Consider the following 69,572-nt stretch of genomic DNA (forward strand, 5'->3'; position numbering starts at 1 on the left):
ATTTCAGACTATTCCCACCCCTAATAACGGCTTAATACATGGGAACAGACAAGTTACGTTACATAAATCTTAACGTTGCAAGCAGACTCTGCGTTGCAAGTAAAAGCTTCGTTTGAGGGTACCTTTTTACGTACATGTAAGTGGCCCTTAATTAACGTGGCACAGGATGGATTCCTATTCACCACTTCGTGATTTTCGATAGATTTGCGAAATTTGATTCATGTCAGCAACTTTGCAATGTCAGTAAATCAGTCTGAAGACTTTCTTGCACAACACCTTTCTTGCAACTAGCCTCTCAACAACTTAAAACAAAAGCTTAATCGAAATTTCTTTCTCACCCAAAGCCGAAGAAGTCTGGAAACTCTTGACAAAGTCTTCTAGCCAGATATCGTTTGCCAGACCCGGGGGGACCGCACAAGATTAACATAGGATATGGTGTATCCACACTCGGGAGGGTACTGAAAGAGAGAGAGATCATAAATAAGAACTGGGTATATTGACTATAACTTAGCAGCGCTTAGGGCTTTTACTAAGGGTCGGAGGCCGGGGACAAGGGATTTCCCCCGGCTTCCATGAGCATGTACCCTGGCTACTTTCATTGGAAACAAAATTATACAGAGGAACAATCGGTGACTTAAACAGTCCCCTTTTAAGTTCAATTATTACACCATTTGCATACTTTGAAAAGTCACAAAATGATACACTCTGCAATTAAAAAGTTCACAAAACCCGCACAGGAAGTATAGTTTAGCTTTCCACCTTTGAAAGGTAATGAATTTGTAAAATCCGTACTTTTTCTTAACTTTGTTCATATTTTTTCGGTCGTAACCGTAATCTAGTTCCAAAATCAGACTAAGAACTTTTCTTGGTTTAAAGTTGACCAGTGTATTACATTTGAAGGACGTTTAAATGAATGAACGGACGTGCATTACTCAACTGACCTGTCATGAATTCTTGTGGCCTGGATAAGAGACTTGGTCACGTGAAACATATGATCATGTGCTGCTACAACCTCTGGGGGAGGATTAAACATGTTGACAGCAGCAACCTAAGAAGTAAATGAAAAGTAGTCAAAAGAGGAAAATACACCATAAACAAAAATGTCACCAGCTAATAATCAAACATTTTTAACCAACTTGATGTAACTGTAGCAAATTATGAATGACAATTTTCCATCGCTTTGTACCAATTTACTTTATCTGTTACCTAAGTTCCTTCAAATGGGTAAGATAAATAAATGTGGGACATTCACCAAGATAATAGACACGTAAACAGAGTGAAGAGTGCGTTATCTGGGACATATACTTCAGCAAAAAATAGAACTTACTTAATTAATGAGCTGAGCGTAATGACAGATGATATTACAGTATATTCATTATTGTACCTTTTCTTCGACTGAGACTTTGGAGCGATCCAACTCCGTCAGACTTTGTATTCTAAATAACAAGGAAAGTCTGTAGTCTGGCATACCCTGTGTACAGAAAGTAAACTATATCAGGACTTACAATGACAATCTTCTCAGGCCTTTGAGAAGTTGCTTTTATAGTGAAAAGCTTTTATTCAAGGACCTAAGTTTTTTAATTCACTTGACAACGAGGTCATCAGCCTTTAATCCCTTTCCTCCTTTAAGAAAATACTGAAGATTTCATTACTAAGCAAATATGAAAACCGATCATACATCTTTACATCTCCGACTTTCGCCATCTTTTCTTCAATTGATGTAAACAGCTCTAGCCTGCAGTTAGAGGACGCCTAACTTCTCATAAGCTCCTAAAGTTTCTGTTAAGTCTCCTTGCCAATTATTTTCCCCACTTTTCCTATATTATTTGTAATTTCTATTATTGTGTGGCAAATAAAATGAAAAAAATAATAATACAATTTTCTACAATGTAATTACCTGTGGGGGAGTGGGAGGGGATAGGAATGTCACATTTCATACCTGTATTGGGTTATCAAGGAAATTCAGGTTCCGCAGCAAACTCAGTTCTCTGATGTACCTTACTTCAGCTATGTCAATTATCTACCAAAAACAATAAGATTATAATGCGCCATTTGCTTTCATTGCTTCATAAAGTAGTTCATCTAAAAAATGCCAATAAAGTGATTGCAATAAATCCTGGACATTCCAGTTCTTACTTCTAACAGCGCTGACAGAATAATAGTTCATATCAGTGTGATGTATTAACTCACAAACCTGGTTTTCCTCCAGGTCAATCTCTTGTAGTAATTTATGGTTCTGAAGACCTTTCATGCTTCTAATACTGTTCCTTGACAAATTAATAACCTGACAAAAGAGGTAAAGATACAATAGGGATAAATAGGCGCTACCTTGTAGTGATTCCCAATGTTTACACTGAAAAAATAAGCACAAATTAATAGGGGAAACTCTGACACTCACCTCTAGGTATTTTAAGGTTTCTAAATTTTCAATTTTCTTGATATTATTGTTACTCTAAAAACATAAAATAACACTTGAGTCAGTTAACTGCAGTAGTTAGGAGATTATTTCATAAGCACAGTGAAAATCTTTTAAGAAAATTGTCAATTTTTTACCATTAGATAGTGCTTTGACTGGAAAAAATTGAGTTTTGAAAATGAAGTGGTTGAACTTGGAGGTTCAGTTTGTTGCAATGCGATTGATTAATCTACAAATGTTGATATTTACTCACCAGATTCAAGAATTTCAGAGGTAGATGGTCAAGGTTGGCAATTCGAGTGATCTTGTTATTCATTAGGCTCAGATGTGACAGACGATAACAGTTAGACAAACCCTGGATCTCTGATATGTAATTGGCTGTAAATCCAAATGTTAAGGCCATAAAACAGCATGTCGTATGCCATTGGATGAAATAGAGACCAAAAAATTCAAAACACTACACACCCGTTAATCAGTACAGGTAAAGAAGAGCCTTTCTATTAGCCTTGGAATGATTTTTTTCTACAAAGATAATGTTACAAATATATTACATTAATTAAATTAAAATGCAAGTTTATGAGGATACAGTCCAGTATTAGAGTTGTCAAGCAATGATGAGCTGAAAGATCAGGAAGTGTTTCTATACAGTTGTGAGACAGGTTCACCTCCTGTGTCAATAAAAAACAAAACAAAAATTAAAAAAATATATAATCAAGCTGTAGTCATTATATATACCACAGGAGAGGGGTGGGGGTGGAAGAGGATTTTCAGGTGAAAACTGTCAGTTATTTACTTTCCTACTCAAGAGGGTTGGGGAAGAGTGATGTAATTTTTTTCTTTTGGTCAAGATGAGAGACATCAATTTTTGACGATGTGGGAGATCTAAAAGATATTGCTCATTTAATAAAATATATATCTCCTAATTCCTCTGCAGTAATGAATGCTGCCTAATAATGTTCTCAATTCAGTGGCAGCATCCAAGTTCAAAGTCATCTGTTTAAGTTCACTTACCCTCAGACCAAGTGGAGGAGAGAAATCTAAAACAGAGCTGAGTTGATTGTGTGATACATCAAGTGATACCAAATATGGCATGCTGCCTAATGGATTTAAATCTAATAATTGGATAAACAGAGAATATAAGTATGCAGTAAAAGGAAATTACCCTGGGGTCAGTTACATAGAAACTAATGTCAGACGTAACTCCCAATGCCTGGTGTTAAAGTTAAGCGGTTGGTGGGCTGAATGTCCGACATTAGCTCTTATGTTCAACTTGACGGTTTATGTTACTGGCTCCTGGAGCACAGCAGATTTTTTTAAGTAATTAGTATCAGTTAGGAAATGCCTATGATAAGTCTCAAGTATACAAGCCTCACGCTCATTTTCAATATTTTAAAGGACAGGATTTTAGGTTCATTTCCCGACAAGTGGTAGGTAACAGTCCCCTTCTCAAGTAAAAAGATTGTTATAATTATTGTTGAAGTTTGTTGCACAACAGTATCAAATGCAAAGAAAATATTTTTCACACATCAAACAAAAGTATCTCCTGATACAAACCACAGTTACTATAGGGAATCTCGCCCAACTATGTACAATCATAGTTTTGGACTTATTAGCTTTTGCCAAGATAAAATATGATCATGATAAAAACATTTCCACCACAAAAATACTTTTGCGGGAGTTAAAGGAAAGAACAAATTGGACTTTCCCATGATGCACATAAAAATAATGCATGTATGTGCAGCAGAAAAAAAGTTCCTTAACAATCTGTTGAGTAACAACATGCAAAGTTCACAAAAAGAAAATGCAAAATTTTAGATATGTCTATTCTTATAGGTACCTGTAAGAGAATTGTGTGAAAGAACTACAGTTTGTAAGTGAACATATTCTTGTAGGCACGTAATATCTGTCAGTCCACATCCCTAAAAAGTCATCGGTCAAAAAGAATACAATCAAAAAGAACAAAAAGAATAAAATCAGCAGTGACTGAATATTTAAAGGAAAAAATGTGATGAATGATGGCAAAAATTGTACTTACAGGAAGGAAGAGATTAAGATAAACTTGAAGAGTTCCATCAGCCGATCTTCCCAACTGGGACAGTCCTTCAGCTATCATCTCTTCAAACTCATCCTCTTCGGGTTCCTTAGCAAAGTGCATGTAAATTATTAAAGAAACACAGCAAAAACTAAAATACTAAAACGGCCCCCTGGTTAGCTTGGTTGGGAGAGTGCCGGTCTGCCGAGCGGGAGGTTGCAAGTTCAAACCCCGGCCAGACCAACACTCAGGGTGTGTAAATAACTGAGAAGAAAGTGCTGCCTTTATAATGACATCTGAAAATGGTCAGACTTTCTAGTCTTCTTGGATAAGGACGAAAAACAGTAGGTCCTGTCTCACAGCACTTTCACTGATCTGTTCGTGTGGGACCTAAAAGTGGTGTGACCAACCTCTACGGGTTGTGGTATTGGGTAGGGATGGCACCTTGCATGGGACCTATGAGTCCCGTTCGTGGCCATTCCCTCTGGGCAGGACCTGTGTCGAGAAAAGCTGGTAAAACTAAACTAAAAACTGATCTGAAATAATTTGATTTGAGCTTAAATTTATTCCTCGTGAAGAGAGTTTATAATCTTGTAGCGCGTGCAGCGTTTGCAGCTGCAAACTTGGACGCCCCATATTTCTCTTTATTTATGAATCTATATATCGCCTGGTGTCTGCCCTGACGTCATCTAATGAGTGACATCACGAAGCATGTGGTGTAGTGGTAATGAAATGGCCTGGCACGTAGAAGGTCCCGCGTTCGTTTTCGAAGGGAAGCTGTTTCTCCTTTTCTCTTCTTTTCTTTTTTTCCTTTTTGTTTAGTTTTTTTTTAAGTTATTGTAGTTTTGTTTTGTTATAATGGCGTAAGTTTTTTTAAATTCATAAATTTTCTTCCCTATTGCCTTTAGAATTTTTCTTTGTTCCTACTGCTTGCTTGCTACGCGAGGTCCTGCGATCCACGTATTTCTAGTTGTAAACAACTACATGTATGGTGGTAAATTGCCTCAAATTGTCCTCAGTGCTCTTACATAGGATATTAAAACAAATTTCAAATCCTATAGCTTTACTGAAATAAACCAAAGTGCTCACACAATTACCTGGTCTTCTTCAACTTCCAAACTTGTACCTTCAGGAAGATTTTCGATCCCATTAGAACGCGATTCTACAACAGCTTGGTTGTTACCCACATCATTCTTTTCAAAACTAGTGTGTACAGAACAAGTTTCTTCGGTCTTTTCTGAACCGCCAGCATCCTTATTTCCGCTGTCACTCCTTGCGGTCATTTTGTTCCGGATTAGAGGCAAGCAAAAGGGTCAAACGCGAGCAGTTAGTTTGTGGGGATAATCCTATGTGTTGTCCGCCATTTTGTACGTCTGTTTCTGTTTCCAAGTAACAGTGTTAGATTCCAGGCCATCTCCACCTTATCACAGACCTCGTCACGCGCGCCATAGGTTCGGGGGTATGCCTTTTTTCCCCAGTAGATGACGCTCACATGTCCGTATTAAAGGTGAATAAAAAGAGATAATTATCTTGAGCTTGTAAACTTATTTTGGCCCAACAATCGGGTTAATTCGTCATAGGTGATAATACACATTAGAAAGAATGCTAACCCATTGGAGGATTGTTAAGTAGATTTTGAACTCGTGACTGAAGACGTCATGCAGCGAACTATTAAAAATAGTGCGAGATCATTTGAGACTGACGAGTTGCACATTTATATTTTGGTGGAAACATGACCTTTCAAACAATTCTGAAGTCTTCTCTCCTATTAGCTTTTATCTTCTGTCACTGCAACGGAAAAACAGCCGAAGAATGGAAAGGAAGAGTCATATATCAGGTAATTTCCTCGATCAACCTTCTTATCTCTCAAAAAGACAGTTCCACAACACCACCCAGTGACTGTTTTCGCTGTTCTGTATATATTATGTGAGAATGACACACAATGCAATCTCAGAGACCCGAGACATTTGTCATAACAACTATCTGATTATGCTGCACACACTAAAGAGAAAGTCAGAGAAAGGATTTTCATTTTCAAAGTTGGAGCCGATGGGTTGCTGGTTGTCTCATTTCTTGTAAGGCCCGGGGGAGGCACTCCTTACAATGCATGACCTATAAAGGGAGGGAAAGCCAGAAAGTGGTACCCTTCTTAGGGTGGGGAATTCACTAGTTGAAATATTGAAAGGGTAGTAAAATCCATCATTAAGGTATGTAAAATATGCTTTCACTAAAATGATTCGAAAGATGCTCGATATGGGTATATTGACACTTTAATGTGTTAAACGTTACACGAAGATACCCAAGAGGACTTCCAGCTTAAGCAATTTATTCGTATTAAGTAAGGTAAGTGAGAAAGGTACCATCTTTCAATGATCGAAGGTATACGAAAGAGGTACCTGGCTTTTCTTGTCAAAAATGGTATACTGAAAAAGAGTAAGCGGCTGGATCTCGGAGACCCCCACCCCTGTGTGTTAGGCTCGGACGTCACACAATCCACCAAAGTTGATTAACGTTTCGCAGGTGCTGTTTCTACTTGGTTTAACCAGAACAAATGACTTCGTATTTCTATTTTACTCTCATTCTTCAATCATGATGTACTTCCAACAATTACTCAGATAGGCACTTGATATTTCGCAGGAAGCGTTTGCCACGAGAGATTTTTCAGGGTAGAAACTAGAATTTTCTTTTGGTTAGAAATTTTTGTGATAGTAAAACAAATCGTGTAGGCGTTTTCACCTGTCGTTAGAACAAACTAGGCTTACCACAGCTTGCAGTCAGCGATGAGAAAGATTGCACTGTGCGTCGATCTCGCAGGGGTTGTAGTGATCATTCTAAGTAAGCCGCAGCGGGTTGGGGATCTAAATAAGTCTCATGGGTATACAGTCGCTAGATCATAGAAGTCAAAACACGCAATTTCTGGGAAAACTATTCAGCAGGGCCATTAAGAACAACGGTAGGTATAGAATACTTAGCGCCCTTATCACTATAGTTGTCTGGTCAAGAGAAGACTGGGTCCAAAGCTTCTCAGTACAGCTGTATCAGCCGGCTCCCGGTGGTATTAACTGGTGGTATGAGAAGGTTGGGTATGGGGTCCCTGTGTCACACCATCAACAAAGAATGTGCAGCGTAATTCCCCCGGAAGATATTATGTCAGTCATCGTTCGACTTTCAAAAAATTTAAACCCATGTCATTATTTAATCCATAAACTTTATTGATGACTTTACTGTTGACGTTAAAATCCTGATTAAAGTCACAAGACCTTCAGGTGAGTACAATTTACACGACCGCCGGTCACACATAAGTGCTAAAACAGCTACTTAATAAAGAAAATAAGCAAACAAATAAATGGTAAAAATAAAAAAAGGAGAAAGATAATGAAATTTATTTTTTTCAAGATCCTCACAGATAGATTTGCCCCATCCGGTCAACTGCCATCTCAAAAGTGTTCTGATCTGAAGGATTATTGTGGTGGAACGTTCAAAGGCATTGAGAAGCACCTCGATTATATCACAGGCTTGGGTGTGAATGCTATCTGGATATCCCCTATAGTAAAAAACATCGATAAAGGCTACCACGGTTACTGGGCCCAAAACATCTTTGAAATAAACCCACATTTTGGGAGCGAGGAAGATCTCAAGTCACTGGTGAAAGCTTGCCATGATAGAGATGTTTGGGTAATGGCAGACCTCGTAGCCAATCACATGGGAAATCCACCTAACGGTGGGTGGCCAACAGGTCTAGCTCCTTTTAACAAAAAGGAGTACTACCATCCACCCCATGCTTACATACAATGGCCACAAGAGTGCAAAGACCAATGGAAAATTGAAATATATTGGCTTGCTAACTTGCCCGATCTTAACCAAAGCCATCCATTCGTGAATCAGAACCTGCTTAACTGGGTACATAACCTGACTGACCAGTTTAACTTTGATGGCTACCGTCTTGATACTACCATTCAAGTTCCCAAGGAATTCTGGGCACAGTTTCGAAAGGCCGGAGGGGGTTTTATGATAGGAGAGGCAAACAATGGTCCACCTCCCTGCGGATCAATGGAGTACGTTGCAGGATACCAGGGGTACATAGACTCCGTTTTGGCCTATCCTTCCTATTGGACACTCAGGAAAATATTTCAAGAAAAGTCCAAGGACTTCAATGCGTTAAGCGTCGCTGTTAAAAACGCTTATCAGATTTACAAGGATAGGTGAGTTGCAAGTGAGACATAACTGACACATCTTTTGCCCTAGAACAAGAATTATCGACATCAACGTCGTTAAAACAGTAAAAGTAAAAATATCAAAAAATGTAAATAATTGTTAGCCTGCAGATAAAGCGTTATTTTTTTCGTGTTTTTCAGGCGAGCGAGGAGCGAAAGACACGGGCGACTGAGTAAGGCGCAGAAAATTATTTTAAATTATTTTAGTTGTTTTTTTCCGCATCTTTCCCCGTCGCACTTGGCTCGCGTTCGACGCCCGATTCGTGCTTCGCTTGTCGCGAAAAAAAAAGGGTGGACACACTTGTGTATTTCAGAACTAGCTAGAGACAAGAATGACAATTTCAAAAGGAATGTTAGCCACTTAACACCTTTTTCACGGTAACGTTATGCAGGCTAATGTGTAAATACCCGTGATGGCAAAATCGCGTTCAAATTGGGAAGATGACCTTATAGATTTTAACAGTCCATAATTGCAGTTTTCAGAAGACGAAAAGGGACATGACGAAATCCCGGATCTCATCAATGCTATCTAGTTTCACGGTTTATGATCTGATTTCAGGGAGAATGCTTCTATTTTCTCATATCATTTGATATTTTTTGTTGTAAGATCTGTCATTGGTGGGTTCGTAGACAATCATGATAATCCACGATTTCTGAATTTAAACCCAAGCCACACCGCACTTCGAAATGCGCTGACGTATGTATTAATGGCGGACTGGATCCCAATAGTATACTATGGCACGGAGCAAGGCTTCAATGGCGGTTCAGATCCTAACAACCGTGAATCACTTTGGCCTTTCATGTCCACCGAAAATCCGCTGTACAAATTTATTCAGACACTGGTTCACTTCAGAAGATCTCTTGGAGATGAATGGTTACAAAACAGACAGGTGACGTGGGAGCGATACTTATTGCCTTTAGTTGGATAACCCAGGTGTACTTCTATTTTTAACCTTCTCGTTTAATCCATGGGTAAATGATACCATAACTCTAACACTTTCAGCTTTTAATAAAGGAAACGTTACAAACCCGAGGCGCGATTCTTTAAGTCTTTACCGTAAGTTTTCTGTTGCAACAATAAGTTGTTGTTGATTAAGAAACAGTACTAGAGATATTCCGTTCGCGAATAATAAAGGTACCAATGGACAGTAAAAAGGCCTATAGCTAAGGCAATTAGGCCATTCCCCTTTCAGACGAATTACGTTTGTGCTTCAATAACAAATGCATAGACCAAGAATACACTTCTTCATTGGCCGAGGGAAACAAACCTTACCTCACCACCAAATAAACTTGAGAGTAGCTTTTTGGTCAAAGGCTTTGTCCTATGGTTTTTCGAAACTGCAGTTTTATAAAATGGAATTTTAGAAAACCAAAACATTTCTCTTGTGTCTTATTTTCAGGTGGAGAGACATGTTCAGTCCGATGCCTACGCCTTTTCAAGAGGTCAGATAATGGTCGTGATAACCTCGCAGGAGAAAACGCTCGATCTGACAATCGAGCATTCCCCCTACAAACCAGGAACTACGCTTAGAAATGTATTGAATTTTGACGAAAAACTTACGGTGTCTTCTGATAGTTCCCTGCCCGTTATTTTAAACTCAGGGGAGCCCCTAGTTCTTGAACAAAGTTCTTAAATATTAAGCAAGCCCAGGGACTCAGGCCGGAATGAAAAATAACAAACTAAAGGTTTTCATGGAGCAGTCCATTTATAAGCAGAAGGTTTTTCTCAATTTCCAAATTTCCAGCCGATTTTGTTTTCGTGAAGAATAGGTTCGATTGGCCCATTTGTACAGGTAATCATATGATTTCGAGTGCAATTTGGAATAATTTATTCCAAATTGCACGAGAAAAATCATGTGATTACTTATTATTAACATTCATGAAAAAATTGCGAGATAGCTTTAAAATCACTTTGATAGGGAGTCAACACGCGTAAACCACGTGCAAAAATAAATTATTCAAATGCTGCAAATATCATCACACGTGCAGTCAAAACAACATTTTGCTCGATGATTTTAAAGTTTGCAAACTGCAGAAACGGGCTGAACAGTTCATGGAATTGTTCAATGTGTTTGAATTAAAGATTCTGGGTTATTACCTCGAGTTTTCCGCTCCTCCAGAGAATTTCTTCTTCGTCCTCTGATACTTGCCGAGCTTTGTTTGGGCGCTTACCACGGCCAGCCAAGCGAAGCTGTTTCGCTTTGTCCTCCAACACCTCTTCGGACGAACTAAATTCTCGATCACGTACAATGGACAGGGTGCAGCCTTTGTTTTTTAAGTGTCTATCGAGCGATGCCATCATTACTTTAACGCTTTCTGGTTCATAATCTTCACCTTTTTTATATTGTTTACTTCGGCGTAGAAATGCTCGAGAAAAGTGTTAAGCTCAGCCGGCTCATAATTTTCTATTTCATCAGTAATTTCCTTATCTACGCACCAGTTCTTCCAAACAGAGAGCCAAAAACCAGTTTTTCGCAGTGTTTTCGTTTTTAGAGCAGTTTTTCAGCTCCTCTACAGTTGTTTCGGTCGCAAAAGCAAATGTGCTGAAAACGCCAACCAGTTTGGTTGGTCCGGAGCGGATCCAAATTTTGCGCCATTTAGATGGCGCATTTGATTGGCTCTCAGTGAGTTCCTTTGTTTATCAGCCAATCAGAATGTCACGTTTGTTACTCTTTTCTGCATTCAATTACCTTTTTTCTGCACCGTGCTACCTAAAAACTGCATTTCTCTTAGCCAATCATAATCGAGAAATTTTTTCATGTATATTATTAGGCATATAGTATGATGACAGTACACACATGCACTTCCCATTGGTACAAGTTCAATAATACTACTTAAGCAGAGCCATGAGGGAGTGTTGAGGCCTCAAATGTAATAAATGACCCTAAATGTAATAAAGGTCCTAAGTGTAATAATTTTTGGCCCTAACTGTAATAAAGGTCCTAAATGTAATAACTTTCGGCCCTAAATGTAATAAAGGGTTTAACTATATGTGTAATAGGTTTTAGCCCTAAATATAATGGAAGTGTTAACAGCTAGTGTACATGTATGTAGTATAACAGCCCCAAACTCGATAAGGTCCCTGACTGAAACATGCGACGGTCTGATGCGATATTAATGTTATAACCAGCTGGCGATTCACTTTCTTTGCCCTATTGTAGTCTTCATAGATATCCATAAACTTAGAAAGCGGCTAGAGCGCTTAAGAAGTAGGAGAAACACTTATAAATTAACTACGTCTCGATCGTGTTTCCTACTACATCCCTACATCGTGAAACGCGAGTTTTAAACAGATGGAATCTGCACAAAAGTTTTCAAAATACAGTAGTAATTTAGTAATTGAAGGAAGTATTAATGTTCATTAGAAACAATCGTAGTAAATTAAGTACTTTTGCCTATGGGGTTTTTTAATGTTGCGCTAAAAAAGAAATGTTTTTTATTTTTCATTTTCCGAAAGAGTATGTCGGTCGGTCCATACAGAATGCTGTGAACACGAAGTTATATATAAACAGCAAGATATTAAGGGCAGTATATCTTTATACTTACACTACAGGCTGCCTTTGCCTATGAAACAGATTTTTTAGTTCAATCCAGTGGATGAAGTTACAGTTTCTTGGGAAAATTTGCTATAATCCTGATAATCAACGAGGCTTTTTTGTTTTGTTACATAAGTTTTGAGATACGTCAGTCCTTTTTTGACATTAAAGAGTTCTTAAAAAATTTGCTTCATATCAAGGACCTCTGTTTTCAAGTTGTCATTAAAGAAGTATTATTGATAACAATGCTAACTATTAAAACCTATTTACAGTTAATTACTATTCGGTCAAAGGACTATTTACAATTCACTTCGATTAAACATTCTTTTCAGTTAATAATGACAACAAAAATAACAGTGATAATGATATCAATAACTGAATAATAAGTTGTTACTCAAATGGCTATATAGGGAATCTGCCTGGGGTATTTAGTGTTTGATATTCCCTAGACGCATTCTGGCGTTCAGTTAACCCGTAATAAGCTAAAGGCTAAACGCTATGAAATCTTCTTATTACCCTAAGTATATAAAGAGCTGAAAGAATTACACTTAGGACTTTTATTACATTTAGGGTCAAAATTTATTACACTTAGGACCTTTATTACATTTAGGGCCAAAAGTTATTACACTTAGGACCTTTATTACATTTAGGGTCATTTATTACATTTGAGGCCTCAACAGGGAGTAGCATTACAGATCTTGCAATACAGACCGTTTTAAACACGCCCACACAGATATAAGCAATGCAATGATCGAAACGCTCCCCTCCCACATTTAAAACTGGACTTGATCATTCCATTTTGAACGCAGCTAAATAGAGGGTCTGGATAGGGTTAACTTTCAACCGACAAATGGCCAAAATTTTAAATGACAACTGACAAATCGCCTAAAATTCAACTGACAACTGACATTTGCCCTGGTTTTAACAGACAACCGAGATATTTGAATGACAAAGAAGCCGATGCAGAAGAGGAGATATTGCGGCTATTGCCTTAGTTTCAAGGTCCGTCTGGGTGACCAATACGCAGTCATTTCTTCCGTTAAGGTATGCTTATACGGTAGACATCTGTGTTGACCTATTAGACCTATTAGATACGAAAAATTTTGTTCAGTCTTTGCAATACCAGGGAAATGAGCCCTCTGCTAGAAGGGAATACTCTTCCAAATTATTAGCCAAATTGCGGATCAAAAATACACAAATAAATTTCACAGTTAGTTATTAACTTTATTGATAATCGTTTGAACTGACAACTGACAAAAAGCCTAAAGTTTAACTGAAAAATGGCCAAAATTTAAACTGACATTTGTACCCCTCTCCCCACATCCAGACCCTCTCAATACTGTACCAACAGGCAACCAAACATCACCTTGATTTCCCGAATCCTGTCATTCATGGATCTATGTCAGTCGCACACTTTTGTCCCAGTATGATTTAAAACTGTAATATTACAGTATCAGAACAACTAAATATAATAACGTTTTTGTTAAAACTGATCGAAGTATCAATAAAAGAAAGATATTGATCATGGTTTGGCCGAGAGACCTCAAAATTGTGCCCGCAAAGCTTATCTTTACACTAGAGCTTTAGCTTGTCTAAGCTGCCCTCGCCTCATGATGTAATATACTTAGCGTACACGTCTGCACAGGACGCCTCATGATGTAATGTACTTAGCGTACACGTCTGCACAGGACTTCCCCTTGTTGTCGTGCTCTGAGTGATTAAAAAGATCCAAACTGTACCATAATCGTAGTTCTTGTCCGGATGACAAACGCAGCGGGTTAGAAAACTTTGTAAAAATGAATTCCTTCGAATTAACATCATATCCTGAGATCTTATAGGTGAGTTCTTTACTCTCGGGAAGCAGAATAAGATTAGTTGAAGTCGTTACAAGAGTCCTAAAGGGCCCTCCAGGCCCGCAACCCCACTTAGACCATTTCCCAGATGCACAACTAACCGAACCAGAAACGTGAACAAGTTTAACAGCTTCAGCAAAACCACCCACTTTCACTCTAAATCTGCCAAAGCCATCGTTTTTGCTTCTGAAACAGACAGGGTCCGTGTTTAGCTTGAGCCAAAATTCTGTTTAATTAAAAAAAAACAATTCAAGTCAATGTAAATAGTTTCGAAAACAGGCGATATGGTACGTAATAGTTTTGTAAAATCACTATAAAATCGTGATAAAGAAAGGAAACTCTGGCATCGACTTTACTGAACTTCAAGTGCTAAACTTGTGATACATGGCAACTCACCAGAATCTGGGTTATCTGCGTATACTGAGGTGGGTTTTTCGACCAAATACTTGGCTCGGTAATACTTGGTATTGTTGTTAAACTGACAAGTTTTGTCGACAAGATCGTAGTTTAAACTTTGGCAAGATGACTGGGCGTTACAGGCAATGAAACATTCGGCGAGGCGATCTGCAGTGAATGATTTGTACACGTGATCAACGAGGGCAAAACCGTGTAACGAGCGACGCTCTCTACACGACTGGCGAGCGAAAATGTAGCAAAAAATCGTGACGAATAATATAACAGTAACTGCGGACGTTTTTTTGCCCATGTCACTATAAGTGTGCTCAAATGTATGCTTTTTTGATGTATGATAATATATCCTCAAGAAAAAAAAGGCACTTAAGTCTATCAAAGGCCTTCAGTAATGTAAAGGCACAGACTAGATCATCATGCTTGAATGGGAACCAATGGATTGACCCCAACAGCAATGCACGAAACTGGAAAAGAAAAAGTACAGTACAGGGGCCCTGCCATTTGGAACGTTCTCACAGTCAAGAATTATTAAGCTAAATGGGAGAATTAGCCTGGACGATTTTAAACAATACTTTCAGGAAGATTATCTAAGGACCAACAATGGCAAATAAGGATGACAATTATATTTTACTTTAAGCTTTACATATTTTAATGATCGCTTCTTGATTCTCTATGGCACAGTCAAGTTTACAGTTGAGGGTGCCAACTGTCATTATATACAGCCAGGGCAGCTATAAACAGGTGATGGGTCATTTCAAAAGCAACATATTTCTGCAATTTGCAGTTGATCTTAAAAACGTCCTTACAGGCACGAAAAAAACTTAAAAATAGTATTCACAATTCAATAATAGCTTTACTTTACAATATTTACTTCAGAGAATCAACAAAAGCTAGCGGGTTTATCCCACAGCCAGCTTTGAAACAGATGGCAGTTACAATAAATATTGTTGCAGTAATTCTCAAGAGATACTATTCATCAAACAGTTAAAGATGACTTGTTTGTTCAACCGTGAACATAGTTTTAATCAACAAAATTATTTTCCTCTAGATAAAGGGTGATAACAAGACTTTTTAAATGAAACTTTAGCTTGAGAGGTGTGGCGGCTTCTTTAAAAAAGAGAAAAGGGACGAATAATCCAAAAATAGTAATAATGATAATATAGACTTAATGTCGCATCCCGAGGGAAACAGTTAGTTTTGTTTTACCGAGAGTCCTGATGTTTCCCGAGACGAAGACGAGGGAATCATCAGGACTCGAGGGAAAACAAAACTAACTGGTTTCCCGAGGGACCTGACATTAAGTGTTTTGTTATATTTCTACACTTTCACTTCAACAGCAACAAGCAAAATAACTGGAGCGAACCAAAACAGTCGATTCGCTGCTGTTTGTCTATTGGGATAACTTTAAAAAACGTTACTTTTTAGCTTGAGGCTTCGTGTTTGTGTTTTTGTGTTCTTTCAAGCAATTCACGAAAAAGAAAACTGGTAGTGTTTTTCCCGCCTTCTGCCACGCCACTTTCCACCATGTTTTGATCAAGCGTTTAAATCTGTAACAAACGTCATTATAACCAATGTGTTATTAGACCATGCTCACACGTGGTAGGAAGACATCCAAGGTGGTTTGAACCACGTTACCGCTCTCAACATCCCACGCTGAAGCTACCACATCTGTTCCTATAAAGTGTAAGCTGACTTCAATGTCTCGATCCAGTCCTTTCAAGGTGTCAGGAGATTGAAGGACAAGGTCCCCGATCTTCTTGACGCCAGGCTCTGTCACCAGCAGGACCTCTTGCACATCAGCAGTGTAGAATGAATATCTCATTTCCGTTTCATTTGCTTCACGAGGTCGGTAAGTAATAGCAATCTTCTGTCCAAGTTTTACGATGTCGTTCGTTTTCACAAAGCAGTTGAACAAGTCTTTGCACCTCTCTTGTCCCGAACTTGTTGTGAACTTATTTTCCTCTGGGTGAACTCTCCTGACAAACCTATAATGTTATTACAAGTGCAAGAAAGTTCAATTTGCACATAATTCTTTCTATTACATTGTATTTTAATAACAAGTAAACGCTGAAAAAAAGTTGAAATCCATTGACGGCTCGGTTGGGTTTGAAACGAGCGGCGCGCATCTTCTTCATGTGACGAAAACCAACAGAATACGACTTCAGTAATGTTCTTGGCCATGGAAAGTTGCTCTGATCTGAATAAAGACTAATTTCAATCCCATATATTACTAGCATACCACTGGCTGTTTTTGGTGACCTCTTATTCCTAAGGACACTTTGTAATGACTGTCAGAGATATCTGATAATTTCTGAAAAATAATTTTCACGCCCGGGGGTGGGGGAACTTGAGTTGAAATGTTCCCTCAAGGTCATCAAACCCTGACCCTGTTGACACAGAAATCTTTCATTTCGCTACACTAAGAAAAGGCAGTAGACCTGATTTCTTGACCCTGATTCGTTTCGCATACAGAGTGTGTGGCGATTAGATTTTTTTGGAAAAAGAAAAACTGTTGGTGTGGCACATGTAGATCGCTCATCGGCAACTTTCACACTTTTTAAAAGGTTTCCATACCAAAAAGACATCCTTTTCAAGACACTAAAAAGTGAAATGTTAGACCCTGATACCCTGAGAGCCATACACTGTTCAGCGGCAAATACCCGTACAGGCCAAATAAGGGATTATCCCCAGGCTTGCAAGCTATAGTAACGGGGGCAAACTGGAGCTATACTTTCGAGGCTATAACCAAGATTGTGCAATCAAAAACGGTCATTACAAACCTTAGTGAACAGTCGGTGCCATACGTTCTACTGACGACCCGTCTGCTTTCTGCAACTGCTCTCTTCCCCAGAATCACTGCACCGTGGACGACTGCGATACTGGCTCCCCTTGTAATGACATCTGAGAACCTTCCACTAAAAACATTTTTTATTTCTTTTTGAAGTAAAGGAGATTCTGAAAGACCTCCAATAAGAAACACTGTGGTGCTGTGCGGCTTTTTCAACACGGTATCCCGTAAACAATCTTTTATGGCTTCTAACAATGGCTGAAAAAGGTTTCGCATAGCATGAGAACTGACGCTGAGATACTTGTCATCCACTATTTTAACTACTCCCTCAGCGAAGCACTTCATGGATGGAGAGCGGTAATCGTTCAGCCAGGATACGAAGCTACCAGTCAGGCGAATCTTGGTTTCATTTTTAAGGAAGGCACATTTCTTTGCCTCAAAGCCCTGCATCATTTTTAACCAATCAGCGGGGAATAATTTTCGATAATCGCACATCTTTTGGGTGTCGAACCGCTCGTCTAAAAGAGTCCTGAATTGACAATCTACCATTACCTCGTCATCAGGCCTGACAGTTTCGTTGTAGGACATATGTAAAACTCCATCACTGCTCTTCTCAAACACAGTTACTTTGAGACAGCTTCCTATGAAAGAATTTCTGAATTATTCCCAATCGCGCAACGAAAAAATTTATCAACCTCGTTCCCAAGGGTCCTCTCCTACTTGGCCCCTGAAGCGAGAGAGGACCCTGGGAACTAGGTTGAAAATGTATCAAAACTATTAAGGTATCCACCAGAAAGTGACATTTATTTTTCAACTATGCAGGCCCGCCGCAGTAGTTTTCTAGAAATCTAGTTAAGTATTTTGTACTTCTTTGGAAAGGATCCCTCCTTCTCTTATATCTCGACGTAGAAAAACCTCCAGCTAAATATAATAAAGGTAGCTCCTATCCAAAAGAAGAGGTCCTGATGCTGCTGATGTCGAAAGAAAAAATTGAATACCCCCTTCACATCATACATTTACAAAATGAAGGGTGTATCCTTGAGAAAGCACCAGTATAAAACTACACCAGCCTGGAGCCTGTGTTTGGTTTCAAGGACCTGCAAGGACGTAACAAGTTAAGAAAAACATAAAAAATATTACCTCCCAAATCGACAATTACGCTCAGCGCATTTAGTTCTTCCGATGGAGAACAATCATTCTCTCTTGATTCTCCCAGTGCGAGATTGTCGGTCTGAGCGTCGCAATGCATTGTCTCTGAACAGAAAAGGGCAGCAGCTTCAGCATCGAAGGCAATAATAACCTGACCAGGGTTGTCACGTGATCCAAGACCGGCCTATTAGAAAAAAAGTGTGGCAGTAAATATCAGACTTAAAATTGAAGCAACAAATGGATAAAGGTGGGGAAAGGAAGCCAAAACGAGGCGGGGCTTCGTGAGGGTGGGGGGTTGGGGGGGGAGTGACAAATGTCAACTAAAAGGGACACTGATCTTGCCTCCATGAAGAATTAGAGAGCTTTAGATTCGAGGACGAGAACAAACACGAGGACTACATTTAATTTTAATGAGTTACTACGCTTATTTCTGTCTTAGCCCTCTCCCGATCGTTAAATGATAAAATTCCTAACGGTTGATAACTTGTTTTCGTCACTACGACATTCTGGCTAAAACTCGTAGTAGAATGACGATGGCTATCACATTTTCCCGCCAAAATGACGTTGGTTCGCGGGTGGGCACTACTTAGTATTGGGAAAATCTCGTTCTCGTCTTAGAATCTAAAGCTTTCTATTAAAAGCCTGCATGTTGAACAGTAGTGTGTGTGGCGCGATATTGCCCTAGGAGACTCGATTAAAATGACGATGATGATGAATTATGAGATTCAGTTGCATTTTTAATATTCATGATCTTATGATAAAATCGAGATGTCCAGGAAATGGCTATAACCTATTCGGTCTGTTAGGGAGTTATAACTTGATCGTAGGAAGTGCCATTTATACGAGGAAAAATAAGACGCGTCTTACATAAGACGCGAACTGTAAGACGCGAACTTTCCGTATAAACGGCACATTTCGTCTAAAATAAGACGCGACTTAACTAAGACGCGTCTTATTTTAGAACAGCCCTTAGCACCTGTTCTTAGATAAGACGCATAGTACGCATGCGTTAATTTTTGGCGGGAAAATTATCGCTTGCCCCGCGGCGGACTGGTAGGCTACTGGCAGGGAAAAGTTGTTTACAAATACAACGCGTTTTCGTTGTCTTGTCTATTTTGCTTTATTTTTTTCTTCGCTCAATTACAAAGAGCTCGCCGTTAAAGGCAAAAAGAAACACTTGGTCCATCGCGGAGGAAAAGGATTTCTTGTTATTATGTAAGGAGAAGGCGATAGCAGACCTCCTGCACAAATGCGTGACATCTGCTGGTGTGAGTAGACACTTTTTACTTTAAACTATCACAATTTATATGTACTGATCAAATTGCTATCTTCGTGTCATAAACTTACACTTAAAAAGTAAGTTCAGGTCATTCATATGAAAACGAGTCAAGAACAGAAATAAGACGCGAACCATTTATACGAGCTGTTTTCGTCTTAGATAAGACATGCTCGTATAAATGGTCCAGTTGGCGTCTTATTTAAGACGCGTCTTATGTACGTAAGACGCGTCTTATTTTTCCTCGTACAAATGGCCCATCTTCTTCACTCTTTCTCAGGAGATACACACCTCATAAGCTGCTTCGCGCATAAGCTGTTTTGCTGCTGGATTCCATGCTACAGAAACAGTTAACACCCATAGTATATCTTCCACGTTGTAATTCTCATTTCCAGACTTCTGTCGAATGACATTGACAGCTTCGTCCCTAAGAAAACGGATGCAATGTGCAAACACCTTTGTTGCTTTTACAGCTTTCCCATTGCACGCTTCGAGGCTTGTCTCGCCAGGGTTTAAAATCTAATCAAATACACGAAAAATAACATGTCAAGTACAAAAAAGAATGCCCTATTACATATAAAGAGACCATCTTAACAGCGGCTGGTAATCGAGCCTATTATTCCTTCGGTCGAGCGTTTTATACATGAGCCCCTGGCCCGGGAGACTGGGCGACCACTCCCCACGTCATCGGCGATAAATCAAGTTACTTACTTGAATTTAAAGACGGCCATAGATAGTATTTAATTTGACGAAATTCTGGATACCGTATTTACTCGATTGAACGCCTCCCTTGGAAAAAGCGTCACTCTTTATACTACGAAGCGTCTTACTCAGCAAAATCCCGAATAAAACGTCACCCTTGAGTAAACGCCGCAGCGAAAACGCTTGAAAAGTAATAAACGCCGCGGTGTTTAATCGAATGAATACGGTATGTGGGCTAACTCAAAACAGGACATAAATGTTTAACTATGGACGTTGTTAAGTAAATTTTTGTCATCTTTTTTCAATCGCTTTGCATTACAGTACATCCTTCAAGATTTGAAAATTCCATTCTTTCATTCCAAACTTCATCTAACACACGACTTGTTACTACTTACGGGTGTCATGTCCTTTTACAAACGCTTTTTGAGCATTAAGGAAGGGAACGTACCTCGCCCTCGCCCAGACTGATCTTCAAATGTTCAAAGAATAGGAATTGTTTCCATGTATTGAACACATCTTTCACGTATGCGTATCTTTGTGCGGCTTTATACCCAAACGAGTCAAATGTCAGATCAGGTTTTAGCAGAAGGCATGAAGGCGTCTTGCTTGTTTGATAACCCAGGTCACTCTTCCATTCTGGGTTTAAGAAAATTGTGTCTTCACCTTCATTATTGCTATAAGAAAATGCGAATCCACTGTGAGTTGTCCCCAAATCGATTCCAACGGTCGCTAGGAAAGGTCTCTCTTTGCCAAAAAGTAGGTTTTTCAGTCCTTGTAGAAAAGAAAAGAATAAGGTGGCAACTTAGTGTGATTACTGGTCACTTAAAAGATTTTGAACTTCATAATTCAATGCTAACCTACTACTCTAAATTAGGCGTTAATCGCCGATCAAAGACCTCAGTTCTCCGCTTGCGTTAACATTTTCATCATCTGGAGATCTGAATCTTGTTCTTCGACATAAAGGATCACAGACATCATAAAGTGTTTCGCTCCCATCGCCACCTCAATGGAAAACGTGGGTCTCGGGCAAAACGCGAAACGGGCAAAATAAATCCCTGATCGGGTATTAGGTTGTTCAGTGTGTTTAACTGCGACATAAAAAAAAGTTCACACGAAAGTTTAAATACCAGCAAGTCAAGAATTCAAAACAACGCTCACTCGCAATTAATGCATTTATTAATGAATGCCCGTTTATAACAAATAAACGATTAGTCTTAAATGGTAATCAATTTAAGAATAGGTTAAACTCATACCGCTTTTATATTTTGAATAAGAGAAATTCTTGCTGTTTTGGGGGCTTTTTCAGTTTTCATTTCCACAAATGGGTTGTGTGGGCGATGGAAAACGAAGCACTTTATGGGGATGAACCCTACGATATACTGGACTGTACACGGAATTTGTTTGGAATCTTCATTCGGTAACGAAATATCCCCAGCTTCCTCCTCAAGCGCTTCGTTTTCCAAGCCGAGCCGTAGGAGGCGAGCGCGAAACGCGAGTGACTGGTGACGATCGTCTTCAAGAGCACTCACAGGTTACGACACCCAAAGTTGAGTCACGCCATCTGAAACCCATTTCTGAGAAACGCCTTGTTCCGGCGACTGTTAATTCAGTTTCACTTTCCCTCTAACTCTCTCCATCACTGGGGTTCTCGCCAGATCTAGGAGAGATCTTGAGTTACACAGCCGAGTCAGCGACCTCGGTGGTTGGCTCACCCCTGCCCAACGTTCACCAGCTCTGTACAAGGCCGTAGAAGGAGGTATCGCACTTGCGTAAACATACAAACCTTTGAGTCCATTTCTTGCGGTCGAACCTCCACAAACGGCCACCTCGAGCTCTCTACAACGGCCATTTTTTTGGCGGACAGTCCATACATTCACTCTTCTTCAACCTCTCTTCAACGACCACCTTTCTACAATGGCCACTTGCTTCTGTCCCCACGATGGCCGTCCTTGAGAGGTTCAACAGTACTTCCCGAAAAGCTCTATAACACATTGTGGAGCAGCCTTTTGTCCAAAATATATATCAAGTCTCACTTTGGTCATCTTACCTGTCAACAAACCCGCCATGTTTTCTAAGTCTCAAAGCAAACCAAATTAAAGTGAAGAAAGCAAATCTTTGTAGACGACCGGTTGTTCGTGAACAAATATTAGTTTACCATATCTATTATCAAGAGAGGGTTTCCAAGAAACATACCTTACTCTTGTTATTATTACTGACGTCATACTTATTTAAAATTATTGACATTTCACTCTTTACCGTAAAATCTTTATCTCCAGGAGCCAAAATGTCGCTACTTTAGAGTATAAATTTAGAGACAATAAGGGGAAATACACTAAGATGAATGGCAAACAACAGCTTTTGATCGTTACTTAGTTGCTCCGGTTTTTCCGCGAAATATATAGATTTTTTTAATTTGCTTAAAACATTTTTACCATTAAACTAGGATAAATATTTTGAATTATTTTGGTGTTTTGTGTTAGGATTTCCTTTATCCTTTTACTGATTAAGTGGAGTGAAATGGATCCGAATGTGAAGCCACAGACTTTGGTAAATTCTATCCTAGAGTATAATCAGTTAGCTCTCATAACTTTGTTGACTTATCCTGTGCCAACATGCACAGCTGAGCGTAGCTTTTGCGGTATGAAGATGCTGCAAACTCCTTTACGAAGGACCATAACAGACGAGGGAGTGAGCTCTCTTGCAATTCTGCACATACACAAGCACAAGGATGTACAGTGAAACCTGTATTAAGCAGACACCGTATTAAGAAGACACCCTCTATTAAGCGGACAGTAGCCGAAGTCCCCAAATTGATTTCCCTAATATCTACTTTAAATGAAACCTTTATTAAGTGGACACCTCTATTAAGCAGACGCGGACATCTACAAAAGTACCTGAAATGGTCATTTCTATTGTTTCCAACCTGTATTAAACGGACACTTGTAATTAAATTCCACCACCCAACATGCCAGACACCAGAAATGCGAAAGACTGCCACCCACAAATTTTTAAATTTTTACATTAAAATTAACATGACTTGACGAACTTATTTGATTAGTTTCACAGTACAGTATTGTTTTCTATTTCGTTTTGTTTGTATGGAGCTTGTTTCACTCATTTGATTTCTTCAAATTTGAGTTGCAATCTATGTTTATGGTACTTTGATCAATTGGTCCACTTAATAAAGAAATTAATGCAAACATATATCATCATAGTCGCTGGGAGTATTCTAAACATTTCCACTGTTCATTTGAATGACATTTGACACCTCATATGACGTTATCTATCGAAACCTCTATTAGGCAGACACCCTGTATCATGCAGACACTACAGCATTCCCCGAGGGTGTCCACCTAATACAGGTTTCACTGTATCAAAAAAAGACTGAAATCTTGTTTCAGTACAGAACCGTTAGAAGTAAAACAAAAACTATATACATTCAGTACACAATAATTACAGTCGATTCCCGATAACTCGAACCTTCAAGGGAAATGGAAAAAGGTTCGAGTTATCGGGAGTTCGAGTTACCGGGAGTTCGAAGAAAATAGCCAAGAGAAGGGTAAAAAACAGTTTTTACTGCACAGTGAACATTTTAATCACATTTAATAGTAGAAATGTCAAGTGAAAATTAAAAGATACTTTTAGATTATAAATCAGAACGTAATGTAATGAAACATAGCCTAAATAGAGCATGCCTTTTACGTATACTGTTTTGAGAAGAAAAGCTGCTTCACGTTAGCCTGTGACATTCAACATTAGCCTCCACTAGTAAACTATACTCCTACAACACGTCAATAGGAAATCCAAAATTCAATGTTTTGGACGCCAGTAGACAGCTTTTTTCCCGACTTTTTAAGGGCTCAAAACATCGTTCGAGTTATCGAGGGTAAAATTATATAGAAAATGACCTGAAGGGAAACGAAAATTGGTTCGAGTTAGCGGGAGTTCGAGTTATCGAGGGTTCGAGTTACCGACTAGGGTAAAATCACAGTGAATGTATGACGGAAATCCAGGGGAAATCGATTTTAGTTCGAGTTAGCGCGAAGTTCGAGTTAGCGAGGGTTCGAGTTATCGGGAGTCGACTGTATATTTACAATGGGTATGTACACAGTTCACCACTATACTCGTCACGACCTATAGTTACTGTACAAACTTTAAATAGAATGTATCCTTTACATTACATTGTTTATGGACTGTGCAGAAAGTAAAGCACTTGTTCATCCAACTGAGTGTCAATTCCTTCTCTGACTAAAAAACTTTTATCAGGACCGGCGTTTTCCTGGGACCAGACAACATGTACAATTTACAATGAACAGTTGAAGTGATTCTAAGATTTTTAAAGTTTTTGATACTTGTATGACTGTGCACAGGGTCTTTGGTTACCGCCTCAGACAATTAAGGAAACATGATTGACGCCTGTCAATGAGAAACATTGACTGGGTCGAACATGACTCATGAGTCATTGTCCACAGAACAAAAAAACTCCAGTTCCTTAGGAAAATGGCTCTCCTGGTTTGTACATTCAGTTACGTGAAATACCTGACAATGTAGCTAAGTTCGATGGAAAAAGTAATGGCCACTAACAGTCTGATTAACTCTAAAATATTCCACTGTTCTTTGTAATACTGCACAGAAATGCTTTCATTGATGATCTCAGTCAGGTAAATATCAGTTTTTCCACCAGCTACCAGTATCAGCCCATCCCACGGACAGCCCTTACTAGGTATGTGAGGTGCTGCAGTGAAGCAGGAATTCCTATGATCAGTTGGTGTTCCTGTGGCGAAGACATTTATGTCTATCTGATGACGTCTGGCCTGTAACCAACATTCTCATCCCAGCCCTTCCTGCATGTTTTCAAAATCCATTCATGTTCATCATCATCTAACAATGAGCAAATAAATTACAACTGAGTATATGCATTAACTAACACAGGGCAATAACAACTGGGAAACTTTATAAGGTTTAGGTGGTGGGCATGTACTGCTGAGACCAAGGAACCCAATAGCCTACACCTCACCATATTTACATGCATATTGCAACTCTGTTCTACACATCACCTGTCATGGCAACAAAAATTCTGATTTCTACACATTTTTATGACCAATTTCAAGTTTTATAGTTCTCCTGTAAATGGTAATTTAGCCAACCCCACCCCAAGGAACAAAATTCACTTTTGTAGTATTATATGTATCCAAAGCCTTAGAGCCTTCTTGATACTTTAAGAAGCAAAAAAAGATAGATGAAAGTTCGGGACGTAGGGTGGGTATTAGGATGAGAGTACAAAATTTGGTAGGAAGGGAGAGCCAGACTGTTTCTCACAAAATCTTTTTTGCCCTTTTTGACTCATCCGTTTTGCACTAACATTGTATAGTTATGCCTTGCTCTACTTACTGTATTTACAAATTCTAGTGCTTGGGTTCCCCCAGAATTGCAGTGCCAATAAAATGTGCCAAAAGCAAGCTGTCAGCAGCATCTACTCAATATCAACTGAAAATTGGCCACCAAAATATTTCTGCACTTTAGGGTATGGTCCTAAGATAAAAATTTTAATTTTTGTTTTGCACATGTACCTGCATTTCTGAGGAATTTGTGCTCATAATCAACGATAACTCTGGAAACAGGATTATAGAAGCCATCACCACAGTCATAACAACCTTCAGGAATCTCACGAGGAGGAATACGGTTTGTGAGTTGAGAGCGACCTGCAAAAAAAGACAAGTTTATTTCAAGAAACTGATTCAGCATTGTTTGTTTCTTTTGTTGGCCATATTGTCGCAGTGGTCATATTAACAAGGTCGCTGAATAAGGATTGACAGTTCAGACATTTGCACAGGCCAGAGAAAAATTGTCAAAATCATCAGGTGGTCTGGCAGCTTACATTCCAAGTAAATTCATAATTACATCCGGGATTTTTAAAAGTCCATATATTAAGTACTTGGGATATACACTGAAATCAATCCAGTGACTCAGGCAAGACAGCTGCTCTATCTTATATCGATTTTGTTTAAAGTTATGACACTCAGACTATTAATTATTATGGTGTGTAAAAAGGATCATAAACCGTACCTGCAGGCTTAAGTCCATGACATATCTCAGTATAGAATCGCCTGTCATAACCATCACAATATTCCCAGTCCTCTGCATCATACTCTAAACCATCTGCAAATGTGTATTTTCCCTGCCAAAGTGAAAGAAAATTATACATTGCATGTGAGATATGGAGACTGGGGTCAGAAATAGGGATTATATATAATTTTACAGCCTCCCATTACAACGCTTTTCCCGATAAATCATCATTTGGTCTCACCCTTTAAAAGAGATTAAGCCCTACAAGACCGTGACAGTGGAAAAAAAGGTAATTTTCTTATCTTTCGATTTACTTCTTGTTTTGAACTGTTAACCAACCAGACAGTCTTAAATGGAGAAACATGTATCTGCATGTTTAACTCTACAATGTACCAAACAGGCAGCAAGTGATGGTAAAGCAAGTTACTAAGATAGTCAGAGATTTTTTCTGAAGTTTAGGAGTTAAATTAATTTACCTCTACTGCTAGTCCTTTTTCCCATTTCCCAACGTACTTGCTTCCATTTGAGAAGAATAATGTTCCTTCACCATGAAACCTTCAATGAGTTTTTAGAAATGACAATTACAAATTCTATTTTTGTGGTAAGTTTAAAGAGGATCATGTATCTACTTTATTTTTATTACAACAACTCTTATGCTTATTGAACTGACAATGCTTAAAATAGGCTCTTGATAACTGAATGACAGTTAGATGATTTGTACCTATATATTGAATTCAATGAGGTAAGATTTGACCTTTCTCCACGATACCAGCTGAAAGACTAGGGTATATTAATTTAAATCGCTGCTTGTTTTATAATTTTACAAGGGTTCATTATAGGCTATGCGCTACTTTAAGGGAAAAAGGGATTCAAATCTACTGATGCTCACTGTAACTTTCAATACGTTGAAGATAAAATCTGTTTTCAGGTTAAGAGTGTATTCAGCCTGGTTTGATTCAGAATTCTCTTTGTTTCCCACCCCTAAATACTCTTTGTAAGAGATAATGAAATTCTGGTTTGACTTGAATGGATTTTATCCACAAATATATATACTGGCTCAAGTCAAGTGCCTTTAACTTTCATTTTCTCATCACTTCAGGGAGAATATAACCAAATGAAATGTTGTCAGTTTGTCAAACAAGAGATGGACTTTCATGTGTAGGTGTTAAAATTATTTTTCAATATTGATAACCCATTAAAAAAGCAATATCACCCCAAAAGGAAAAAATTTGGTTAATTGTGTCTGTTTCTAAAAACATCCTAAGGTTACTTTCGGACTCGTGCATTAAATCACGAAATAATGATAAAATGACGTCAAACAGACACACTTTATGACGTCACTGTAACCAATCCTTTAACGTCAATCCATTCTAATTGACTCCTACAGCTTCCTCTAGCTCTAACTGGGATTCCCCCGGGAATGAGGTCAAGAACAACTATATTTATCTAAAAGCTGCATATTTTGAAGCTTCGGTTAGCTTAAAGAGAAATTAACCTTGCAGCTACAAAAGATCGTACATGTCGCTTAAAACAATTTTATGCTACCATTATTTTCTGTCTGTTTCCGACATAACATATAATTTCTACACATCAAGCAACAAAATGCATTTGCTTACATTCCATCTTTCATTTCGCCGACATATTTTGTTTCGAGCGAAGGTGGCAAGTGGTATTCGGCTTGTCCTTCCATTCTATTAACGACGAAAACAGACGATGCAATATAATCAAAACTGTGCGTGTGATTAATAACTCAAACTGAATGCTCTTCTTACCGTCCATTTTTTAAATCTCCCTCGTGACTGCTTCCCGTGTATTCCATTTTGTATGAAGAGAGCTTCTGCTCTCAGGTACATGTATGTTCTGCTCGGTACCCTTCTGCTCCAGTTCTACTGAATTCAAGATGGCGGAATGTTACAGTATACGTTACTATGACAACATTTCGAGTCCTTGAGGTTTTATTTCAGCGGTATTGCACATCATCATAATGAAAATTCTAATATTGGTACTCGCGGTCCATTCTTGCACTTTCCGGGTCAATTGCGCATGTAAATCAAGCGAGATTTCCATTTTCGGCTGGTTCTTTTGAATAATTTTTCGTTTCTCCGATTGCCGGCTACCTTGAAAGATCTCTTTTTTTACAAGGGTGAACTCGCTTGGATTCAATATGGCGGACATGTCCATGGTAGAGATTTTAAAAACTTGGCACGAAGGTGTTTCTCTTATGGAAAAAGGAAATTTTCAGGACGCTCTAATGAATTTTATTGCGTTAGAGGGAAGAACTGACTCGTCGCAAACTTTAATCACTTCAGGAAGAAATCTTTTCAACATTGGTCAGACGTACCGCGCGCTTGGAAACCTTGACAGGGCTGCAAAGGTATTGAACTGTCTGTGACAGTCATTTCGTGACTTTTTGGTAGAATACTTATATAGAACCTTTAATCATGTCACGATATTTTGATTTCAATAGAGTCTCCGTTTAAAAAGTTAAGCTTATATCTTTGTAGCCTGATGGGTTTTATTTACTCCCTTGGAATTGCAAACAAAGTACAAGAATGAATGGAAAGTTTTGATAACTTTTTATATCCATTTTTGTTGTGGCATGATTGTTTATTTGCGAAGGTGGAGGGATTAAGCCTACCCGCACTTAAGAAACAAATAAATATATAATAAACAAGAAGATAATGATTAAAATCAATATAACATAACATGTTATGTTAAAAAATGCGTATATAATATATATATATATATATATATAAATTTGATAGGAATAACAAGAATAAACAGATCAATAAACAAGACCGTTTTTTCTGTATAACTAAAACAGGGTCTTCCCACAGAAACATTTGAAAAATTTACTTAAAAGTAGTCAAATTTTGAAATTTAAAAAAAAGAGAAAAATAGGTGGTAAAATTCCAACATGTTTATTTTGCATTTTTATATCAGTGATCTGCATTTGTAAGGTTCTAGACCAGGACTGTCTTAGATACTTCCATTTCACTATCTGTACTTTTGTTTTGCCCTGCTGTCTTGATTAAGTAAGGTCTTCACCGGTATCCATTTACATTGCATGTTTTGCATGGTGGGAATGTTGACATGGATATATGAGGATTAGTGATTGTCTGAAATTCACTGGTCCTATTCAGGCCTAGGTTCACCTGGATGATCATGCTCAACCTACTTATTTTATGTGTTGCCTAATTTGGACTGCAGAGCTCGACATTGCGACCTGTGGCCAATGTGACCAGCTTTTACTCAGTGGCGACTAAATTTTCATGCCTGGTCACCAACCTGGCCCCCAACATAGGTGACTTTCTTCTCTGGGAAAACATACACTAATGATAATCTGTTATCCTTTACAAAACTAACAGATAGCTTAGGGTTTTTGTAACTCTCTAACGTTTTGCCCAAACGCTCTAACAGTTTGTCCAAACCCTCTAATGATTTTTCTAAACGCTTTAACAATTTCTTCTAATACTCTAACGGATTGTTCTTATGATCTAACAGTTGGTCCATCTAACGTTGAACTTTTACTTGAAAGAGGCTTGTGAAGATCACTAGTAATGAATTCGACAGAAGTCTTATCGACTTTCGGGCAAATCCATGGCAATTCTTAAATATAATTTTTGGCGACTAGAATACCAGTTCTGGCGCCCAAAAATGAAAACTTGGGGGTGGCTGGCCCCAAGATTTTTTTCTGAAAGTCCAGCACTGGACTGGCCAGCCAAGATTAGCTCTAGCTACCTGCGGGCCAGTGCACTTTTGTAAAACTTGATTATAAGGAAAATAAAAATTATTCTTGTTGTTGTTGTTTGAAATAGGAGCTTTTTCCAATATATTTTGAAATTAAATGTGGAAACAAATTATATGTTGAAACGTTATGTTTTCTATTTTAATAAGCATTTTAAATATTCTATGCTCTCTGTGAATTTTGTAATAAATTCCAGGCATTTGAAGAGTCAGTGGATAAGGACAAGATGCTCGCAGTTGGTCATTTTATGCTGGGGAATGTCAGTCTAGCTTTGAACAGGTAATTTATTTGCCAGTGCTCTGATCTGCTGTTTATTTTAGAGATCATCATCATCATCAATCATCACCATCATATCTCTGCAACACTGAAGGCCCATCACACTGTTTTCTAGCCCCCCCCCCCCCCCCCCCCCAGCTTGTTCATTTTAGGGCCCTTTATACTTTCGAAACAAAGGGCCTGGAGGGAAAACGTCCTGAGTGGCTCTTCAGCTCATGTAAAATCCAGCCTTTTTTACAAGCAAATCATGAAGCAATTTGGTAGGAGAATGGGGCAGTTTATAAGAGATCACTCTGTTATTTGGTCAGATCAATATTATTGATTATGATTATGATTATATGTGGTTGAGGTAATTTTCAAGCATAGAAATCATACCTTGCTGTGAAAGCATTTGAGGAGAATCAAAGCCTTTTATGTGTGCAGGTTAACATGTACTTACCATGGAATCTCTGTAGATGCAGGCTCATTATGAGCTCTGATTTTGGCATATTCTCAATTTTTTGTTCCAAAGAAAAGTAGTTTCACTTATTCCATGACAATTGAATCACAATATTTTTTAATAATAATAGTACCAAAAGTTAAGTGATTATATATAACTTTCTATTATGTGACTTACGTTTTCCTCTTATGTCCAGGAATGAAGATGCATTGGAGAGCTTCAATAATGCTAATTTCTATCTTCGTGGTAACAAACTGATTAATTACCAGCAACTTGGGTTGAAATACAAACTATACTTGTGTGAGGTAAAATAATAAACAGTTATCCCTTGGAATGAATGTACATTATACTGTCAGGCAACTTGTTTTCAGGATCTTTCATCTTTTGGTTTTTACAGCTTCAGCTTCTTACATATTTGTGAGAAAATGATTCAATACTTTCCTCATGATAGCAATTTTCCTTGCTTCTCTTAACGAATGTTTAAGAAGTCTGAGGAGGTCAAAAAAAGGTTACAATAACTAAGCTATTTCTTGTCTGCTTATATTTGTTAAGAGCTATTGTCTGTGAGAATGTACAGTCTTGTAGACTACAGAAAGTAAATTATTTGCAATTTGTCTTTTTCTGTTTCTCATGTGTTAGAAATGGACATTAAAAACTTTCAATGTTCTTGTAATTAACAAATAGACAACAATTTTCCATTGTCCATACTCTTATTGAAATGATGTCAAAATCGCCAAAACTTTGTGATGGAAGTTTAATTATTTTTGTCCTAGTTGAACACTTTAAGCCCTTGAATGAAACCTTTCTTGTTGACAGATTTTGGCCAACAGAGCCATCTCACATGCCAGGCTAGGTCATGTCCAGGAAGCCAGAGATGATTTTTTAAATGCACTACAGTCTAAGGTGGAGGCGCGGCATTGTATTATTGAAGATTCTCTTCTGTGTTGGCAGGTACACTGTAGACGTTTTTTAAAATTGTTTCAAAAACTGTAAAATTGTAGTTGTAAACAAAGGTGCTTGAAAGGAATTTTGCAGGTGCAAATAAAGAGAAGCAAAGAACATAAAGGTAGAAAGGATCACTCGGCTTGAAAACAAGATCAAATTTCCAATTTGGCCCTTTGACACTTCTTAGTAGTGGCTACGAACAGGTCCAATTTAATTCCAAAAAAATCTCAATTTCATTTCCAAGATCCCCCAAAATAAAATTCTACTGTGCAAAAGTACCCTTTTTTTAAAAGTACCTTTAAAGAGACAGTCTTCATTTGAATGGTTACACCCCAACCCACTCCTCCTCAGCCCCTGGAGTGAGAGAGAGAAATGGAGCCAAGTAGGAGAGGACACTGGGAATGAGGTTGGGTCACGTCCCAGGATTTCTTTGTAAAATGCTAGGAAAAAAAATATTTTAGTGTAAAAGTTATACTTACTCCTGGTTCTTTTTTGTCATGAACAGGCTGGAGAGAATGTAGAACCTTTACAGGTGCCGTCACATGCAGTCTTTCAGCCACCAAGAAAACAAGTTGAAGCCATCAAAGATAATCCCAATTTCTTAGGAAAATCAAAGGTACAGGTGTAAGTTAGAGAAACAAGCTGACACCTTTTAGTTTTTCAATATAACTTTGTTCTATTTATTAAATTTAGATTAAGGTCTGGAAGGCTGGGGGATCCTGAGGGGTAATCCCTATAATGCCCTATATGGGGAAATTCCGCCTGAAAGAGGTGCCTTTTTCAGTCTTCTGGTCAGTATGAAAGGGTAGGGATTTGTGTTGCAGTGTACGAAAAGGAAGAAAAAACTGTCATTTCGGGCGTACAAAGGCACAAAAGGGCTAACAGATGCATTTATGGCTGTGAAAGAGAGAAAAAAATTCCTGATTTAGTGATTTAATCATATTAAAAAGAAGGTGCATTTACAGCAGTTATAGTGGGTGCAAAGTTCTAAATTAGGTAACTATGTGAAAGGGGTACCATTTGTCAGTAGGGGGTTTACAAAAGAGGTACAAGAATGATATACTGTATAATAGGGTAAGGGATTGGACTGTCCCCATATAAAAGTTCTTAAGAGTACCCCCGGTGAAAGAGTAAGAAGAAAAAAAAGAAGAAAAAGAAAGGCAATGAGAGGCATGTTTATTTTCTTGTTCTTTCAGGTTGTTGCTGCCCATGAACCCTCTAAGTTTCCTGAAACAAGGAGCAAGGTGAGTACTGTCACGCAACAGATTAATGCACACATGAGTGCGTGACAAACGAACCCCAAAGGACGTCTGCAGGGAGGCTAACATCATGTATGATAATTTTTTGCACAGCGCTCGGGTAATTGTCCCAACTTCCTAGTGTCTTGTCGAGTTTACTTAGTAGTAGGAGAAACTGTGCTTTTTTTATGATGCAGACACCCCCAAAAGAAAAACAATATGAACTATTTTAAGTGACACATTTTTATCAATTAACTTTTGGGTAATTTTGATTTTATTTCCTTTCTTCAGCCCCCTGCCTCTCCGTCTTCCCCCAGAAAAATTGAAGATGAACAACCTCCAACGGTAGATGGAAAAGTAAGTTTGCAAATTATCGCGTGTGTACACTGATTTTGCATTTACTTTTGGAGAGGGAATAGCCTCTCCTATGTGCTCCCTGCGAAATAAAGTGTGAGCTGTTTGCAGGACAAGACAGTACATTCTCTTCAGTTACGTCAATACCGGAAGTAAAAATTGATGCAGTCCCAGGGATTGAACTTGTAACCTTTGCTCTTCAGGCCAGCCCTTGATCAAAGGAGCTAACCCTACGGCGGTTTAAATTACATGTCTTGTTTAATCTGCCTGTGCTTCGTAAGTGAAACCCCCGGGGGCACTCAAGGTAAGTTAGGGTAGGGGTGTGCCGCGTTGCCTGCGAACTGCAGACGTATTTCCGGAGGGAGAGAAGCGACGACCGGAAATACGTCTGCAGTTCGCAGGCTATGTGCCGCCGAACCACAAAGTAAAAATTATGGAATTAGATTTTTTGGAAAATATTTGCGGTTCCACAAATCGAAACCGCTCATTTCAAGACTTTAAACTAGTGAAACTGTATAACTCTGTTTAAGACTCAACAACCTGAAAACCATACCCTGTTCAGAAGCACATACCTGTCATGGCCAAATAAAGGAGTGCCCCTCCCCCACCCCCGCTCGGGAGTAAAACTAGATTGAACGACTGGGAAAGTAGATACAGGGTGGCAAAGGGGTGGGGGGTGGGGGTATCTATCACGCATCACGCCGATTTTTTAAAGCTATCTCGCATCACGGAAAAATGAAATTAAAAATTAACTACATTAACATTTACAAGTGTACCATTATCAGTTGATCTGACAAAATCAGAGGTGGAGGAACGAGAAAAAAAGGCAAGAGGTTGGTGCCATCTATTTCTAATGTTTCTGCTTCAAGTTTCAAATGATATTAACCTTTGCGAAAACTTCAAAGGAAAATCACGCGTCACGCATTGTGAAAATAGTAAATCACGCATCACGCATTGTGAAAATAGTAAATCACGCATGAGGCCGCTACGCCTAATCACGCCTGACGCGGCGAATGTGGGCCCTATCACCCATCACAATGATAACTTGTGACCCATCACGCGTCACGGAAAACCCCTTTGCTACCCTGTAGATATTGTTAGGGTATTGATATACGGGATTTTAGATATAAAACAAGCCGTATCCTTTCTAACGAGTCTAAGAGACAGCATATTGTTAGCTCCACCGTTACTTTGAGTGAGATGTTTAATTATGTCTTGTTACAATACTTCTCTATTGCTCACAGAAGGTAATAGTCTTCGTGTTGTTCTTAGGCGACAGGGAGAAGGGCTTTGATGAACGCCTTACGTGACGGTAACACTCGCAAATCTCTCAAACGGGTCTCCTCTCCGCCAGAACCGCCAAACAAGCCCGTTCCTACCCCCCTAGAACCCCCAAACAGGCCCCTACCGATCCTCCCTGAAAGACCAAGTAGCCCTCGTCGTCCTCCACCTTCGCCTCGGTCCCAGCACAAACTGAGTTACTCTCCAACTCCTATGATGGGCAGTGACTCTCGATCACCGTTGACTCGAAGGCGGGTTGTTAGCGCTCCACCAGGTAGCCCTAGTACAGAGAAACGCTCGTCTGTTGGTTTAACCCCTCCTGATAAGCCGTTACCCCCTGCTCCTAAAAAGAGTCCGTTTCCACGTCGTAAAATATCCGAACCAGTGCAGTTTCGCAAGGGCCGTGACGCCACCGTGACCGTTCAGTTGGTTCTTACACGCTCCATTAAAGTTGATGAAGCGGCTTCTACCCAAGACCTGGTTCGTGCCGCGGCCAGTACTTTTAGGCTTTCTGAGGATTCGTTTGCATTGTGGTAAGACGATTTCTATTTTTGATTAACCCACCTTCCCCCCTTGCAATTAAGAGGAACTGAAGTGTACAATTTTAGCAGTTACTCGTTCTATATATCTTGACATTATCATGCTATGACTGAAACTCTTATCTAGCCTGAGCTAAAAACAGCAAAAGGCCTAGCAAACATTTCGCGAAGCCACCTCTTGATTTGCCGTGGGCAGAAATTCAATACTGATGACTTGTCACTACCCAGATCTGGGTAGTGCTACTGATTGGTCGTGCCGCGTGGGAAATTTGCCTCAGCCGATCAGGAGCACTTCCCAGATCTGGGTAGCAACGCGTCATCAGATTGGAATTACTGCGCCCGTTCCTCAGACGTCATTTCGCGGGGAAACCAGTGATGTTGTCGCAAATTGTTGGCTGTTTTCTCGGGGCTAACTCTTATCAGGTTTTAAGCCCTAAGGTGCCGTACGGTGGTGGAAGTATTTAAGGTGTAAATTGCGCCAGCAAGAAATTTTATTTTTCCTATTTATTATTCTAGGTGTATGAGAAATGGCCAGCTTTCTGCCCTTCAAGATAAAGATCTAGAGAGAATTCTTAACTCCCCAGCAAACAACATGGAAACTATTTACTGCTACGAAAATAAACCTCAGTAATGTTTTGATAACTAATTTACTTACAGGAAACTATTAAGTAATTTTTCTACTTGGTAATGTAACGCTGTGAACCGCGCATTTTTCTGTTTTTTTTTGTGTGTGTGAATCGTTCTTGGTAATGACTTGGTTAGAGCGGGGTCAGTTGAGTGTCGAAACTAACATTATGATGGCGTTAATAGGCCATTGCCATGTTCCCATGCCTCTTCAAGAAAACTGTAAGTGTGAAGTCTTTACAAAAAAAAATTAACTGAGTTGTCATGCAAATGAAACTCGTTTTTAAACGAAAGATTTACAACTTGGTCTCACTTTGAAAGCGAGAGTTTTGGAAACTCGGAAATGGCCTACTTTGTCAGCCAATCAGTGACCAATCAAACTACTACTTTGACTACTTTGTTAGCCAATCAAAATCCAATTGTGACTTGCTGAGTCGGATTTTCCCGCAATAGGACAATTGCACGATGACGATATTTGACTACAACTACCAGAATTCATTTCGGTTTTGCTTTGTTATTTAAATTTGTCAATCCCGCTGAGGATTAACGAACAATAGTCATAATTTGCACAAGAAAACAACAAACTCAAGGATTCTGGTAGTTGTAGTAAAATGACGTCATCGTGCAATTGTCCTATTGGTGCTGGCTTGGAAGTCAGTTTGGTTCGTTCAATTGTCTGTGCGCATCCTGATTGGTCGAGGTAATTCCTTTTATTGGGCAATACTCAAGTGAATATTGCTGTAATACAGAGCTAGGTTTCTTTAAATAATTTACTTTTCGTCTTTATCTTTCGCGTCAGCGAAAAAAAAAAAATTGTTGGTGTTGTTTAGATTTAATAAGGGTAATACAGTCAACTCTTTCTAAGACGGACAACTTGGGGACCTGCAGTATGAGCAGAGAGATGTCCGTCTTATAGAGAGTCAAATAAAGGTAGTAAAGAAAGACAGGGACCAACTCTAGGTGTCCGTTTTACAGAGGTGTCCGTCTTATAGAGGTGTCCGGTAAGAGAGAGTAGACTGTAGATGGTAAAGAAAATAAGACAGAGAAATCACCGACGTACATTCTAATTATTTTATTAGCGGAAATGCCTTTTAGTTCGCATTGTTTCGAATTTAGCCAATTTTGTGTATCACTGTGGTTTCGAGACAAGAAACATTCCATGAAGTTTTGCATAGCATATTGTTTTGAATGTTACTCTTGATCTTTTTTGTAATGTTCCTGTGAGAGACGTGTCGAATCTTTGTAAGAAACTTTAATACTCAAGTAAACTAAGTTTTGCCTTCAGTCTTAGCACATTTGGTGATTCCATAAACTGCGAGAATAAAAGGCATTAGAATATATTATTTTTCTACGATTTCAGTGCAAAATAATTCTAGAAAATCGTAAAAAAACGGGAAGTTCTTCTCAATAGTTTTCATACAGTTGGATGTTATTGTTTTGAATATTTAATGGGCAGCGTAAGAGGTCAATAACGCAGGCGCGGACCGCTGCTTCAAAACATTCTCGACTTCAGAGTTGTATTGCGTAATACTGAGGACGGAAACTAAGGCTACGCGCGCGTGTGCAGTTTTCTTCCATAACCTTCGCGGTACTTCATGGCCAAAAAGCCGAAAGCTCTGGGGTCGAAAATGTTCTTAGAAGAACTTGATTTTATCGGGTTATTTATTTGAGAATGAGAATACATATTGTATCATGTCGTTGTATGCAGCGTACGAGTGTCAAAGGTCATTGCCCATTTGCGTCCATACTGAGATTTGTAGAAGTGTAAGGCCTGTTTTGAAGGTCTGTTATTTTTGTAAACGAATTAATTAATACAAGTATTTTGCAGTAAAACAGTAGTGCAGTGGTTGATCTATTGTGTTCCTACTTATCTGACAGGCTTTTGGCCATAGAAAATTTGTTACACTGTAAATAGTCGCTCTGTTTGAGAGCTGTGTACTGTTTAGCGGTTGGATGTCCACTTAAACACACACGATTACTTCTAAACTCAAGAATTAATATGGAACACGTTCCCACAGTCCTTTTCAGCTCTGCGGCGTATGAAGGTACTAATGATGTACATAATTATGTAAACACTACAAGCTGATAGTCGTTTGGTTGTTTCAATCGTGAAGCCGTTCTATTGGACGCTGTATTGGACGCAAGTTAAAGGGCATTCATCAATTACAATCGTGTTAACTTCAAAGATATCGATCATGTTTGCTTAAGAGAATTTCGGTATTATAGCAGTGGTATCTTGGATTAGATAGTTCATCAAGTGAAGACTAGAACATGCGGAGGGAAAAAAACACTGTCTCTTTTACTTTTCAAGTATTTTAATACTGTTTTTACCATTTTCACATTTTTTAGGTAAGAGAAAGTAATACTGTTAAAAGACAAGAGAGGAGATGGTTCAGAGATGAAAAGTAATTTATAGAATGATAAACGCTGGGAGCGGATTTAGGAATCTCAGAAACACTAAGTATTCAAAACAATTTGGGCAAGAATGCAGCCTCGGCCCATAGCCACAACAAACTTGGAAAAAAAAAAAACCTAATGTATAAAAATCACAGCCAAAGGGGATGCCCCTGGCATAATCCACCTATGAATGAATGCAGATAAGAGAGGATTATTATTATTATTATTATTATTATTATTACTATTATTACTAGGGTTGCTTTTATTATGTAAGTTATCATTAATGCTCTCTTAAAACACGACATGTCCGATCTAGATAGGAAAGAGTCCCGACATGCATCATGGTCACTAGAAAAGGGGTCTTCACTTGAAACTCATTCTACGTGTGCTTACTTAAAATATTTTTCTTTTGTTTGTATTTTTTTGGAACTGCATGTCTTTGTTAAGAAAAATAATACGTGCCACTGAGCCACTGATATTTAAAGAGTCGAGTTGCAAAACTAACTCAATTAATACATGTAAAAATCATCAATGAACGTCTGGCATCACCTGCATGTTCTTCACTAAAAACTGCAAGCTCATTGGACGTTAATTCTTATCGAACTAGTAAAATTAAATAATCGCTTTGGACAATCATTTGTAGCCTGTGGTAGAACACTTCGACCCAACAGTCGCTATTTTTTACCAAAAGGAATTCTTCTCTAGTACTTCATTTACAGCCGGTTTTTTAAGTCTACACGTTCTCTTAAAAGTGGAATTCTTGGGCGGCTCTATCATGTCGCGGTGAAGGCTTCAAGATACCCAGACTCCCCTCTGTCATATGGACTCGTACGTGCTGGTTCAGTAAGGCCGCGCTCGCGAATGCACTTGCACAGTAGCCGCACCGGAAAGGTCTCTCATTGACGTGTGTTTCCATGTGATTGCGGTATTCAAATGGATGAGCAAAGGACTGGCTACACTGAGTGCACGTTAAATTCTTCCCGCTGCTTATACCATTACACTGATGCACCTCAAGTTGTTCGCGGTTTGTGAATGCCTTAAAACACTGATTACATCTCCATGTGAAGTCATCTGCTGGATCAAATCTTGACGACGTTCGCGTTTGTTGTTTGTATCCGTATCCTCTTCCTCGATACGAGGTCGGTCGTCTGTCCTCCCTTAAGACTCCGTGGTCGTTATCAGGTTTGATTGGCTCAGATTCAGTCCTCCTCAAAGGTGGGCGACCCCTTTGTGCTGGCGCATGATCTGTGAAGTTTCTTCGCACCGCTGATTCAAATGACTCGTTTTTATCAGCCCTTGCACGTGACCTCTCTTGTGCAACGAGATCTCGTGGTGGATGTACACCTTTTCGTATATAAATAAATAAATAAAAAACAGTTTATCAGTTGGTTCAGTAGAAACGCCGACAGATCAGTTTGAGAAATGAAGAATTTTAATCCAAATCTGTGACAAAATTGACAGTTGTTGCTTTATAAAATTCTTTATTTTATTCTGAGGAAAGCTAATTAAAGAGAAAGAAAGGATTGTCTCTAAGTCTTAAGCCCAAGCAAAGGCTCTTTCCTGCTTTAATCTTGAGTGAAATAAAACTCATAAACACGGCGAAGTAAATCTTTTATCAAATATGTGGTGTGTCTAAGTACTAGTTTGCCTACTGGGCTTATCTTTTATCATGACTTATTTTGTTGAAGATGATTATGAAATTAAATTTTGGAGCAAATAACTATATTTTTAACATTTCTGAGAACATCCTTACCTCTACTTCCCGAGTCACTGAGTGCCACAGGCACCCCCATAAACTGTGAGTATCTGGTATCGTACCACACAAGTAGCTCTTGCCCCGGAAGGATCTCCCTGATTGTCCTGTAGTATACACAGCCATGGTACTGGAACACCACCATGTTCTGTTCTTTCTTGTGCCGAGCGCATCGAACAAATCGCATCCAACTGGAATTAGCTTCGTCCTTTCCGTCGAGGTAATGACTGACTTGACCATCGTGGAAGACCTGGGATGGAAAGAAAATGTTACAATTTGCTGTGATCTCTGAGGGAACTTTGCTGATTCTGATCGGTCCCGGCGGAACCCACTGACATACACCCACTGACTCGAGTTTCTTAGGTGCAATTACCACTTGTGTCGTATTAATTGTTGCTCGGCAACCTTGCTTATGATCAAGTGCGACTATAAATCGCAGAAAACTTGAGATATTAAGCAGCACAGTCAAATCTCCTTGATACAAGCGCGCACCAAAACGACAACGCCACGTGTTCGCGTTACAAAAGTGTCCGTTTTATATATAGACGTAAGGACTGCATGTCTAACTTACTTTGGGATCAAGAGAGCTTTGCATAATATAGAGGTATCCGTTCTATGTTGGTCTTCGTAGAGAACGTTTCGACCGTTTTTCTCTGGACACAGCCCTAGACCTTATAGTTTATGCCGAGACGAGCTGATTCTAGGCTATTCACGCGTAGTGTTTTATATGTACTTAAAATCGACGTTCCTACCTCCCACATGTATTCCGTCTCGGTTTCAACTTTGATGTCTTCGGGGCGTACCAGTTTACCCTCGTATGGCCCGATCCAGGTGCCCGCAGGAATCCGTTTTCTGGCGCACACTCCGTAACCAACGCAAGGAATACTGGAAGTGCACAAGCAAACCTCATCCGGGAATTTGAGAATAGAGCCGTTTTCCAAAGGACTATGGGACTGGCCGGCGTTTACCAGTTTTCTTAAAGAGTGTAAAGGACCGTGCATTGGACATTCTCCATCGTGTTTCTCGTTGCAAATATCGCACCCTAAAAAGCAAATAATAATGATAATGATATTTTTGGTCATATCAACAGCGGCCGGGTCATGAGCAATCGACGAGATCAAGAAGTATGAAAGTCATTGTGTATGCCGATATGCTTTGGTTGAAATTTCTGCCGCAAGAACTACTCCTTCTGCTAGTAGTGGTTTGAAGTGAATTTTCGAAGAAGGCGAAGGTCTGCTTCAGTCCTTTTTAGTGGTAGCCAGTAGGATGTTAGACAAAGGCCAATTTTTTGTTTGTACCAAATCTAGAGGAAATCTTCTCTATAAGAGTAAAGACACTTAGCAATACAAATTTGAGAGCGTCAAGGCTTATCGAAAGGCAAAAGTCCTCACGGTTGGCGTGCGTCGCTCAAAAACCGCGCCTTAAGTTTGCTTAACAAACACCTGACAAAACTTGAAAACGTTTGCCTGTCTTTTGTAGGTAAAATTCTTTACTTCGCCCTTATCTGCATGGAAAAAGAACACAATTACTTTAAACCCATGTGTAAAGTAACTATAACCTACTGATGTGTATTGAAAGTTGAATCGTTTTCGATCCGAATTGAAAACGTGACTTTCAAACTGTTTGAAACTCGGCATTCCTAAAGCACCCGTTGACAGTAGGTGTTTTCCAAACTTGTTATTTTTCTATTTCAGGAAATGTCAGCCCATCTTAGCAGGTTGTTTGCCTTGTAAGTGATTGAGAAACAACTTTTAGTGGACAAATAATCATTTCTTGTTCTACACCTTCTTTCATATATGAACGAAAGGTAATTTAGACATTTCACATGATTTTGTCATTCATGAAACAAAAAATTTATTTGGTCTCCAAGTAGCAAAAAGGAATTCCATTTTTCTTATTTACTTAGTTTTTAGTTCTCTTTTGATTTTTTTACTTCTGGTCGATTTCAACCAAAAAAGTATTATTTTGGCACGTACAGAGTTAACTGACTGTCAAGTTTTTAGTGTAATTTGCACCTCGTAAAAAATAAATAATTAATAAGACTTTGAAACAATGTTCACTCAATGAAACAATGTGGTTTAGTTTTTGCCTTGCACTCTTGGGCTATTTTACAGCACTAAAGGAATTAAAAAGAATATGGTTTCCACGATTAAAATGATGAACATTGAATTGTAAAAAAAAGTCACAGCGGAACCGGCAGGAATTAGAGAAAGTATTACGATAAAGCTCATTAGAGAGTAAAGTTTAGTTGTGTTTATATTCGCGGAAAATCACTTTAGCTCAAATTAAGAAAGAATCGATTACCGTACAAAAGGAGATTGCCCAGCACTTAATCAAAACAAGGAGAAAATCAGATATACTTCGTTAAAGGCTCAAAACAGGTAAATCTGTAGGATTTATAAGCATTCTCTCTTGGTGGTTGATATTGATGTATAGAGCATGTGCATCAGCCAGGGCCGCACGTGGTAACTGACTTTTCATAAATAACTTCTTCTCGATTCTTCAGAGTTCAGATATTGCTCGCATTTTTTACCTTGAAACAGTTAAAAACAGTTGCCAACACCTGACAAGTCTTTCCCTTAGCTTCAAGCATGGCGAGTTTATTTTCATTAATTAGGAGACAGTGAAATCATAAAGAGTTAAAAGCTAATGTCTTGTTTGTTTAAAACCACTTACGTGTAAAAACCGCCAGAGAGTAGTAATATTTTACGCTGGAAAGAGGAAATGCCACATAAGCTGCTAACCAAACCGCAGTTTCATAATTAACATTAACGAAATGGAAAGTCACTCAGTCAACGACAAGTTCTGGAAATTGTAAATATTTAAATTTCTTTCAAAGTGCAACCGCAGAATTTCAACTTAAACTCACTACAACCACTAGCTTCACTTCGGCTACTCTGCTACTTATTATTTAAGCAGTATTTTCACAACCCACGATGAAATCAGTAACAAGCAATATATTTGTAACTTCTACGCGGAATAAAAATAATTAATATAAGCTACTTACAAGACATCGTCTGTTTGTTGGTCGCTCCATTTTCCACTTGCCGTCGAAGTAGTTGTATGGGGTCAACAAGACGGATGGGTGTATAGCCATACAAGTAATTGAACAGATCCTCGGCGGTAAACTTATTTTGCTGCGTTGAAGATGTTGGAGTAGAAGGTTTTTGGACTTGAGCAGGAGATTTACTCTCCGCGGCTGGAACTACTCGCTCCAACGTAGCGAAGGTTGCCATAAATTTTAATTCCTGAATACTGAGCTGGCGAAAAAAAAAAACGGGATATAGCGCCTTCGTGAGTTGCTTTTTCTGTAACTTTCTTGTTATTCAAGGAAGTTTAACAAGCAAGGACATATGAAAAATAGAAGACGATATCAATAAATTATTGCCCTGCTCTCTCTCTCTATCCACTGTCTCTGCCAGGTGCCCCATTCTTGTCCATATACAAATGACAGAACTTGGAAAGGAAATTATTCATGGCTTGTCAAATGAAGCGTTCACAGGCACCTGTTTCAAGTTTTGAAAAATTGATGAGGGCTAAATAATTTTTTGGCGGTAAAACAAGCAACTTTCCTTTGTGAACACAGGTCAACGAGCTAAGTTTTATTTTTTTCCTGCACGACCGATACGGTCAAGGTTATCAACCAGAAGGAGGAACTAACTTATGTTCTTGGATTTGTTCTCGTAAAAAAGTGCAATATAATTTATTTGCATCTTGTTTCGGTGGTTAATTGCTGATCGCCAGCTACATTGAACTGTCAAGTGCAATAAAAGCGATACGGCTTGTCATGGTCTCGGACCGGCATTCAGTTAACAAGCGGACATAAACCTGCTGTCACTTTTCAGCGGAAGGGCGCCCTGACAAAACTCTACTTTGAATCGAAGTCCAGCATCAACGACACATTTTAATATTTTATTTCGATAATTTTAGTTTAAAAAAAAAGGGAAGAGAGAATTACTGAAAATGACTCCACTTGAATGTCTCCAATTTGTAAGTATTAGCTTGGCCTGCAGACTTGCACTGGATAGTGGTGGTGTCCCCACACCTCAAGAAGAGCAAAGTTAACTTAAATCGTGATCTATTCAACAGCATATATACCAATAAACTATATTCGTTTTATGCACTTGCCACTCGTCTAAAATTTCAAGGTAGAGATTAAAACTTAAGATCTGTATATAATCTTCAAATACTTAGAACCTGAACATAAAAGGTCTGAAATCCTGTCTAGCTGTGTCTTATTTTTAGTAGGTTTTGATGCGACAGAAAAATGAGATAACTTCACCGAAAATACCGCGAGGAATTGGAAAACATGGTGAAAGTTAATTTTACTAAAATTCTTTTTTGTTATTAAAAGGGATGCAATAACTTGAAATTAACTTTCAGAACCTAGTGTGTCATGGAGTTGCTGACATTTATCAGAAGCTCCATCTCTCGATAACACAAAATGTTCCTTAAAAAAATCGCACTGCATTATTTGATTATTACACTATCCTTACTAATATCAGTATGATAAGAACTCGAATTTGAATCTGGCGATTCTCACCTGTGGAACTGGTGAAGTAAGGTTCTTATATAGCAAAGTGTAATGCACTGTGCGCTTAAATGTAATCGCAAGATGAACGTGTCTGTTTCGCAAATTTCGTCTAAAAAATCAACACGCCTTTCCTGACACAATATTTGTCATAAACCAAGAACAAGACATTTAAAGCACGTGTTATGTCTTATTTGACAAGCACGTGTCAAATGTGAGGGAGCCAGAGACGAGTTTGAAATGATATACGGTGTGATTATACAAAACAGGTTAATAGTCCATGGCATTTTTTTTATGTTGAAAGCTGGCTAAAAAAAATTTCCAAGAAACTGACCTTTTCGACACTCTGTCAAGAATACTTTATCCACTCACGGTTTTGTGAAGATATAGGAGACTCTTGCGTTAAATCTCTTAGGTTACTTTTTACTTTAAGCATGTCCCTGTTAAAACTTCCTGGCGTGAGGCAAAAGCGAGATAGAAAAGCTTGTGAAAAGCTTGAGATATAAATAATTGATGTCAGCCTGGGTTAAGTGACAGCAGATTCAATCAATATGAAATTTCAATAATTAATTTTGTGTTTTCAAAATAGCTTCAATTGTTTGCTAAAGAAAATGATGAAAAATTCATCACATGTCAAGACACAATTCATAATTTATTTCACTGGCATTTTATGGCAGTAAAATTTCACCATGCATTAATTCTCACTGAAATACTTGGCTAAGTTATTGACGAGATCACTTATACCAACACTGTAGAAATAGTTTATCACAGTACAGTATACAATAATACTGTGGCAGATCTAACGCACATAACAGAACATATTGTTGGCTGTAAGTTCTTCAAATATATAAAACCTAACAAATAAATGTGCTTTTCTAATCTGACACGATTTGAAGAAAAAAAAATTCCAAGACAATTGAAGATGACTATTTAGTAGCTGTACTCTTTAAGTTTTGTTCGCTTATTTCGCCGAGAGACATTTAAGATAAACATTTTTTCAGTAGTGAAAAAGCAATATATTGTTATTTATCGATAATGTCCCATGACGGACATTAAATGTCGGAAGTAGGTTTAAGTTACTGCAACTCTAGAAAAAAAATTCATTGTTAAGGTGTGCCGGGCACGTTTTTGAGGAGAAAGTTTCAGCTTTGGGTGGCTTTTCTTAAACGATGCACTATTTGTTTATTCGCAGGAGTGTGAAAACCTTTTAGGCAGGTTGACAATGCATGTTTAATTTTTCATAAGGGCTGTCTCGTTCAATGTTAGATGTCTTTAATTGAGATCGTTGAAATCCAAACAGACTGAGAAGTGAGTTTGTGGAAGTTACGAAATGACGGCAAAACACGAATTAGAATGAAGATAATTTAGCATCAAAAGTCATCTGTTAATATATTATTGACCGGAGCAATTTTAGAATACCAGATCCAATTTAAAAAAACAAATCTACATGCTCCCGCTGTCCCCTGAGTCACCAAATTTTAGTTACCAAAACAGTGAGTTAGGAACAAGAAATAACCTGACAGGCGGGTGTTTATTTCTTAAGTCATCCCGGCCCTCCCACAGTTTCCAGCTCCCTTGGTTGTTAAGATCCACAGTCCCACAGTTCAGCAGTCCTGCAGTCCCGAGGTGGAAGGTGCATTCGGGACTTCGGAGTTTGCGGGAAGTTTTTACGAAGAATAATATTAAGTGGCCGAGTTGTGAAATTCAGCCAATGCTTGACATGTGGGGAAATTAAGGGGGACGTACTGACAGTCTTGTTTTCCATACCAACAATCTACAAATTACTTAGTGTCCTGCAAAACTGGAAAATTGCTTCTCTGATATAGAGGCAAGAAATATCCAGAACACACATTCAGTTCTAAATTTACTCTTAAAACCCTCCATGACGTAAATTCTAGAGATATTTTACAATTAAAATTGTCGCATAGCTATTTTCATTAATATAAGGCTTTTACCTTAACCGCTTGGGAAGAAAACTTGGTTTTATCCATAGACTTAAGAGTTTATTTTCGTGCATGAAGCACGATGCATTGGCGGAAGAGTCTTCCATGCACGATCGTCAACCTGGGATTAATCATCGAAAACTTTGAAAAACACCCTCTGAAATTTTCTTGAGTTAGCCTGGCCTTGTGAAATGTTACTCCACAGTTTGATTCTAACGTTGAATATTAGACTTTCAAAAAGTCCTTCGTCGGATTTCATATGGCGCGGGACGAAGGACTTTTCATACTTGATTGGCGCCAATTTTACCGACCCAAAAACGGGTCGGTGCCATTGAAGTCAAGGACTCGCAAATGAAACCTGAAACCCCAAATGCGAGTCACGCCTCCCCATTTTTGGCGGGAAAGGCAAATGCAAACCCTTCACGCGAGACAAGTCGACCTCTCGCGACTTCGTCGCTCGCGGTCGACCGCTTCGCGGCCAAAAAAGGCTCGCTCCGCTCGCCAAGAGGTCGACTTGTAGCAAGTCTAGTTGAATATCGGCGTTAGCAAAAACCAGATAATGCCACATTCAGTCGAATGTTTTTGTACAGACGTTTCTTAGCCGGTTAGCTATTTCTGTACCTGCATTCACCTTTTCACGTCAGGAAATAGAAAAAATTGAAGTCTTAAATGGTGCAGAGTGCAGGCGTGTCATTTATCTGCTGAGGGGGGTGGGGAGGGGCAGAGGGTACGTTAGATTGTTGCGAGTAAGTCGGGAAGTTCTCAAACTCAGTCTACAAATGGCCTCTGCGATGAAACGATTTGGGTTCAATTCTTGAAAGTCATTAATCTGTAAAGATGTTCAAGATTATGTCCACATAATTCCATGAAACTATGTACAGTCGAACCCGGCTTACGGCTGTCTTGTTTGGCGGCCAAGCAGCCAGTCCATATATCAACTTTTCTAAAAAAATCTCTTTACAAAGGCCACCTCTAAACAAGGCAAACGCGTGCTCGCATGAGTGCCTTCCAACTGACAAAGACCATTTTGTAAGTGACCAATGTGTACGTACTCACTGCTCCTATTTTTGCCTTGTTTTGTTAAAATTTTGTGTTCTTATCATTTGGTTTCTGTTATTTTTTTTGACATTCTAATTGTGTTGCTTATGCTGTGACAGGCGCTTTCAAAAGTAAATGTAATGCCAGGAGCCTCCTGGTAATGCGCTGTTTTTCCCTAAAAACGGCTGTCACACTACGCCCCTTCCGACTGAATATGATAATTTCTATTTCTACATTTTCTTAGTAGATTTATTAAAAGTTGCATCGATGGTATTTTTTTACTTGTACATGTTATGAATAAGTCGTCGATGAATACTTGGTATTGGTAAATAACTAATTTCCTGAGAACCAGAGAGCTCCTGCTTTATAAGTTTATATCATTATTATTATGCGCTCGGTTTTTTTTAATCATTATTTTGTGTTATAAGCTTGATAAAGAAATAAAATTTCAAATTTTTTGCAGTTAACTGAATATTGAGCGCATAATCAGTATTATCATTTTGAAATACATACTCACACTTTAAGGTTTTGTTATTTTTGAAGCTTTAGTTAAATTATGAGAGGTAAATTGTATTTTAGTTGCCAAAACTTTTAAGCCTTTGTAATTTTAATTTTTTTGACCGACACTGCGTCCCGGCTTCAAAAATGACCTGACGACTTTTCTGTATTAACGTTATCGTTAAATTATGGATCAGTATTAAGTGATTGTCAATCGACACCAAATGTGATCACAGTCAAAATAGCAGTCAATTACTGAAGTAGAACAAACTGGACTCGTGTTGTTCACGATTTTTTAAATTGAAAAAATGATAGTTGAACTCAGCTGATCCAAGGTGATGTAATACGCTAGGTGATTGGAATATTAAGCCACCGCAGCCGTGAAGTTATCAGTATCCCGAGGCTTTTTCGTATTGGGTATGTACTCATGAGCTGTCCGTACTCATGATTAGTTACTTGATTTGATTGTAAAATAAAGATTTTCAAGACAATAGCACCATATTGTTTCCTATCTCATATTAGTTGTCATTTTCCCTAATAAATCTAGTATTATTCGATACCTTCTTCGATTTTTCCAACCAAATTTCTTTTTCCTATGCCGGCGGCAAAAAGTTTTATACTGCGGATACGTATCCCGGCTTTTCCTGCGAAATCTGCGAACAAAGAATTTTTACCCACGACTCAAGACTCGCAGCAATTTTTTTTGATCTGTGGAAGCTCTAATATAATTCGTTTACTGTGTACGCAGTAATGATTTGGACTGAGTGACCTATCATCAAAATTCACTACTGCGTTCTCTTTAATTAATTCTCTGCTCATTAATGATAACGAACTTTAAAATAATTCCTTGCGCTAAAAAATTGTAAAGCCCCCGTAAATGTTTAAGTGCCTAGAAAGTGAGAAAAAATTGAATTTGACCTTGTATGGGTATATTTAGTTGGTTTTTCACTTTAAATCACTGTTTCCTTTTAACGTCTCCAAAATATCAAGACACGAAGTTTAAGGTAAACTGACGCGAACATACCTTTAAAGTGCTTTAGAATCCAAGCTCTGATAAGTTTTAAACCGCCTCAGGTCATGGCGTTCACGACTGATCACTTGCTTTCATAATGAGTTACTGATCTGCTGTTCTTGAAGTTGTTTCCATCTGACTTTAATAAATCTGCTGTTGAATTGAAAACTGCGATGGCTTTTGTGGTTCCATTGTTTTCCTTTGAAGGTAAGAGTTTCCATTACACAATACTTCCAATCAATACCAAAGCAGGGCTCAAGAATAAATGAGCTTCTTACTAGCTTTGAAAATAATAGCACAACCGTCCGAGAAAACACGGTCATGGTTTTGGTTGACGGCTTTACAACAGAACTGCAACCCGCTATAGAGCGGGTTATTAGCTGGTGGCGCCGGTAGCGAACAAATCTTCAAACTTTTGTTTTGGAATAAATTGGGTTCAAATATTAAACTTACCAAATTTTGGTCTTGTCTACATGCTAAGATTTTGGGAGCTTCGGATCAAGTGATAAGAAACTGGTCTTGGGTCGAGACATCAGAACAAATCGACAATGAAGTGAATCAAGGCCAGGTAAGAAAATAATTGATTTTGTGGGTGAGTTCAGATGATCATAGAGCTGTTCATATTGAATCAATCGAAGTATGTGCTTGAATTTTAAACTTTGTGGCTAAAGACGATTTGTAGTTAATCACCGGCTTGTTTTCGAATCTTGTTATGGCATTCCTTAGAGCCATCCAGTAATCAAATAGCAGGCAGTTATTGACGACACTATACTGAACGATTCAGTGGGTGGTATGGCGGGGCCTGTCAGTGATGAGTGTCGGGATAGAACTATTACAATACTAAGGTCTATATTCAACTGAAGGCCATTCTTATCTTATACCCCATTGAGGCTCTGTTGAGAGGCGTGGCCCGTCATGACTGGTCAGTGAGTACTAACGTAAGTTCAGTGGTTGTCATTTGAATGGCAACAGCGTTGGATTTATCCTCAGTCTAGGAAATGGAATCATTTTTTTCAATCAGCCCAACTAAACTAACCCACTCTAACGATACATTGTGATAGCACAGCATACACCCCATCTAAGGATATTTTCATTTACTAAACACACGTAATCAAAGAGAATAACACTAATGATATACAGAATAATGCAGAACAATAATTTTTTTTCAGGGGAGGGGGGTGGGTAGCTTACTCTTGGGTCTACTGAGGCGCAACTTAATTGGAAGCTCATATACTTCAGTACGCTGTCTTGTTATTGTTTTGTCGACAACAGATCTTGGTACGACATACTAAAAGAAGAATCTATACTCGTCCCAGTCGGGGTACACAACGAGCTAACCTAACAGTCGAGCTCACATTCACTAAAGCTTTTTAAAACTTAAACCGTGTGATACAATTGGCGTGTTTTTTTGATGTTAAGATTTTACTCCCTTTGACAGTCATGATTACATCGACTTTTCTATTGGTGGTGATACTACCTGTAAGCTATGGATTGGACAACTATACAGTCGGTAAGTCAGGTATCACTAAGTAGAAGTAAGCTCACTTGCAGCCTGAAGAGAACATGTGATCTTTTCACTGAATGTGCCAGTAGAACCTCGATAACTGGACCTCGGATAACTCGAATTCCCCATTAACTCAAACTGTTTATCGTTTCCCTTCAGACTTGAGTTACCGGGGTTCTCTTGTATTTGATTTTTTATCATGTCAGCTCATGAGAGAAAAGGACTTTAAGAAAAATCATGTGAAAATGATACTGTCAGTGTGATTCAACGTCTAAGCCGGTCTCAGTTTAATGTTGAACAATTAACAAATGAATATAGAACAATATCAGGATTTAATCCTGAGGTACTGTTTGTCTTTCTGTTAACTAGCAGGTTTGAATGTAAAACCATTGTGAGCACCACAATGCTTTAAAATGAACTTTAAGTCAGTCCCAGTTGCGAAAACTGTGGAAAGCCAACCAAATTCATCAGTAATACAACACAGGCCTTATTGTGTAATTTCAGGCCAGACTTGCTGGACAAATTGCACCAAACCATGTGGCGGAGGAACCCAAGTCACGTGTGCAAGTTACATTGTGGTAACGAGAGCCTGCAATACAATGCGGTGTCCAGGTGAGCGGCTTGTTTATTGGTTAATATTTTTGTTTGTTATGAGCTATTTTATGTGGAGCAAGTCAAATAAATAGAAAATTACAGAAAAGCGGTTTTGTGGTATTGACCATTGTTTCAATTTAGGCAACTTAGGCCCGGATCAAATCAAACTTTGCATGAGCGGCCGAACCTTATGTTGGGGCCGTCTGGAAGAGTATTCCCGAGATCCGGGATTTGACCAAAATACATTGCGGGATTCGGGAAAAATTAAATGGGATACGGGATTTAAGCAAAATACATTGCGGGATTCGGGAAACATTAAATGGGATACGGGATTTAAGCAAAATACATTGCGGGATTCGGGAAACGTTAAATGGAATCTGGATTTGACCAAAATAACAGTGCGGGATTCGGGAAACGTTAAACGGGATACGGAATTTGACCAAAATACAGTGCAGGATGCTGAATTGAGAAAGAAAACGATATTTGGGATGGCGATGACAGTCGCACTTCGGGATGCGGAATTCTCGTGAAAAAGGAGCAAGAATGTGGGATGAAGACGTCCCTGCTTACCAGACCCTATTAGTAGTTTGACCTGGACCTTCTATTGGCTAATTTCATTATAACATGAAGGTGATCCAGAATGGACAAAGTGCACCTTAACATGCGGAGGAGGTATGCAGACAAACGTCGACAACAGTAGTATTGTACGAACGTGCAATACCATGTCATGTCCAGGTAAATATGCATATACTGTTAGTGAACTTTATAAAAGTGATGCTGGCAATGATCTTAGCAACCAATACAGTTAAGCAACCAATACGTTTGGTGCGCGCAGAAACATGAGCAAGGCTCACACGTTAAAGAAAGCATAACTATGGTAAAATTCTCGGCTTAGCCAAATAGGAGTTGTAAAGAAACCACGCGAGGGTATGAACAAAAAGGTTATTGTAGTAAAGTAAACGAAAGCTTCAACAATCCAGTTTCTACCTTATGATTACTTATGACGGTCCTTGTGGCCACCTCATAGACTGGACAAGATCAAGCATACTAGCCTCTGTCCTCTCTGTCCTCTAAACCTGGGAGCCGTTTCGACTCTACACATTCTATATATTCCTTTACACTTGTAATTCGTACCTGAATACAGCTAAGAAGTATAGTTGCACTTTTATTTTAAACTGGTTGCAGGAGATGCAGGTTGCCTTTCGGCTTACCTGAGCTTCGAGCACGTCTACAACAATATTGTTTATGACGAATCTCACAACGGCAATGCTGGGACTATGAACGGTTGCGCGCGCATCGTAAATAACGGCAGATTCGGAAAGGGACTTCAACTAAGCAAAGACGGTAATGTGACATTTGATGTGGAACGTTTTCACAATCGTCCAACGGACGCCATTACGGTATCTCTGTGGCTTAATTTATCGCAGATCAATGGATCGCATGAATTGTTCTTTGCTTGTGGCATGCCTGAACTTTACAATATGGGTGACTACCACTTTGCCATTGACAACGGAAGAGTTCGATGGTTTGAAGAACTGCCAGGAGGCAACATGCGATTCAATATTTCCTCAAGTAAGCAAACTTTAGGCACTGTTTTTTTTAACAAGCAAAAACTTAGATTGTTTTGGTTAAGCAGTAACAAGAGAAAATTAAACGCTAGTAAAGGAGCCTATTCATGCTGAACATAACCACAAAGGAGGAAAACCAGACGTTTCGAGGGTGCTTCTTCTTCTTTATTGGTTTAGAGGATGCATGAAGTTGCCTTTAAACCGCTGAAGAAGAGGGAGAACCCTCGAAACGTCTGCTTTTCCTCCCATTTTTTAACGCGCAACGTGGAAAACTTTGTCATTCTCACGATGAATTGCATTGAGCTAATTCTTATATTTTTTGTAACAAATAATCATAAGCTTTCAAGGGATTATACGTAACCTCGCCGAAGTGATTCTCAACCAGTGTAAGTTTTTGGGGGGGTTTTGGCACTCACGATGTAGGTTGTTATAATGCCCTATATTGTTGACTACTGAGGCTCTTATCAAAACGGTCATATTTGCTAGTCTGTTGGTAACGAAAAACGAAAAACGAAAAATTAAACATTTTCTATTTCAGATGGAGCAATTCTAAGCAATAACTGGTACCACATTGCTGGAAGCTATCGTAAGTCAAACGGCAGGGCTCGACTATATATTAACGGACGTCTAGCAAATGAACTAATACTTGCTACGCCCCTAAAAAGGACAGTGGTTCCTGTTCCCAATAACTCCATGCAAGCGCAGTGGAAGTGTGCCAGTCTTGGGGCTTCAAGGGAAGAAAGACCCTTGCAAGGCATTATAGATGAATTTCGTATATTCAAATGTGAGCTTCTACCTGAGGAAATCATGGATTTGTACAGCAAGAACTCTGTAAAGAGATTCAAAATCCCTCTGCGGCCTAGACATAAACTACCATGGAATTTTTTGACGCAAGAAAAAAACTGAACGAACTTTGAGGGATTGAGAAAATACTATGCGGAAAAATTTGAATTTGTCGTCTGTCGTAGTTAACCATTATTATTTCCAAATTTGCTCAAAACCCAATCAATCCCTGTCAGTTTATCATACCGTTTATCTGATGGTGATGATACCAATGCACACTCAGGGAGGTACGCCCTATAATGGCCTATACAGGGAGGCTCCGCCCGAAATGGGTAGCTTTTTCAGGCTTCAGGTATATGAAAAGATAGGTATTTCACTAGTTGAAGTATATGAAAGGAGATGGAAATCTGTCATTTGGATCTGTCAAAAGGGCTAACAGGTGCATTTTATGGCTGTGAAAGAGTCGAGAAAACGTTTTGGTTTTGTGGTTTCTTCATATTTAAAAGAAAGTGCATTTAAAGCAGTTGAAAGGGATGTAAAGTTTTAAACCAGGTATTGAATGCGCTGCCGGCTGCAACGCAAGTTACCGTCACCGGTATCGTTTCATAAGCTCCATCAGACAAGAGCGTAGCAAGGATGTTTCTTATCTTGCCCTTATTCGTCTACTGAGGTGAAAATAACTCGGCGTTCATGCTTTATACATCCAGCTTGTTGCTGTGCTGTGATTAGGGAGCTTTAGCAACAACGTTTTTGATCGACGCCCAGCAACCGGAAGTGGCCTTTTTGCAATCTTGGTGCGTAATTTTGACCAAATTTTCAGGCAAATCGTCTCTATGAGAGTAAAGGCACTTGAGAATACAAATTCGGTAGCTTCAAGGCATGTTAAAAGGGAAAATGCTTCAACTCCGGTCGAGGTGCATCGCTCAAAACCGTTTATTTGCTTAAGCTCCCCATTTATTTTTTTATGTCGGTCCACCATCCCGCAGGGTGCGGAAAAGAAGTTCGTTGTTTTAGAAAAAATACTTTAAATAAAGAAGCGGAGGAGAGTTATTAAATGTGTTTGCTTTTTTATCATTCGCTTTTTATTCTATATGATTTTTATTTCCTCGACTTTTTCTGTTATGTTTCGTGCGTACCGTGTGTGCCATGCGTGCTGTTCCAGACTGAGGGGCGGTATTTTCACTTTACCCCTTCCCATGAGTCTCCGCGCGCCTCAACTTAACCCCAAACTTCTCTCATCCAAAAGCACATAAATAGCGACTGGGTATAAGTCTGCTCCTGTGCTAGCCAGAACACCCATAATAATTTTTTTTCGCCAAAGTATTAAAAAAAAACAATTCTCCCTCACATATACTCTGACAGTCCACCGCGATGAATTTCACACCCAAACTCGATAGGATACCATTTTTATTCACTAGCAAAGTTATTTTTGTGTGTGAAAAAATCAATGGCGTTGCATGATTTTCGTTTTCTTAGCATTTTTAACGTTCTTATCAATGGATGTTTTCTCCTCTTTTGTTGCAAAAGTTGAACGTGAGCATTAGTACCTTCTAGGCTCTTCAATATAAAATTAGTTTTACATTGTAATCCTAGTAAAAATTAATTGACTGAGAATAATAAACCTGGCAAAGAATTATGAACTGAGCGAAGGGAAAGTTGAACAATTTTGGCCAATTGCTTGATTAAAGTGAGTGAAAACTTGTCTATTATGCCATGGTCGACTGAGAAATATGTTACTGAGAACTCTGTAATCGTTTCAGAAAGTGTATTTTCTTTGAACTAGCTAGAATGATCTAGAATGATGATAGCAGGACCTTGTTGTATATTTCATTATTCTTATCTTCATGTTCATCAGACTGATCAGAGCCGTAGAAATTTGACAGGTGTGGTTTTATTCGCTGAAAACTATAGTTTAGAGTAACTGTTTTCGATGAATTAATTCGTTAAAAAGTGCCTTAAATATTCACAAAAACCATCACCTGTGTTTCCTACTGTCTGACTCTAACAAAACTTCTCTCATTCAAAGTGAAGCACGCTCATAATGTTTTAAAATGAGTTAAATTTCAGACCTCCCATGGACATTGGCCCTAATATGAGCTAACTGGGCTCTGACTGAGCAAGTTTTCGTTTCTTTTTATTGAACGGTTTCCTAACTAACTCAACGATCAGATTCTCTGGAAACGGCTTAGACTACTGCTAGTGTAACAGGCCATTTGCATGATGGCGTCATTTTACTATTACGACCTGCAGAGTCCTTCGGGTTTTTCCTTTCTTGTGCAAATTATCGCCTTTGTTATTTAAACCTCGCTGGGATTACCAAATTTAAATATGAAAGGAAAAACGAAATGAATTCTGGTCGTAGTAGTAAAATGACGCCATCGTGCAAATGACCTATTGCCATGCCACTGAAGTACAAAAAATATACATACAAGCTGTCCCTCTACAGACCGCACAGGATTCTTGAATGTGAGTTATTTAATCGTGAGGAGTGAGATGCTTTTGTCTGATATCGTTTATCAGTTTTCGAAGTCTTTAATTTGAATTACGTGGAAAATCAGTGACCTTACTAGCGTTACTACCGTAATGTGAAACGTGAAAGTTTATATTACAAGTTGAAGTCCCATTTAGTGGACTATCGATGGGTGGGAGGGTTTCAGGTCTCTCCTTGGTAAAAGGGAAGCTTAGGTGCATGTTGTTATCATTTGCTTTCCAAAATGAGTGTATAGAGTCACCTGGGACGGTTCAGAGAATTTTTTCCTTTTTTTTTTCTTCTCTAAAGGGCGTGTGCTGGGATACACGTTTAACACAGAATTATCGTGCTTTGTTTTCGCTAGGGATGCAATGAGAACAAAATGCTATTAAAATAGCCTTTTGTACGACATTCATCCAGTCGCCTTATTCTATCCTTTGTGTCAACCCATGACTAGCCAAAAAGGAATTCCTTTGCGAGAAATTATAGTTATCGGAAATTACTACAATGCGGTCCATCTGGAAAACAATGCGTCCTTAGGGATTCACACAACTATAGAAAGTTCCGGGCAATATTTGCTTCTCCGAACAGATGTTTTACAGGAACAGTCTTTGGGTGCCCCTGATATAACTATGAGTTCCGGGCTCAAGACTACTGAGTATAACAGTGAGCCTCCAATGGTAACATGGCGGCTTTTCGATTGGTTTGTCGTTTAGAGAAAAACACTCTTATTTTTGAGATGAAAGAAGAATACGTGTGATGGAGCCTGCTCATTGTGGACAGAGAAGAAGTTTGTGCGTCCAAAGAGACACGCGCGAAGCAAGTATGATTTGAGCGTCTTTTAAGAAATTTGTGCGTCTGAGACGCGTTTTTCTTGTTTTAAGCTTCCAGTTGACTTGGCGTAACGTACGAATCTGTATTACGACAACTTAGAACATAGGTTCTCCCGGCAGTTCCGTTAATATCCCGCATTAATTCACTTCAAAGTTGATGAGGATTTGAACTGAACCGATATCAAGTGCCTGAAGGGCCTTACTGTATTTTGTACCGTAAAGTGGGTTTAACTCGATGGCAAATACAGGAGGCTAGCATAGTAAATCACATTTTAAGTTTTAAAGCGCCTGATTTTCCTCATGGCCCTGAACGTTTGGAACGTTTACACGCAAACATTTTAAAACAACTTAATCATATTCAGAATATAACTTTCTTCTTTGTTTATTCTGTTTTGTTACCTTAGACAAATTAAACCCGGCAATATATTACCACTTCTGACTTACCTAGGCACCGTGACAATCTGTTTTAATTCTTTGCGGCAGCAATTTTAAGACGTGTTGATCTTTATAAGTTTCACTCCAATAGAAAATTCGACTAAGTTTTTCTTATCACTGCCCGCCTTCTGTAACGAGAATAGAAAAAAATCTTTATTCAAACATTTAAATTCAGTTTTTAAGAAAAGCTAAAGAAAATTCACGTCCACGCTGCTTCTTAAGCAGCATTTTTTGGAATAAAATATATGTGGTATCCTATATTCATTTCAGGTTTGATGAGAAGCTCCACTCGTGCGAACTTTATCAAGAAGGGTAATGAGGAGCCTCTTGAGTGCGTTATATAGATGGAATTTATATATTTTTTTGCATGATGTGGACAAAGTTTTGGCGAAGAAGCATTTTCGATTAGTTACTACGTTTGGTGGTACAAGGTATCTTTGGGTCGTACCTAAATGCCTGAGCTCCTAAGCCTCCTGAAACAGCATGACCGAGCGCGTAGCGCAAGGGTAATTAGTTTTAAGAAGGCCCGCAAGGGCGGGGCATTATCCTATTTAATGCACCTTTCTATTGTTAGAACCAGCGGGTCATTATTGTGGCCACGGAAGTGGAAATTGGGTAATTATTCGTGATAATTACCTCTTGATCCACCTCAATGACCTGTCGTTCCATTTATTGAAAGTAATAACCTGTTCAAAACAATGGAAAGGCGTTTTAAAAGTGCATAAGTTGACTTATTCCTTGCGGCAATCTTAAAAGTGTGTATGCATGTTCACGTCACGGAACTACCCTTAGTGCTAAACTACATTAAAGTCGCATTCCAGGCCCAGAAGACTAGCTACTGGCCGCTGATCAATGAATGAGAGGTGGAATTTCTTCTTCAAAGGTTTTTTATGGTTATCCTGTTACGATATGTGATGTGTGCTACTGAGTTTTTGAAGTAACTTCAACGATTTGTAGCAAACCCTTTTACAATGAGCTGGATTACACTTAAAGTTCGGTCAACGAAAAGAATAATTACGATAACAAATAATTCTTACAATGATGACAGTTTACTTTCATTTTGCTTCCTCCTCATGACATCGATAAGTAATTATTAACGTCACTGTGTTATCTTAACTAACATTCACTACTACTTAACGAAGATTAATTTTTTTGTGCCTAAACCAAAAGTGAACCAATTTTTTAACTTCGTTGACGGCTTTCATAAATTCATGCCTCGGGCAATCTTTTATTTGGAATTTTAAGAGTTTTGTGAAGCTGACTCAACTGAATTTTTGGGCCAAGATTTATGTACTTTTCAACATACTCATCATCTGCTGACTATAGTAAGAGATTCGGCGAATTATATCTATCTGCCAAGACCGGAAGCGGGCTCTCAGAAAGCAAACTTTTTATTGTACTCTAAAAAGCACAATAAAGTTCCACAGTGTAAACAGTCCCACAGCAAAGTTGCACTTACATTAGCTTTATCTATGTATTATAATAAGGATACCTTCCGCAAACCTCGAAAGTTTGAACTACTTTGCGCGGTGCAACATCGAAATAAAACTAGTTAAAACTAGAAAGTATACTTCACAGGAATGTGTCTTCAGTTTATCACCTTTTCAGGGTGTTTTTGCAATGTTTGCTGCTGATTCAAGTTGCCTCTGCCCAAAACATGACCAGTTATGGCAAGAAAGCGCTTTGACTCAGATAGGGGCGCATTTATTTGGAATCAATTATTTGCGTAATTGCAAGTCGATGAACCATAATATCTAGTCTAGGATTGTTCATCAAAATTTTACACTTGTAGTTTTACTTAAAGCTTTTCATACATAGAAAAAAGAATTCTGATGGATATACATTAAAATGCACGGCTTTTATAGTGTAGACCAGCGCCTGTAGCTGATTAAACTACCGTGGTTAAATCAATGTCTGTCCCACCCTATCCTCTCCTAGATCCAAAGATTAGAGCTCCAAGGGAAAGTGCTGACCAAACTAATGAATTTTTAATCTGAGTATTTAGCTTTCGCGCAAGAGGTAAACCAGTAGAGACTTAATGACCCAGGTGTTGTCTTTACACACAAACCGTCCGCCAGCATTTCCTGCAGTTTTCTAATTTTTAATGGCTAGCTATAAACTTGAGAAAATTAAAATTAAATGCCATGTTTGTAATACGGCTCACATGACTGTAAGAAAGAAACCCCAACTTTTTCTTGAACTTGTCTTCACAAAATGGAGTAAATTTTTTTTTTTGTCTTTTTAAAAAGCTTTTTGTATCTTATAGAAGAGCTTTTATTACAATGAAGTCGAGAAAAACTGCTTATCTTTTTTGTCGTAGAAGAGTAATGAGGGTTTTAGGTGACGTCCACTTAGACAGCTGTGGAGGTGAAAGTAATGAGTTATAATGGTGGTAATGACCCACACCGCCATAATTAGCGTGTTAACTATACTAAGGAGGAAAAGTCACGAATACAAGCAAAGGCCAGGAGCTCATTAGTGACGAGTGCCAACCTCGTGAAATAAACCCTTCACTTTCTAACTTACTTACTTACCAACAAGTACAAGATAATAATGAATTAAAATTCGCATAGTTACGTGTCCACTAGAAACTAACAGTATGCAAGTGAAATGATCTATGACCTGTTTTCTGGCATGAATACTGTTTTTTTTTTAAATGTTTGCGCTGAGGATGAAATAGAAGTCCGAAAGAATAATAAATGAGTGTATGTGTTTTAGTATAATTCTTTGCCGATCTCATGGACCTTAGCTATTTACATTTGCATTTTTAATCTTAATCTTAATCATGACTGATATAATAGCCACGAGTGCCTCTTTAACTAAAAAGCCTATTAATAAACAAACACCTCTTTTTCAGACTTTATTTTCAACACTAAAGAGATATTGGGAATACACTTTTTTACCTGAAGCAAGTTAATTATATTCTTGCGTTATTGTAGTCTATTTTCAACCAATATTTTACAATGAATTTAAAAAATAGCTGAAAGGTTTAATGCTATAATAACTAGTAAATCCTCTTTGACATGATAAATGGCTTCTCTATTATTTTGTAAGAATTTTTTCAGTCATTACCACATCAAGAGCACAATATTGCTTTCTTTAATGACAGCTGAGTTAATATTACAACAAAACTACAATTATGTTAATTTATTTCTCATATACAAATGTTAAACTGAAAAACGACTAATAAGTTATGACTATTTACAAACTTTATGCTTCCCTGCGAAGTAGATCTGACTCAAACAACAGGATATTTTGTTTATTTCAGTAGTAAACGTTCTTCGCCCGTTTTACCAGGGGCACCTTAAGAAAGCTATGCGATTATGAACATTACCAAGTAAAATTAGAGCTTCTTCTTACGTTCCTGGTATAATAAACGTCTTAAATGTAGTAATTGCACTCAAGTTTAACACTGTCTCGCGACTGAATTAAACAAAGGATATCACAACTTGATACCCAAGAACATGTATTTCATGAATTTATCTGTTATTACTGAGAACATGTCTCTTTCCAAAGAATTAATTATTTTGCCTCCTCAGTCAGTCAGGATAAGCATTTGCAACAAATGTTCTAAACCGCCATACATACCTAAAAGCAATACTTGGTAGTCTAATGTTACCAATATAAACTTCTTATTCTAGTTGATAGTCTTTCAACTGAATCCCTATAATGGAGATTTCAGCCCCTTACAAACTGAACAATCGTACGGACATCATCACAAACCTTAAACGGAAGTTTAAAATTATCTTCATCTAAACATCAAAGTGCCAGTGTTCGATATCCAGTGAAATGGTCAAATTTTGAGATCTAACACCTGGAAACCCAAAGAAAAAAGCGGCCATTTACAGCAAAGTACTAATCTAAAGCATTTTGAAATTCCGCTTAGTTAGAATATTTAATGCCTGGAGACTCAAAATTCTAAACCTTTAGGTAAAACCGACTGCTAACTACATCACAAGAAACAATAATCTTCGATACCTATCTTCCAGATAACAAATAGGTCATTACGAGACTTATCTACAGATAAAAGAACTAACAGGTGGAATCGACTTTCGTTTTGTTCTTTAAGAGATTTCGCCTTCGTTTTGGGAGTGAGCCGTGTGAACGTGACTCTTCAAATCGCACCTTCGAGAGAAAGAAACCTTGCAAAAGCTACACCTGTAAGGAGAATTGTCAGTGTGAACGTGCATGTGAAACTTCAGATTCGACAATTTGTTGAAGGCCTTGTGGCACAAAGTACACTTGTAAGGTTTTTCTCCTGTGTGGATGAGAATATGATTTCGCAAATTGCCCTTTTGGTGAAAACCTTTCCCACAGCGTTCGCAAACAAATTCCTTCTCAAGGCTGTGGGTTCGCACGTGTGTTTTCAGAGTGGATGAGCGGTTAAAAGCCTTCTCGCACAAATGGCATTTGTATGGTTTATCCTTGGTGTGAATGACCTTATGCCTACACAGGGTGGAGGACAAGCGAAACCCTTTGCCACACGTATTGCAAACAAATGGACGCGCGAAAGTGTGATTAGGCATTTTGAGGTGAATTGCTAGGGTGTATTTTGTCTTAAAAACCTTACCACATTGATCACATCGGTAGGGCTCCCTAACTTCTTCAGGGATAAGAACCTTTGAGGGAGAGGCAAGGAGGTTTTCTCCCTTAAAAACGTCGTAGCTAACTACTGGTAAATACCCAATTGCGTTTGAACGCCATGATTCAAAATGTTCACTACTTGTAGTGTGTAAATATCTAAAACAGGCATGCATGTTATTGAAAACTGCCGTGTCCTTCTCGTAGACACTTCTCATTGCATCAGGAACCGGGAAGTGGTACACTGGGTTGTAAATGTAGAGGTGACTGAAGTCCTTGTCAAAAGCTGTTTCTCTTGTGGTGAAAATATTTCTATCTTGAGCATCAACCTGAGAAGTTACTGATGGAGACCTTGGCTCTGTATGAAGTCCGTACTGCATTACTTCTTGGACTTTTTGGTCAGGCTTGGATGATGCATTCATTCCCTCTGCTACGCCTGTGTGCAGAATCAACACAATGTCATTGAGTGTTTGACAAAGATAGTATTCTCTTTGTTTTTAAGGGTTAACAGCTTATTATATATTCAGGTTAACCTCAACAGTTACTCAAGGCGTGTACAATTTTTTCAACGTTGTACTGAAAATTGTAAATTATTAACACTCACATTTTTAAGGGACCAAGTTTTGTAACTTTATTAGTTTGAACTTAGCCAAATAAAACGTAGGAAAACATGGATTTTATTGAATGACTTTAGCACACAGGTAAAGTTTCAGTACTTAGATAAGAATACATAGCCGGGATATCATTAATCGAAACTGCAAAATGAAGGAAGCTTACTTTAACTTGAGCTTTATAGTATTTTTGCGCATACCTTTCTCGGCTTGCTTGTTTGACGGCTTCGCAGTTAACTTTTCCATGCCATTCACAGATCGCCTTTTTAACAGGAAGGACTTGGGCATTTTGGCTGTCTTTTTCTTCTACTAAACTTTTTTGATTGACTCTTAAAAAACTGTCAGTGAGGCTTGATTTGAACTAACTTGTCAATTGGCTCTCGTTGAGTCGATAACAGTCTCATATAAGTGACTCAGGAGTGTTAACCGAACCGTGGACAAGTTTGTTGTGTCTCTCCTAACACTTGATTGTCCTTTCGCTGTTTTATTGTGAATCAAAGTAAATGGTTTCAAGTGAGACACGTGCGATCAAGGTACACTGAGTTGTTGAGTCTGAGAGCACGCGCTTGGTTTTATTGTCTAATGAATGTTCAACGGACGCGATTGAACTCTACTTGAAAACAACTGTGGCTAAATGCATTGTTCGCCAATCAAAAACCCGCGTCCGAGACAAAAGCCATTGTGAATTGCACCTGTATAGAATAATTGAAGGATTCGGCGTTAGCCTATAGTCACAAGACAAGCCCAAGTCAAAACTACAGTAAATTAAAATTTCTTTTCTTATAATTTAATTGAGGCAAATTGCACCTCGGGAGAAAAATTATACTCGGCGGGCTTAATTTAGGGTAATGCAGAATTAACTGGCTCTTGACAAGACCCAATAGGCGGCTAAAACTTCCGCTGGCTTCAGATACGAAGCTTGCAGTACAGGTTTGAGTTAACATGTCAAAGAACCAGAAAAAAGCAACTGTATTTAAATTTTAGAGAGCGCTTTTTTGTCAATATATTTTTTTCTCCAATGAGAGGATTCTTTATCCGCGAAGTAGGTTAATTTATATACTTATGAACTTTCTGAGAGTTTTAAACAAACCAGCTGTATAATACTCGTGAGATTTGCCTGTTTTGGTGTATTAAGGACTTAATTATTTTTTATTACCCGGGCTCACCCTTGTTAACATAATTTACCTTGTTAAGGTAAAATTGTGACCGAGTTCTGCCTGCCGTTACAAAAACTAAAGCGTTGCTGTAGAAAAGAATTGGCCCATAGCTACCTACTGAGTAGTTCGACACCTTGTACAAGTTTACTCACACACGAACGAACAAGAAAAGGCTCATTGTGAGTTCCAGGTTTCATTCTTGGAGAAACGGACAAAATAGATTAAAGTGCAGACGTAATACCTTGTAATGCTTATTTCAAAGAGGCCAGCTAAATACTTAAACTGGCTGAAAAGTTTTGAAACTACACAAATCCAGCTTATTGTCTGTGTTCTTATTTTAGTCACGTCTTAAAGCGTTATTGTGGAACCGGTCCTATAACCTATTTCAAGTTTGGGAAAATTGTTTAAGACTCCACAGGAAACTTAAAAACAATTTTCACGCTGTGTTAAAATAAGCTTTACCTAGTGTTATTATCATGTATATTTCTCTTGAACGCTCACTAGGGGGTTCAAAAAAGACTCTATGTTGTTGGAACTGCAAATGTTTTATATTTCATTTGAGCGCTGCAAACGAGTCCGCCCAAGCAACACATGAATGGATTCCCTTTATCTTCGTTACTGGAGTTTGCGTGGGATGTCTGCCATTGCACTGTAACTTTGGCCAAAATCTCTCAAAGTGCAAATAACAAGACCTATCAAAACACTCGGAAATTTAAAACTGCACCGTTAAGTTGATTGTCTGGTAGTAACAGGTTACTATTTCAAATTAAAATTTGACAAAATTGACAAATGGTTAAACCCTATTTTTTCAAATGAATCGTTTTCCCAGGCGTAAAGTCACGTTATGTTTAAGTGAAAGTCAACCTCAATTTAGCGGAAATTCTGCAAGATGTATACATAGATTTACTAATAAGGCCCTGAACAATGCTCTTAACTGCCATTAAATTATAAATAACGTCAGAAAAAAGACATAAATGTTAAGTTACTCTCTAATGTTACTCCGTTTTGTTCGGTTCGATTTGTCTTTGTATACGTCAGCCAACCAAACTGTGTGATTGTTAATTTAAGTTTTTATTTAGTCTATTTCCTACATTTGTTTGTTCTTTGCCCTTAAGCTGATAAGTGAGTTAACATCAAACATAATTTTTCATCGTACATTGCGCAATAGGGATTTTTTTTTTGTACTTAAATTTAGGAGCAAACAAAAACGGGAAGATCTTTAGGAAAAAGTAGAATCGTGAAGAGCACTTTAATTGCGTAAATTGCAGCGTAGCTACGGAACTACACCTGAGGTATTAATTTGTTTAAAAAAGAACTCCTTGCATGATCTGAGAGAACGAGAACGGTATAAGTTTTTAAATAAGCATAGGTTGTGTTCTGTTCGGATCGCTCGTTTTTGTTCGATTGGGATGTTTTCGTGTTCCGCTATAAAAAATCGCATTTTCAAAAAGCTCAGAACTTTGGGCAAACGATGAAGACAGTACGCCGACCAGCACGGAGGCATCATTTTCGTGTTGTGCGTGAGTTCGCTCGCTAACTCGCGTGTGTGTCACGAACACTAAACCAAGCTAAGTTAGCCAGAGCATGAAAATTAAGATTTACGCAAAATTGAAGTTGGCGTAGACCAGCGTAAAGTTGGTCAACCAACTTTACGCAAACTTTTCACGGCGCGTAAACAATGGTTTGTAAAGGTAAATTTACGTGTTCGGCTCATAAAAGGCCTCGTTAAGTTAGCATAAAGTTGTTGTAACAGCTTTACGCTCATTTAAGCTACATGTAAAGGTTTAGTAAGGTTGTTCACTGATATTGCTACCCGTCCTTCTAGCAGGGATTATTTCCGGCACTGCCGGCTTAAGTAAATATTTCAATGAAGTAGTTTGCTTTCATAGTTTTTTGATCACTCAGTTGGTTAACAACTTAGCCAACCACGCAAAATTTTTTTATTTAGCGGTGCGAACGACTTCGTACACGCTTAAAAACCACGGTGAAAAGCAAATTCTGCCAGCAGCGTACATGCAAATATGTAGCTTGCAACTGTGCGGCAATTTTCGAAAAACGGCATATCTATCGCGGCAAATACAATAACTAGCCTTCTATACTCAGTTGTATTGCCACATTGATTTCAGTCAGTATACTTGTGTTTGATAGTGTAGTTTATAGCAAATTTAAGCTCACTAAATGCTAGAAAAATTTGGGCTAGTATAGTCATACATCCAACTCCACTAACGGCCAGCTCTCTACCGACGATCATTTTTTTGGCGGCAGTCCATACATTCACTCTTCTTTCAACCTTCGGCTACAAAGGCCACCTCTCTACATACATGAATGCTGGAGTAAATAAAATAACTTAGCATTTGTTGTGACGACAGGATGATATTTTTGTGTAAATGACTCTTAAGTGTACCGAACCCTTTGCTACTAGCTCGGGCCACGTGACCCGAAACTCATCGGTCGCGCCCATTAATGGGGCCAAGGGGCTAGGCAAAATGCACATTCTTTATAGCACTTATAAGGGTTTTTAGTCTGTGGCACACTAGAGAGCGGTGGCAGCTGTCCCAAAACCTTTTCTTCCTGAACGGGGATAAGTACGTTATATTAGCACGACTTCATAAAGTTAAGTGGCCACATATGGTCAGCAGCGTACGTTAATGGCGCACAGGCCATCATCTCTCAGCGGCTGATATGCAGCATGATATCTCCGAGTCTTAACGAAAGGACGATTTCGTGATATGTGCTTGATTTAACTACCTCGACTGGCCTTGACTTGCGTTCAGAACGATCATCCATTTTTTACTGCCTAGCAACGCTTTTGGGTTTCATCTGGTACAACGAGAGCCAGTGCCCGAGGGGTGCTCGCCTATATGGCCTATACGGGGATGTGCCGCTGGACAGGGTATGGTTTTCGTCCTCTCTGTACTAAACATGGGCAGGTACCAAAATACCAACCCCTCCCCCTCCCCCGGGTGCGTACTGGCACCTGCGCATCCTCCTCAACCTCGGAAAATTACAACCTTAGCAACCATGAGTATTTATCTCTATCAAACACTTTATTAGATTATTAAGCTGTTTAGAGTTTCCTTATAGTAGGAGCAGTCTTATACTGGCCTTGTTGCTAACAGGATTGAATATCTGCGACTAGCTACTGACTTCCTTTCGATAATGCAAACAAAATGGCTATAAATATTTGTTAATTAGAAGAACATCATCCTCCATTTACGTTAGTATCATAAAGGCAATTTCCGAGTTGCAAAAAAACTCTCACTTTCAAAACGAGGGTAAGTGCAAAACCCTTCTTGTGAACGGATGTAAAATGACTTTTATTTACACGAGAACATACAATCATTTCCATATCACTAGCTTCCCACTTAGCCTCGCTTTGAGACAGAGGCTTGGGGAAACTCGGAAATGGCCTATTTCTCAGTGTCATTCCTATTCAGATTGCTCCTGCGACTCTCCAGGGGGAGGGGGACGTGCCTCGGGTGGTGGTTGCAAGGGTGGGGGTGGTCCCTTTTGCGGCGGTTTCCTTTCTTCCTCGCCAGCTCCATCAGCAAGTTTTGTGCGGCGGTTTTGCAGACACTCGTGCAGAGTTACAACATTCCTTTGTGCAGTGACTTTGCTTTCACAGAGGTTTGCTGACCCACGCTTTGTTTCTTTCATGTGCACTGGAAAGGCTTGGAAAAAATTGTTAGAATAAGAAGGGAAACAATGTAAACATTGCCCCAGCAACAATAGAAAAATACCATACATTTCTGTCCCGGGTAAAAACAAACTAAAACAAGTTTAAGATCGATTTATCGCGATAGAAGCGAAAATAAGACAACTTTCCAACAGTCTTGGGTGCATAGATCGAAAATGGAAGCAAGAAAAAACAAACAAAAACTAGGAGCCAGAATAGGGATTATGGGAATTAAAATTTTAGTCACGATGAACTTTATATAAATAATAATACCTTGGCAGAATTGGCCGATCAAAAGTAACAACACAACTGAAAATACAACCATCGCAATCACTATTTTGAAAAGGCCTATAAGGAAGAAAGAATGAAATATTAGGGACAGGTCATTATTTATGGAGAAGGGAGGACAGGGAAAAATGTATTGCAAAATAAGAATTTCTGCAGGGACGATGCCCTCGTAGGCATAAATATGGCAAGGTCCCCCCACCCACCACCCCAACAGTTTTTAAGTGTCTGTAAATTAGTTTTGTTCTGCAGTGAAATCTCTTTTAAGCGGACACCATCGGGACCTTCCCAAGTGTCCGCTCAATAGAGGGTGTCCGCTTAATAGAGGTTTGTAAAAGTTAACATTCAACGGTTGCTCTGTACTGTGATAAAGTTCCATGTTGTTAAGGAAGCTAAGAAAGCTGTGCCTTGCCTTCTGCAAGACTTTAAGGTGAACGGCCGGATATCGGTCTAATCTTCAGTTTATTGACAGCTAAATGTATTGATTTAACTTCATTAATCAACTCGGTAAGTATTACATTCAATCCGGTGTCCGCTTAATAGAGGTATCCGTTGAACAGGGGTTCTTTATAAAGGGAAATATAAGACGTTAATTTCGGGACCCGACTTGGTGTCCGCTTAATAAAGGGTGTCCGCTTAATTGGGGGTCCGCTTAATAGAGGTTTCACTGTATTTGGCTTCCCATATAAGGTAATCCAAGAAAGTCTTGGATTCTGGATTCCACGCCGTGGATGCCGGATTTCTTGTCACTGGAACTTGGACGCCGGGTTCCAGTAGTTAGAGGGATTCCGGATTCTTGCTTATTTGGATCCTTTCAATTATTATACTTTTTAGAAGCTGTAATTTCTGTTCTACACAATCAGAAATAACCGGAAAAAATTGCCCCTATTTCTTTAATGATGATGATGATGATGATGATGATGATGATGATGATGATGATGATGGTGGTGGTGGTGGTGGTGGTGGTGGTGGTGGTGATGATGATGATGATGATGATGATGATAAAATAAGCCGCCCCCTCTAAAATACCCTTGATTCCCATCGCACGGTTATTCGCTCTCGTGAAATTTATACAAATTGCATCACTAATTGAAAATTTGACCACAGTTTATATACGACCGTTGTAAGCACATTTTGTTGGACACGTGTCTTCACATGTCTCAGTGATGCGGTCTTCATACATCAATTGTCATCTAAGACTTGCCTTTACTTAAGCTTTACAAAGTTAGAATCTGCTGTTTTAGATTTCAAATTAACCTAAACGAGGCATCATTTGTTAAATGAAAGACGCCAAATTTAAAACGCGTCCATGTTATTGAAATATATATTTCTTTGCTTTTACTGAGCATTCCAGTATGCTATGGCTATGTTATCATCCATGTCAAATTGTGTCAGGAACATTTTAAAACAGCAATTTAAATGAAACGTTTTAACGAAAAATATCTGGTAGATTTTAAAAGGCTGCCTAATTCATTTGTTTTAAAAAACCAGTTTTCGCGACCTTTTGAAGAATTAGCCGAAGCTCTATCATGATTTTAATCGAAATAGTTGGATCATGACAATGCCTCCTTTTTGCTCCCCAGAAAGATGGAAAATATTGAAACTCCTTTGCTGGTGAAATAAAACTATTGTGAAGGAAAAATGGGTTAAATTTCCCGAACAAACAATAAAAGTGACTTACTTCTTTGGATAATGTCTTCAAAGGTTAATAAGTTCTGTAGTGTTCCTCCACCACCGATTGAACTGGTTAATGTGATCGATGTTAATTAATTTTTAACTCATAGGCTGACTCAGTAGGAAACTTCTAACGTGAAACGAACAACAGGTCCCAGTTCAAAAATGAAAGGGAATGGCAAGTGGTAGATACGCTCTTTTTAATTGCCCCGCAAATAGCTTAATTTGCTTCAAATTTAAGCTAAACATCCTAAAAGAACAACGATCGAATCCTCATTAAGTGGGTTTGATTGACGTGTAAATCACATTTATTCACCAATTGCCTGCACTGGCTACGTCCAT

The 69,572-nt window shown here is 38.7% G+C and overlaps 8 protein-coding genes across 8 annotated transcripts in view; 3 read left to right on the top strand and 5 right to left on the bottom strand.

The window, feature by feature from the left end:
- LOC140923524 (leucine-rich repeat and guanylate kinase domain-containing protein-like) overlaps positions 1–5,731 on the bottom strand; it is a 9,276-nt gene extending 3,545 nt beyond the window's left edge. The window contains exons 1-12 of the mRNA XM_073373605.1: positions 5,546–5,731; positions 4,452–4,556; positions 4,254–4,335; positions 3,428–3,528; positions 3,003–3,084; positions 2,670–2,794; positions 2,399–2,452; positions 2,195–2,284; positions 1,940–2,020; positions 1,385–1,471; positions 942–1,048; positions 339–458 (exon numbers count right to left, since the gene is read on the bottom strand). Coding sequence (XP_073229706.1) covers positions 339–458; positions 942–1,048; positions 1,385–1,471; positions 1,940–2,020; positions 2,195–2,284; positions 2,399–2,452; positions 2,670–2,794; positions 3,003–3,084; positions 3,428–3,528; positions 4,254–4,335; positions 4,452–4,556; positions 5,546–5,731 — 1,220 coding nt within the window. The remainder of the gene's footprint in view (positions 1–338; positions 459–941; positions 1,049–1,384; positions 1,472–1,939; positions 2,021–2,194; positions 2,285–2,398; positions 2,453–2,669; positions 2,795–3,002; positions 3,085–3,427; positions 3,529–4,253; positions 4,336–4,451; positions 4,557–5,545) is intronic.
- A 2,067-nt stretch (positions 5,732–7,798) lies between these two features.
- LOC140923304 (uncharacterized) lies at positions 7,799–10,765 on the top strand. The gene is made up of 3 exons (XM_073373398.1): positions 7,799–8,650; positions 9,270–9,552; positions 10,063–10,765. Exons 1-3 carry the CDS (start codon positions 7,824–7,826, stop codon positions 10,294–10,296), a joined length of 1,344 nt encoding a protein of 447 aa, XP_073229499.1. The 5' UTR covers positions 7,799–7,823; the 3' UTR covers positions 10,297–10,765.
- A 4,382-nt stretch (positions 10,766–15,147) lies between these two features.
- LOC140923525 (heat shock 70 kDa protein 12A-like) lies at positions 15,148–22,443 on the bottom strand. Its single transcript, XM_073373606.1, has 6 exons — positions 22,425–22,443; positions 20,826–21,148; positions 19,967–20,194; positions 18,391–18,583; positions 17,243–17,891; positions 15,148–16,447 (listed from the first exon to the last, which is right to left on the bottom strand). The coding sequence occupies exons 1-6, from the start codon at positions 22,441–22,443 to the stop codon at positions 16,042–16,044; spliced, it is 1,818 nt and encodes a 605-aa protein (XP_073229707.1). The 3' UTR covers positions 15,148–16,041.
- A 1,733-nt stretch (positions 22,444–24,176) lies between these two features.
- Positions 24,177–28,357, bottom strand: LOC140923720 (MORN repeat-containing protein 5-like). Its single transcript, XM_073373792.1, has 6 exons — positions 28,216–28,357; positions 28,060–28,134; positions 26,920–26,998; positions 26,444–26,555; positions 25,948–26,079; positions 24,177–25,258 (listed from the first exon to the last, which is right to left on the bottom strand). The coding sequence occupies exons 1-6, from the start codon at positions 28,260–28,262 to the stop codon at positions 25,173–25,175; spliced, it is 531 nt and encodes a 176-aa protein (XP_073229893.1). The 5' UTR covers positions 28,263–28,357; the 3' UTR covers positions 24,177–25,172.
- A 92-nt stretch (positions 28,358–28,449) lies between these two features.
- LOC140923718 (uncharacterized) lies at positions 28,450–35,970 on the top strand. The gene is made up of 9 exons (XM_073373789.1): positions 28,450–28,817; positions 30,388–30,470; positions 31,103–31,211; positions 31,723–31,857; positions 32,357–32,467; positions 33,048–33,095; positions 33,381–33,446; positions 34,716–35,257; positions 35,780–35,970. Exons 1-9 carry the CDS (start codon positions 28,608–28,610, stop codon positions 35,892–35,894), a joined length of 1,419 nt encoding a protein of 472 aa, XP_073229890.1. The 5' UTR covers positions 28,450–28,607; the 3' UTR covers positions 35,895–35,970.
- Positions 35,971–37,572: 1,602 nt separating this feature from the next.
- LOC140923719 (putative histone-lysine N-methyltransferase PRDM6) lies at positions 37,573–43,495 on the bottom strand. Its single transcript, XM_073373790.1, has 4 exons — positions 43,045–43,495; positions 40,790–41,079; positions 40,038–40,287; positions 37,573–39,628 (listed from the first exon to the last, which is right to left on the bottom strand). Exons 1-4 carry the CDS (start codon positions 43,271–43,273, stop codon positions 39,030–39,032), a joined length of 1,368 nt encoding a protein of 455 aa, XP_073229891.1. The 5' UTR covers positions 43,274–43,495; the 3' UTR covers positions 37,573–39,029.
- A 5,979-nt stretch (positions 43,496–49,474) lies between these two features.
- Positions 49,475–53,716, top strand: LOC140923364 (uncharacterized). Its single transcript, XM_073373457.1, has 6 exons — positions 49,475–49,627; positions 50,498–50,569; positions 51,068–51,175; positions 51,788–51,892; positions 52,343–52,729; positions 53,264–53,716. Exons 2-6 carry the CDS (start codon positions 50,500–50,502, stop codon positions 53,629–53,631), a joined length of 1,038 nt encoding a protein of 345 aa, XP_073229558.1. The 5' UTR covers positions 49,475–49,627; positions 50,498–50,499; the 3' UTR covers positions 53,632–53,716.
- Positions 53,717–61,310: 7,594 nt separating this feature from the next.
- Positions 61,311–62,861, bottom strand: LOC140923526 (uncharacterized). Its single transcript, XM_073373607.1, has 2 exons — positions 62,639–62,861; positions 61,311–62,263 (listed from the first exon to the last, which is right to left on the bottom strand). The coding sequence occupies exons 1-2, from the start codon at positions 62,724–62,726 to the stop codon at positions 61,311–61,313; spliced, it is 1,041 nt and encodes a 346-aa protein (XP_073229708.1). The 5' UTR covers positions 62,727–62,861.
- Positions 62,862–69,572: the final 6,711 nt, after the last annotated feature.

This window comes from Porites lutea, chromosome 13, assembly GCF_958299795.1.
Source record: "Porites lutea chromosome 13, jaPorLute2.1, whole genome shotgun sequence".
In the NCBI taxonomy this organism is placed as follows: domain Eukaryota; kingdom Metazoa; phylum Cnidaria; class Anthozoa; order Scleractinia; family Poritidae; genus Porites; species Porites lutea.

Excerpts from the sequence above, each read along its gene's own strand:
- LOC140923304 (XM_073373398.1), top strand. The coding sequence starts at position 7,824 with ATGAAATTTATTTTTTTCAAGATCCTCACAGATAGATTTGCCCCATCC. Across the intron at positions 8,651-9,269 it reads TATCAGATTTACAAGGATAG|ATCTGTCATTGGTGGGTTCG; the intron begins GTGAGTTGCAAG and ends TTTTGTTGTAAG. Across the intron at positions 9,553-10,062 it reads AATGGTTACAAAACAGACAG|GTGGAGAGACATGTTCAGTC; the intron begins GTGACGTGGGAG and ends TCTTATTTTCAG.
- LOC140923525 (XM_073373606.1), bottom strand. Across the intron at positions 18,584-19,966 it reads TGCGCGAAGCAGCTTATGAG|GCCGGTCTTGGATCACGTGA; the intron begins GTGTGTATCTCC and ends TTTTTCTAATAG. Across the intron at positions 16,448-17,242 it reads GGCACCGACTGTTCACTAAG|GTTTGTCAGGAGAGTTCACC; the intron begins GTTTGTAATGAC and ends ATAACATTATAG.
- LOC140923720 (XM_073373792.1), bottom strand. The coding sequence starts at position 28,262 with ATGGAATACACGGGAAGCAGTCACGAGGGAGATTTAAAAAATGGACG. Across the intron at positions 26,080-26,443 it reads TCATGGACTTAAGCCTGCAG|GTCGCTCTCAACTCACAAAC; the intron begins GTACGGTTTATG and ends CTTTTTTTGCAG. Across the intron at positions 25,259-25,947 it reads CAAATTCCTCAGAAATGCAG|ATGATGATGAACATGAATGG; the intron begins GTACATGTGCAA and ends GCTCATTGTTAG.
- LOC140923718 (XM_073373789.1), top strand. The coding sequence starts at position 28,608 with ATGGCGGACATGTCCATGGTAGAGATTTTAAAAACTTGGCACGAAGGT. Across the intron at positions 28,818-30,387 it reads ACCTTGACAGGGCTGCAAAG|GCATTTGAAGAGTCAGTGGA; the intron begins GTATTGAACTGT and ends AATAAATTCCAG. Across the intron at positions 31,858-32,356 it reads ATTCTCTTCTGTGTTGGCAG|GCTGGAGAGAATGTAGAACC; the intron begins GTACACTGTAGA and ends TGTCATGAACAG.
- LOC140923719 (XM_073373790.1), bottom strand. The coding sequence starts at position 43,273 with ATGGCAACCTTCGCTACGTTGGAGCGAGTAGTTCCAGCCGCGGAGAGT. Across the intron at positions 41,080-43,044 it reads CAACAAACAGACGATGTCTT|GGTGCGATATTTGCAACGAG; the intron begins GTAAGTAGCTTA and ends TTTGCTTTTTAG. Across the intron at positions 40,288-40,789 it reads AGACGGAATACATGTGGGAG|GTCTTCCACGATGGTCAAGT; the intron begins GTAGGAACGTCG and ends TTTCCATCCCAG.
- LOC140923364 (XM_073373457.1), top strand. The coding sequence starts at position 50,500 with ATGATTACATCGACTTTTCTATTGGTGGTGATACTACCTGTAAGCTAT. Across the intron at positions 50,570-51,067 it reads ATTGGACAACTATACAGTCG|GCCAGACTTGCTGGACAAAT; the intron begins GTAAGTCAGGTA and ends GTGTAATTTCAG. Across the intron at positions 52,730-53,263 it reads GCGATTCAATATTTCCTCAA|ATGGAGCAATTCTAAGCAAT; the intron begins GTAAGCAAACTT and ends TTTCTATTTCAG.
- LOC140923526 (XM_073373607.1), bottom strand. The coding sequence starts at position 62,726 with ATGCCCAAGTCCTTCCTGTTAAAAAGGCGATCTGTGAATGGCATGGAA. Across the intron at positions 62,264-62,638 it reads AAACAAGCAAGCCGAGAAAG|GCGTAGCAGAGGGAATGAAT; the intron begins GTATGCGCAAAA and ends TTCTGCACACAG.